Source organism: Salmo trutta, unplaced genomic scaffold, assembly GCF_901001165.1.
Source record: "Salmo trutta unplaced genomic scaffold, fSalTru1.1, whole genome shotgun sequence".
Lineage (NCBI taxonomy): Eukaryota > Metazoa > Chordata > Actinopteri > Salmoniformes > Salmonidae > Salmo > Salmo trutta.
In genome coordinates, this window is record NW_021822308.1 from 391,239 (window position 1) to 460,007 (window position 68,769).

Consider the following 68,769-nt stretch of genomic DNA (forward strand, 5'->3'; position numbering starts at 1 on the left):
AGCAACCCACCCAAGCCCCCACCATTTCTCCTTCACCCAAATCCAGATAGCTGATGTTCTGAAAGAGCTGCAAAATCTTGACCCCTACAAATCAGCCAGGCTAGACAATCTGGCCCTCTCTTTCTAAAATTATCTGCTGAAATTGTTGCAACCCCTATTACTAGCCTGTTCAACCTCTCTTTCGTATCGTCTGAGATTCCCAAAGATTGGAAATCTGCCGCGGTCATCCCCCTCTTCACTCTAGACCCAAACTGCTACAGACCTATAACTATCCTACCCTGTCTTTCTAAGGTCTTCGAAAGCCAAGTTAACAAACAGATTACCGACCATTTCGAATCCCACCGTACCTTCTCCGCTATGCAATCTGGTTTCAGAGCTCGTCATGGGTGCACCTCAGCCACGCTCAAGGTCCTAAACGATATCATAACCGCCATCGATAAGAGACATTACTGTGCAGCTGTATTCATCGACCTGGCCAAGGCTTTCAACTCTGTCAATCACCACATTCTTATTGGCAGACTCAACAGCCTTGGTTTCTCAAATGATTGCCTCGCCTGGTTTACCAACTACTTCTCTGATAGAGTTCAGTGTGTCAAATCGGAGGGCCTGTTGTCCGGACCTCTGGCAGTCTCTATGGGGGTGCCACAGGGTTCAATTCTCGGGCCGACTCTCTTCTCTGTATACATCAATGATGTCGCTCTTGCTGCTGGTGATTCTGTGATCCACGTCTACGCAGACGACACCATTCTGTATACTTCTGGCCCCTCTTTGGACACTGTGTTAACTAACCTCCAGACGAGCTTCAATGCCATACAACTCTCCTTCCGTGGCCTCCAACTGCTCTTAAATGCAAGCAAAACTAAATGCATGCTATTCAATCGATCACTGCCCACACCTGCCCGCCCGTCCAGCATCACTACTCTGGACAGCTCTGACTTAGAATACGTGGACAATTACAAATACCTAGGTGTCTGGTTAGACTGTAAACTCTCCTTCCAGACTCACATTAAGGATCTCCAATCCAAAATGAAATCTAGAATCGGCTTCCTATATCGCAGCAAAGCATCCTTCACTCATGCTGCCAAACATACCCTCGTAAAACTGACCATCCTACCGATCCTCGACTTTGGCGATGTCATCTATAAAATAGCCTCCAACACTCTACTCAACAAATTGGATGCAGTCTATCACAGTGCCATCCGTTTTGTCACCAAAGCCCCATATACTACCCACCTCTGCGACCTGTATGCTCTCGTTGGTTGGCCCTCGCTTCATACTCGTCGCCAAACCCACTGGCTACAGGTTATCTACAAGTCTCTGCAAGGTAAAGCCCCGCCTTATCTCAGCTCACTGGTCACCATAGCAGCATCCACTCGTAGCACGCGCTCCAGCAGGTATATCTCACTGGTCACCCCCAAAGCCAATTCCTACTTTGGTCGCCTTTCCTTCCAGTTCTCTGCTGCCAATGACTGGAACGAACTGCAAAAATCACTGAAGCTGGAGACTCATATCTCCCTCACTAGCTTTAAGCACCAGCTGTCAGAGCAGCTCACAGATCACTGCACATAGCCCATCTGTAAACAGCCCATCTATCTACCTCATCCCCATACTCTATTTATTTATTTATCTTGCTCCTTTGCACCCCAGTATCTCTACTTGCACATTCATCTTCTGCTCATCTACCATTCGTGTTTAATTGCTATATTGTAATTACTTAGCCACCATGGCCTATTTATTGCCTTAACTCCCTTATCTTACCTCATTTGCACTCACTGTATATAGACTTTTTGTTTTCTTTTTTCTACTGTATTATTGACTGTATGTTTGTTTTGCTCCATGTGTAACTCTGTGTTGTTGTATGTGTTGAATTGCTATGCTTTATCTTGGCCAGGTCGCAGTTGCAAATGAGAACTTGTTCTCAACTAGCCTACCTGGCTAAATAAAGGTGGGGGGAAAAAAACACAGATTTTTCCTGGAGTATTGAAGACTTGATGGCCTGTTTTCATTTGCCCTCATTGCTTTTGCTGAAAATCCAAATTCTCGGTTTGCGGCTTTGACCAGGCCATACTTTCTCAGGATGTTGCTTTTGAAGCCACTTGTTTGTCTTTGGCACTGCACATTTTTTTATACTTTTGTTTTAACTCTACAATGATGGCATTTTGAAAGAATAAAATCCTTCTCAAGTTCTTCGGAGTTCCCTTCATTTGCTGTTTTGTCTTTGGGGAATCTTGTCTCTTCATTTTGTTCATCAGTCGATCATACCTTTTTTTGTATTTCTCAGCTTTCCGTAAAGCATTATTAAGTTTGACATTTGTCATACTAAGATCTCTGTACGCTTTTGTCTGACCTCTTCCAACCTTTTTCCTTCCAGCAAGTATTCGACTTCTCATTCATGTTGCAGACGATGAGGAAGGGGTATCAGGGTGTGAATCAGGGGCAGGTAAGTTAGGGGCAGGTATGTTAGCCTCATGTTCTGGCTGCAAGTCATCTGGTGACTGAGGTGGTGTGTTGCCTGATAGATAGGTCTCCATCTGGTGACTGAGGTGGTGTGTTGCCTGATAGGTAGGTCTCCATCTGGTGACTGAGGTGGTGTGTTGCCTGATAGGTAGGTCTCCATCTGGTGACTGAGGTTATGTGTTGCCTGATAGGTAGGTCTCCATCTGGTGACTGAGGTTATGTGTTGCCTGATAGGTAGGTCTCCATCTGGTGACTGAGGTTATGTGTTGCCTGATATGTAGGTCTCCATCTGGTGACTGAGGTTATGTGTTGCCTGATAGATAGGTCTCCATCTGGTGACTGAGGTGGTGTGTTGCCTGATAGGTAGGTCTCCATCTGGTGACTGAGGTGGTGTGTTGCCTGATAGGTAGGTCTCCATCTGGTGACTGAGGTGGTGTGTTGCCTGATAGATAGGTCTCCATCTGGTGACTGAGGTGGTGTGTTGCCTGATAGGTAGGTCTCCATCTGGTGACTGAGGTGGTGTGTTGCCTGATAGGTAGGTCTCCATTGCAACTGTTCTCTTTAAAGTCTGTCTTCTATTCTGTTGGTTACTTTTTCATGGCCATCTCATTTCTTTGTTCTCGCTTTGTAAGCTCAGAGATAGATTTCACTTCTCCCTTCTCTTTTTTCTTCCAGTATCTCTCCCTGTCTTTTTGCAGATGTTCCTGGTATCGTATAGGATCATTTTTTATTTTGTTTCTATATGTCTGTGACCTCTGTGCTGTTTTATGTGGCGTTTTCTAAAAATAAAGACAAATACTACGTAGTTTTCAACTTGTGCACACCTTTGAGCATTTTCTAGATTCAATTCATTTAAAAATGATTAAAAAAGCCTAAAGTAAAAAATAAAAAAAGTAAAGTAAAAACAAATAAGATAATGGATGTGTCATTTCCACCACATTCTGTCATTTCCACCACACTTAAGTTAGTGATGGAAATGACCCTCTACAGTTTCTGGAGAAAATTGAGACAGCTTAGCATGCTTTGATTAGTATTACAGCTAGCATATCGTTTACACTAAATACATAAAAAATTCAAAAGTTCTACCACAAATTAAAGAAATTAGAGCCTGTTTGGAAATAAAATATTCTCTACACAAGCAATATTTACCACAATTGTTCTTCAACTTCTGGACATCACATCGGGAACAACTGTCCCCTGCAGCCATGTGCTTCAGTGTCACAATGTTTCCATGGTAACTAAATTAACATTCTCTTGAAAAAACGTTAATGAGGAATTTGTCCTCAGTGGTGGAAATGACACCACTCCCAAAGGACAGGTATATTTTGTGTAATAAACAATATAAAGGGCATACTCACAATATTATTATAGATTTGATTTAATTGACTCTTTCTGTAGTACATAACATTATATAATGTGTAATTATTGTTTTCTCATAGAAAAACATAGTAGAAGCTTAAAAGTTTGGGTCAGGGACAAAATAGTGAAATTGAGGTATAAAATGCATCTGAAAAGTAGCTAAAATACTTGATAGAGGCGTTTAAAAATGATGGGGTGATTCCAGTGTGAACTTAACATACACATATTTGTATTTGTTTCATTTTTTATAAAATCCCCAAAATTGACCCGAGGACATGGAAGTGCCCGTAGCTGCATAATCACCCAGCTACTGTTTGAAGAGACAAATTAATGTAGATAGTTGTGCTAGATATTTTATGTCAAATGTTTTGCCTCCTGGAAGACAGAAAATGGATGTTGTAAAATACTGTCTTTCTTTGCTCTTCACCTACGTCTCTCAGCCTTTTCCGTTGCTCTTCAGCTCTGATCTTTCTGTCTACCTCTTCCATGTAGTAGTATCCCCAGTTCTGGTATAATACTGTATCAATATTTTCAAGCCGTCATTTAACTTCTCCAATGTTGCCTTTGACTTCAATGTTGAAGACATTGGATCCACCACCAGTTAGCATTGAGCACCTGAAGGTCTTGACTGCTCTTCAGAAAGGTCATTATAGGTTTACCCTTCAACTGGTCTGTATGTGTGAACAGCACACTGGTGAACTTTGGGGCCCGTGACCCAAAGCTCTCCTGGATTCACTTCACAGCGTTCCGACCCTCGTCGGTGAATCTCCCCAGCAGTAGAACATGAGGACGAGAGAGATCCAGGCATTTCACTGTCCTAACCTTCATCTCACTGAATACTCCTGGGGTTTCCATGACAGTGATGTTGGTCCCATCCAGAACTCTATATTCTGACTGACACTGTGGTCACAGACACACAGGAAGCCTCTCCTGTGAAGACATTTCTCCCCAGTTTGGTGTTTCCTGTTGCACTCTTTCCTCCTACAGGCATACCCAGCAGAACTATTCTAAGCTCACATCTTACTGTCCCACTGGGCAAAAAAAATGGTTGAATCAATGTTGTTTCCACATCATTTAAACCAAAATATTCAATGTGATGTTGAATCAACGTGGAAAACTGATTGGATTTGCCAAAAGTCATCCACTTAAGGGAATTGCCTTCCAACTTTTAACTTAAATTCAATGACAGGGTGAAATATTTGGTTGATTTCACATTAGTTTAAATCATAATTTATCTGCATGAACAACAGAGTGAAAAGCATGAATCACATCAAATGCAAAACACAGTAAAAATGAGTGTGAGTAAGGCTCTCTCTGAGATACTGACATGTAAGTGCACACGGGACCACAACGATAAGACTCTTGATGATAACGCCAGTGGCTTTCTGCCCAGAGAAAATCAGATACAATCGAAATGAGTCCTATAAATTACTACATTCCAGAACCTGAAACCAGTAAAAGTCAAGACACCAAAAACAAAATGAAAAGCTCATTCTGAGGGGCTTCTTGCCTGAGTCACAGTCTGTTCTCCTCTAATTACCTCAGCCATACTGTCACAGCTGTGGTGGTCTTCTTTATTGTTTAGTGTGTGTAACAGATGTGAAATCAAAACATTAGAAATACAATCTAACACTACTATATATATTGATTCATAGCATTTTTTTTTTTTTAAAGTCAATATTTGACAAAATTCTGGTAATCAACTATTAATCCTCCTGACAGCCCAGGTGTTACAGCATTACTTAGTTTTATGTTTATCTTCCCGGTAATTCCTTCCCCCCTGACTTAAGAAAACATTTAATAACATTTACCTCGACAGTATGGTACGCAGGTGCTTATATTTGTCCTATTTCACACTTGTACAAGTGTGTACTTGTGTGAATTGGAAATGCTCGTATATCCCCGAGACAGCCTGAAGAGCTGAGGTCAAAGCCAAGGTCAGCCTTTATCAACGCTGTCCCTGGAGCAGTAGGGGGTTACAGGAAGTGCCATGGAATGACCTTATCCATCAAACAGGTGTGGTTTCCTTTGATACGTTGTCTACTGAGACAGTTAATAAAAAAACCTAAAAATCGCTTCAAGAAAAACACGTCACCAAATGACTGAACAGATGTTATGGGACATCTTGTCCCAATGGAACTTATTGCAAAGCAATATTGCAGCAATTTGAATTTGATTCCTGTTATATTTCAGATTATTTTCAAATGTTTAAGTCGTTAATATACCTCAATCAGTATAAGTAAAAAATATATATATACATTCGTAGTCCATTTAGTTAGCTCAGAATATAGCAGATTCATACATCTCCTTTTAGTCAACTATCAAGATTCAAGTTCATGCAGTGCTGGCGTGTTTCGTAGTGCCCTTCAACTACCCCGTTAGGCTACAAGGTCAAAGGTCAAAACAAAATGTCACAGATCATTCCTACAGCCAACCCTGTTTATCACGCTAACCTGCTGGATAAATAAGACATGGCTCTGGTTTAGTAGCCGAAAGGGATCTCACCTTTAAGCAGTGTGAATCTTCAGTTATATTGTAATCTTCTCCATCATTCCTTAATGAGCGTCCCTGAACCTGTCAGTGTTGTTTAAACCATCACTTTTACGGTCTTCTCTTTTTGACTAACCCTTTTCTCTCTCACACACACACACACACACGTTTATTGATCAGTTCGATTAATCAGTTGGGCAAAAATGACACAAGCATGGCACCACAGGAGGTTGGTGGCACCTTAATTGGGGATGACGGGCTTGTGGTGAATAACTGGAACGGCATCAAATACATCAAACATATGGTTTCTATGTGTTTGAAGCCATTCCATTTGCTCCGTTCCACCCATAACCATGGTACATACCTGTTCTAGACATCCTAATAATCCTCTCCAACAAAAGGCTTTCAGTCTCTGCTAACCATGCCATTAATAGTAGGTGATTTCTTTCTAAACAAAGACTGTTTTACAACATCGCGGGCCGGTTTCCTGGACACAGATTAAGCCTAGTGCTAGGATAAAAACCTATTTCTAGGATTTGACTTAATCTGCGTCTGGGGAAACCGGCCCTGTACGTTCACATCACACATCAGGTGAGAGTGGGACTGCATCAGTGAAAACAGATCATTTTATTGAGGGTTCAACAACTGATATAACAGTCAATGGAACAGCCTATTGTTTTCCCTGGTGAGGCGATCATATATTTAGAGTTCTGATGGGGTAAAACAATAACTAAATTCAAGAGGCATTTCTAAGTTATATTCCTCAAGAATCAAAGTTTAAAAAAATGGATGTAGCAATCCCAGATTGCTCCTTTAAATCCGGTATAAACAAAGGCCAGTTTCCCAACTCAGGACACCTGAGAATCTGCTCACCTGGCTTCTGTCACCTACGTGGCTGCTTACACCTGTGCTGCTTCAAGGATCCACTCTCCAGTTCCTACACTCAGAACACTGGGTCTATGTCCCAAATGGCACCCTATTCCCTATACAGTGCAATACTTTTGACCAGAGCCCTATGGTCCCTAGTGCACTACTTAGAGAATAGGGTGCCATTTGGGGCATACGCCAAGGTTCCTCTCACCTGGTTTGCTGCTCACACCTGTGCCTCTTCAGCCCCCCACTCTGACTGTAACTCCTACAGCACTCTGTGCATTTGTACGGCTTCTCCCCTGTGTGGACAACCATGTGCACTTTACGGGACGCCGAAGTGACGAAGCACTTGTCACACTCGGAGCATTTGTACGGTTTCTCCCCTGTGTGTTTCCTTCTAACGTGGTCTTTCAGTTGGCACCCCTGTTTGAACCTCTTCCCACAGTCCTGGCAAGAAAATGGCGTCTCCCCGGTGTGCTGTCGCCGGTGGATCATAAGGGTGTGCGGCCGGGCAAAGGTCATGGGACACTCTGGGCAGGACAGCGGGCGCTCGCCGGTGTGGCTCAGCCGATGATACTTCAGACTCATGTAACGGACGAAACTCTGGCCGCACTCCGGGCACACGTACGGTTTATACCCGCTGTGGGAAATCATGTGGCTCTTGAGTTGGGCGGAGATCTTGAAGCCTTGGCCGCACTGGGGGCAGACGTAGGGCCGTGCATCGCTGTGGAACCGCATGTGGCGGGTCAGGTTGGATTTGAACGTGAAGGTTCTGCCGCATTGGAGGCAGGCGAAGGGGCGTTCCGCCGCATGGATTGGTCGGTGCTCGACCAGACCGCCTTTCCGGGAAAACGTTTTATGGCACACCTCACAGGAGTACGGCTGGTACTGGGTGTGGATCCGGGAATGTAACTCCAGTGTGGTTTTGGAGAAGAACTTCTGGCCGCAATCTGGGCACGGAAACCGGCGGATCTTCTGGTTGCGAGGCCGCCATTCTGGGTCGGACCGGAATGCAGTCAGATTGAACAGCTGGCTGGTAGCCGACCGTAGACGTCTCCCTCCATCCTGGTGGTACAAGGGGGCATCCTCTGTCTTGATACCCAGGTGGTGTGCATCTGTCCTGGGGTCGCTCTCTGTAGGTCCCCTGGTGTTACCCATCTCTGGGTCGTAGCTCTCTGGCTTCACAGCGTTCAACCAGTGTTCATCACTTCTCATTTCGATAGGCAGCTCGTCCATCTCTTGTTTCACCTGGTTTAAATTAGAATACCTTTATTTTTCTCTGATGAAACTTACAACCAGTCAAGATATCTAGTAAACATATAGCTGTAACATTCACAAAGTGTTACAAATGCTATACAAGATCTCAATTAAATGTTAATTTAAAAGCCACAAGTTTAAACCTACCTCTTGTTTTATCTCATCAGGCCTCAAGATGGCGCTGGAGAGTTGTAGACTTATCTTGGGTTTGTTTTTGCTTCCCTTGGGGCGACCCCACCACTTAGGGGCCGGCGATTCCTGGCTAGAAACACTTTTGCTGTCAGCAGAGTCGTTTCCTTTTCCTGTGGATTGTTTCTTTCCTCTGGTGGTGAAGTTTTTCTTATTTGTTGGTTTTCTGCCTGGTTTGTTATTGTTCTTCTGAGCAGCGAGAGACAGTTGATCCTTCGTTAGTCTGTGGAGTCTCACGATAGGTAAAGAAACAACAGCAGCCATTTTGATTTGATTCAGGTTAACGCTATGCAGTGAATCTCCTCCCTCCACTTTGAGTTAATGTAAGGCGCGTTCCTCTGCTCAGAAGTTGCTGACGCCTGACCTGATCTCACAGCGCCTGGATATGTATTTTAAGTTTCAACTAACCAGATCATGTTATAGCAATCTGTCAGTCGATGACACAGTTGATGGCGTGGCAGGCAACCATTGGTTGATGAATGCAACGTCTGAGCAGGGGAACATTACCCCTAGTCTCAATCTGGGCAGAGAAACTATTTCTGTTAAACTAATGTCTCAGGGTCTTGTAGCTCTAGGCTGGAACCCTGTGGGGGATGTCTTGTCCTCTCCTTTAAAGACAGAGCTGGTCATCATTCTAGGGTCTTGTAGCTCTAGGCTGGAACCCTGTGGGGGATGTCTTGTCCTCTCCTTTAAAGACAGAGCTGGTCATCATTCTAGGGTCTTGTAGCTCTAGGCTGGAACCCTGTGGGGGATGTCTTGTCCTCTCCTTTAAAGACAGAGCTGGTCATCATTCTAGGGTCTTGTAGCTCTAGGCTGGAACCCTGTGGGGGATGTCTTGTCCTCTCCTTTAAAGACAGAGCTGGTCATCATTCTAGGGTCTTGTAGCTCTAGGCTGGAACCCTGTGGGGGATGTCTTGTCCTCTCCTTTAAAGACAGAGCTGGTCATCATCTGTAAGAAACAATAGATTCAATGGAGATTAAATAAATAAGAATATTAGAATTGAGAAAATTAAGCGTACGACGTAAGATTGAAGAATATAAATTAGAATTAAATGGACCAAAGAAGAATAAAGAAACCAACAGCCTTCTCTCTCCAAAGTAGATATATTACATAAACTATTATTACCTTTCACATCCCTAACCTAAAAATCCATGAAATCATTATAGGATTACATTTTAGTCATTTAGCAGACGCTCTTATCCAGAGCGACTTACAGTAGTGAGTGCATACATTTCATACATTTTTTCTCTCCGTACTGGTCCCCCGTGGGAATCGAACCCACAACCCTGGCGCTGCAAACACCATGCTCTACCAACTGAGCCACAATAGATCTTCATTGTGAAATTCAACACTACATGTTGCTGCAAGAGAGGTCTCTTTTTTAAGGATAAAAAAAATGTCTACCAAATGTATTCTGTTGGTGCAAAACGAAGCAGTACCTAAGTTACTTTTGGATAAATAATGCATTGATTACATAGGCAATTAACTCGACAGTTAGATACTTGCAGCGAAGTTTATCTGATAGCTTGTATTGTGGAAAGCTATAGCTACTGTAGTTATTCAGTTGATTGGCTGATTTATGACGCTAGGTCAGCTTGCTCTCGTCTAATCGCGCGAAAACAACGAGTTGCTCCTAAATAGAATAACACGTACTGGACCAGAGCTAGCTAACCATCAGCTAGCTAGTTACTACTGCAAGAGTCATCAAATAGCCTACCTGCAGAGACGAAGGCAACAATCTGAAGCGGTATGGGTGTTCAGAATCAATTTACTGAGAAGCCAGTACAGTTATATCATGACATAATTGCAATCCCCGTTTGCAATAAACACATTTGCATTCAAAGATAAACAATAACGCACATGCAGCCACAGCGCAAGGGAAGAACTGACTGGTTCTGCTGATTTTGTTTCGACGTCCACATTCTCAGTACTGCCACCTAGCGGATCGGATGAATCAGACATTTCGTCCCAATTCCAAGTATGTTCTATAAGAGATAAAGTTTCTTATTGACCTACCCCCTAATTCTTATGGGTTTCCCATATTCATCTGTACGTGTACTGTCAGTGAATGAATTATCTGTTCGTAAAACCATAAACATAACCACATGGTAAAACACTTATCTACTGTTTGAAGAGACAGTATAGATATGCTTTTCATTCATTTGTTAAATCATTTTATTTGGTCATAAAATGATACGCTAATTCTATTTCGTTTATTTAAAAGAATGTATTTCATTTTTTTCTCCATCATTTCATGTAATTATTTTTTACGTAATTTTCTATCAGCATACAAATGTGTTAGATAAAACAATGCATGATACAGTATTGCTTAATATTTTCACCTTGAATGACATATGACTATCATTCACACTCACATACATTACAGGAATGAGTCTTACCAAAGCTGAGATCAAAGCTCTGTAATTTAATAACAATACATTGATAATCATTTTCTCAGTAGTCAACCTTGCATTGTCTGTTTCTCTCCAAGTTCCCACCATCTTGTATTTTGCTCCATACAGTAAGTCATCAACGATCAATTTGAACACAGCTCCAACTGCCACCAACATCACCATGGTGACCACCACACCAGACCCTTCTTTCTCCCTTACTGGGTGTGTGTTGACATTGAAGTGGTTTCCACCATTGCTCTCCACCATCTCTATCTTCTCCAGCAGCTCAGTGACCTGAGTGTGGTCACCTTTCTCCAGGGGCGAAAATCTGATATCAACTTTGGAGGGGACAATTACATGAAATTTTCTCAAGAGCAATTCCTGAGGGGGACACCAAAAGTAGTGCTGTAACACATAGCCTACATTGTAATATGGTAAATGTATATTGAGGAACCAAAGAAATAAGGTGTTTGCCGTACTCCTAACTACCGGTACCCAAACTACACAACAGCAATACCATTGCCTTTAACAAATCTTAGTTCAGTCACCAGTTTAAGTTGAGAGTGGGGGTATCCATGGCATTTTCCAATTATGTTCCTATTTTACAAGTAAAAAAAATTGAGAACCTTTCATAATGTTGCCAAACAAAGACTCAACAAACTTACCTGAGACTCCCTGTCTCTGCCAGTCTGTCCCTGCATATCTGTCCCCAACTCTGCTGTCTGTGTGCCATCTGTTGCCTGCTCTGCCTAATGACATCATTGCGAAACATTTCCATTAGAATTTCATTTCTTTCTTATGAACATTTTATCAACTAGTCTTTGAGATATTAGGCTACTAGGGTTCTTACTATGCGTTTTGGTGTATTGAAAAATACTCTGATGTCAGTCTTTTATTTTTCTGCCATTTTTCTACCTGGCTGGCTGGCTGGCTACACACACAGTGTGTAGGTTATTTACAGTAGGAGATGGGCTTCTATCATCTTCAATCATTCTATTTGGGCTTCGATCTAAAAGGTAGCTAGCAAATGTGAAACGGATTAAAATAACAAGAGTTGACAGCTGTATGAGTTCACCATTTACACAACATACGACGCCACATAAATGGAATAGGTACTAGCTAGCTTAATAGTTAATATTTGCCCGCTAGCTCTGCATATTCAGCTAGTGTGTGTGCGCGATTGACTGGATTAACCTCACGTCAGTTACGTGCATTGAGTGCCTTTCAGACAGTAGATACGACCTCTCTGTTACCTAGCAAGCTAAGGAACTGGCAGTGGATCAAACCATTGTGAGGCAAAGGGTGGGGGGGTCGCAATCTTTTGAAACTTAAAAACGCGCTATTAAGTGTCTATAATCAGCACAATTGCTTTCATTGCGTATTATTAATATTATTTAAATTACATAGTTATGTTTCAGTGATATATTGGGGGGGACAAATCATATTTTTCCCAGGATGGGGGGGTCGTGTCCCCCCCGTCCCCCCCGGGATTTCCGCCCCTGCCTTTCTCCTTGTTGTTGAAGACATGATATCTGTCCCTGCAGGTACTGATTAGTTGTAGCAGTTGACTGTTGTCCTTCAGTAGGTCCTCCACTGGTTTCCCCTCTAGCTGGTCTCCCCCAGTGAACAGCACCACGGTGAACATTAAAGACTCTTCTCCAAAGTTCTCCTGGATCCACCTCATGAGGGTATCCCTTTCCTCCTCTGTGAACCTCACACCCAACCAGATCACCAGCAGGAACGCGTGGGGGCCCGGGGCGGCGAGAACAACACACTCTGCCCGGTGTGTCGATGACGGGGACATGGCGGCAGCGGCAGGGGGGGGGGGATCGGTTCCGGTCGGTCCGGTAGTGGTAGCAGCAGCTGGCCCGGTCCAACACTGGCACTCTGTGGTCACGGCAACCAGAGAGAAGAACGCCTCAGAACGCCTCTCTGACCAGGATGGCGTTTCCTGCTGCACCCCGACCCTGGCCAGTGTTACCAATCAGGACCAGACTCAACACTGACACTGTGGAGGGGTTTGATTCACAACAGTGAGTGACGACTTCCCGGACACAGATTAAACCTAGCTAGTCCTAGGATAAAAAACCAACAATTCTCTTCCTCTTTAGACCAGGACTTGGATAGTTCATCCAAATGACATTCCAAGCAGACTATGGACAAGCTATTACAGCAACAGATGCTTTGGTTTTGTTTACCTGGCCACTGTTTCAAAATCTAACTTTTTAAGATTTACGGCACAAACCCAATGCACGTCAATGGTACCTAAGCATTTTCACACTTCATGTCCAGTTCACCTATAAGTAACTTCATTGAGCTTCACAATACATTTTTATATCCTTTAGGATGATTTGGGAATGAAGTGCAAAAAAAGACCCACTATAGCCTTTCTCACTTTGTGCATTTCTAATGTTTCTCTCCCGTATGGACGACCATGTGCACTTTTGGTTGGAGTTGAACATGAAGGTAGGCACACTTTCAGTTTAATTACTAACTCATAGAAGTAAAATGGAGATGGCCCTTAATGGTGTTGCCTATGCTGTCACAGAAGCAAGTGTGTCAGAGCCGACAATAGACAATGGACCTGATCGGACCGCTCAGAGCCTCTGCTCTTTTCTGTCCATAAAAACATATGGATTGGTGGAAGAGGCAGGGCAGGCCAGGAGCAAGGAAGGAGGGTGTGGTCAAGCAAGGCATCCCCCGAGGCTAAATGCCCTAAGGTTTTTATCAGAACAGGCATAGATTAGTTTCACCTTTTTTCTTTTCCCGACATGAGTTTGTTGTGTTTAAAATCAGCTTTATTAAAATTATAGCTCACAACTGTGCGGGGGAAGAGGGGTGGGGGCACTAAGGAATGCATTCACATATATCTACACACTTTCATACACACACATTTTGGTTGAGGACCTTCCACCTCTCTCCATTATTACTGTTGGTTGAGGACCTTCCACCTCTCTCCATTATTACTGTTGGTTGAGGACCTTCCACCTCTCTCCATTATTACTGTTGGTTGAGGACCTTCCACCTCTCCATTATTACTGTTGGTTGAGGACCTTCCACCTCTCTCCATTATTACTGTTGGTTGAGGACCTTCCACCTCTCCATTATTACTGTTGGTTGAGGACCTTCCACCTCTCTCCATTATTACTGTTGGTTGAGGACCTTCCACCTCTCCATTGTTACTGTTGGTTGAGGACCTTCCAGTTCTCTCCATTATTACTGTTGGTTGAGGACCTTCCACCTCTCCATTGTTACTGTTGGTTGAGGACCTTCCACCTCTCCATTATTACTGTTGGTTGAGGACCTTCCACCTCTCCATTATTACTGTTGGTTGAGGACCTTCCACCTCTCTCCATTGTTACTGTTGGTTGAGGACCTTCCACCTCTCCATTATTACTGTTGGTTGAGGACCTTCCACCTCTCTCCATTATTACTGTTGGTTGAGGACCTTCCACCTCTCCATTATTACTGTTGGTTGAGGACCTTCCACCTCTCTCCATTGTTACTGTTGGTTGAGGACCTTCCACCTCTCTCCATTGTTACTGTTGGTTGAGGACCTTCCACCTCTCTCCATTGTTACTGTAAACTCAATGTGTGTGTGTGTGTGTGTGTGTGTGTGTGTGTGTGTGTGTGTGTGTGTGTGTGTGTGTGTGTGTGTGTGTGTGTTCATGTGTGTCATATTTCCTAGCTCAGACCATCATGTACTCAAATCAGTTGTGAATGTATGTAATCAAACCAATGACCATCAAGGTTAACCAGTATGTTTGATGAAAGAAGCAATCTGGAAAACAAACAACTACATACTGACTCAAACTTGAGCAAGGTCCCTAAACGTGTTAACGGATAGCCCCAGTGGGAGTGTAGCCTAGGAAACGATGTGATCATAACCAAAACATTAAAAGCACTGTTATCTTAAATATATTGTTATCCTTTCTCAAACCCTCTAATCAGTCATTAGGAAATAATGACTCTTTATTCTAATAGCCACACGGCTGTATATTGAAAGCCCACTGCTCCACTCTGACATTCGTCCTCTGTGAATGGTACATTAATACAACTTGATGTAAGTAATGCAAGGCTGTTGTCGTAGAGAGTCCACAGAGATAGTATTTGTTGGATTAAATGATGTCTTAATAATGTTGAGGTTTAAACTAAATCGAAACTTAAAATCTATTCTGTACCAAATAGCATGTGAAAGTAACCCATTAAAACATATATGTTAAGGTTCTTGCACGCTTGAGCTGAAGACTTCTGTGCAGAATGATGACAGCAAAGTGGTTGTTTCTTCTCTTGGTGAGAATCTCAGGTAGAGAAGAATGGTATTTTACATGCTGTAGATGATAAGATTGTCTGAGGTTAATAGGGATACTTGTAGGGAAGTATGTGGGATCGAGGAGAAGGTGAAAGGTGCAGGCATTCAAAACTACTTTTGTATAGATACTGATTTTGTAATAAGGATAATCTTGTTCTTGTTTGTTGTCATTCAATGAATTTGACATACTGTATTTAGGGTAAATTGTAATGTATACGTTTTCAACCTAATATATTAACTCACAGTTTATTTTGTGCAGGATTGGTTGTAACCAGCTGTGGTGTGTGTGATATGGGGGAGGACTGTATCAGTGTTGGTGGAACATCTTGCTGTGCAGACCCCTGCCAGCACTACACCATACTGAATGACGACTGGCGTGCCACCAACAACAATGCCAACGTTAATGGCGAGCACTGCGACCAGAGCATCAACTGGCAGGGCTGGTATTGTCTGTTCCTGGGGAACACCAGTGTTCAGATGCCAGAGAGGTGTGTGGACAGTTACATGTATGGGACCGCCTTCCCCATGTGGCTCACGGATCCCCATCCCCAGCTGTTAGACAGGGTGGTTCAGAGGGGTGTCTGTGGGAGCTGGTCTGGTGACTGCTGCAGCTTTAGACAAAATCCCATCCATGTCAAAGCCTGCTATGGAAACTACTATGTCTACAAGTTTGTCCCTGCAATAAACTGCCACTTGGCCTACTGTGCAGGTATGACATCATAATGTCCTTGTTACTGATTCTTAAAGACATCAAGAATGTTCCAAGGTGTCCAATTCACTCTCTGAACCCAGAACCAAGTACCACGTGTGCCGTGAGACTTGGTTCTGGGTTCACCACACAACGTGTGTGTAAAAACAATGTGTGCAAAAAATATATTTTGTGGCAAATACATTGTACATCAGTCGTATAACCTGAGTGTGTACTAGTCACAGCAAATCCATGAACCCCCCTCCCCTCTGCTCTTCCAGACGTCAACACCAAGGTGTGTTCTACCTGTAGAGATGATGACACCTGTATGAGTGAGGATAAGATCACCTGGAGGTGTGAGAGGAAAGGTGAGTGTTAAGAAAAACACATCTTACTCCTCAGTGTAGATACAGTAGGTGGTGGCAGGACCATGGTGGAAGGCAAAGGTGTGCAATGCCTTGTAGTTGAGTTTCATAATGGCTGTGTTTTTGACAGTAGGAGATACTCATGCTCATCTTGACTGACAGTAACTCTATACCTTGTTTCTTTCTCTCGGTCTCTTTCATTCTCTCTCCACTCTCCCTCTCTGTCACTCTCCTCTCATTTTACTCTCTCAAAGAGCAATCTTCTACAACTACCCCTAAACCCACAACTACATCCACAAAAACTACTCCTGTATCTGAAACCACCAACACAACTCCAGTTCCTGGAACCATCACCACAACTCCTGTACCTGGAACCATCACCACAACTCCAGTACCTGGAACCATCACCACAACTCCAGTAACTGGAACCATCACCACAACTCCTGTACCTGGAACCATCACCACAACTCCAGTACCTGGAACCATCACCACAACTCCTGTACCTGGAACCATCACCACAACTCCAGTACCTGGAACCATCACCACAACTCCAGTAACTGGAACCATCACCACAACTCCTGTACCTGGAACCATCACCACAACTCCTGTACCTGGAACCATCACCACAACTCCAGTACCTGGAACCATCACCACAACTCCAGTACCTGGAACCATCACCACAACTCCTGTACCTAGAACCATCACCACAACTCCTGTACCTGGAACCACCACCACAACTCCTGTACCTGGAACCACCACCGCAACTCCTGTACTTGGAACCACCACCACAACTCCTGTTCCTGGAACCACCACCGCAACTCCAGTACCTGGAACCACCACCGCAACTCCTGTACCTGGAACCACCACCGCAACTCCTGTACCTGGAACCACCACCGCAACTCCAGTTCCTGGAACCACCGCCGCAACTCCTGTACCTGGAACCACCACCGCAACTCCTGTACCTGGAACCATCACCACAACTCCTGTACCTGGAACCACCACCGCAACTCCTGTACCTGGAATCACCACCACAACTCCAGTACCAAAAACCCCAAATCTTGTACCTGGAACCGCCACCACAACTCCTGTACCTGGAACCACCACCACAACTCCTGTACCTGGAACCCCCGCCACAACTCCTGTACCTGGAACCACCACCACAACCCCAGTACCTGGATCCCCCACCACTACTCCAGTACCTGGGTCCCCTACCACAACTCCAGTACATGGATCCCCCACCATACATCCAGTACCCGAAACCACAACTGCTGTACCTGGAACCATCACCACAACTCCTGTACCTGGGTCCCCCACCACAACTCCTGTACCTGGAACCCCCACCACAACTCCTGTACCTGGAACCATCACCACAACTCCAGTACCTGGAACCATCACCACAACTCCAGTACCTGGAACCATCACCACAACTCCAGTACCTGGATCCCCCACCACAAGTCCTGTACCTGGAACCATCACCACAACTCCTGTACCTGGAACCACCATCACAACTCCAGTACCTGGATCCTCCACCACAACTCCTGTACCTGGAACCATCACCACAAGTCCTGTACCTGGAACCACCACCACAACTCCAGTACCTGGAACCACCACCACAACTCCTGTACCTGGAACCATCACCACAACTCCAGTTCCTGGAACCATCACCCCAACTCCAGTACCTGGAACCATCACCACAACTCCAGTACCTGGAACCATCACCACAACTCCAGTACCTGGATCCCCCACCACAAGTCCTGTACCTGGAACCATCACCACAACTCCTGTACCTGGAACCACCATCACAACTCCAGTACCTGGATCCTCCACCACAACTCCTGTACCTGGAACCATCACCACAAGTCCTGTACCTGGAACCACCACCACAACTCCAGTACCTGGAACCACCACCACAACTCCTGTACCTGGAACCACCACCACAACTCCTGTACCTGGAACCATCACCACAACTCCAGTTCCTGGAACCATCACCACAACTCCTGTACCTGGAACCATCACCACAACTCCAGTTCCTGGAACCACCACCACAACTCCTGTACCTGGATCCCCCACCATACCTCCAGTACCCGAAACCACAACTGCTGTACCTGGAACCATCACCACAACTCCTGTACCTGGGTCCCCCACCATACCTCCAGTACCCGAAACCACAACTACTGTACCTGGAACCATCACCACAACTCCAGTACCTGGATCCCCCACCATACCTCCAGTACCCGAAACCACAACTCCAGTACCTGGATCCCCCACCATACCTCCAGTACCCGAAACCACAACTGCTGTACCTGGAACCATCACCACAACTGCTGTACCTGGAACCATCACCACAACTCCTGTACCTGGAACCATCACCACAACTCCTCTACCTGGAACCATCACCACAACTCCAGTACCCGGATCCACAACTGCTGTACCCGGTACCCCCATCACAACTCCAGTACCTGGAACCCCCTCCACAACTCCAGTACCTGAAACTACCACTACAACAACTGGCCCAATACCTGGCACCACCATCAAGGAACCGACGCGTCCTCCTATCATGGCCCCAGACCTGGTGTGTGGGTGGAGCCTCGTACAGGTGGGTCTAAACAGGGCCCACCTGGAGGCTGCTGGTCTGAGCGCTTCCTCTGCTCACCTGGCTGACAGACGCTGCTCTGCCCACCAGGAGGCTAACGGCACGGTGTGGTACCAGGTGGAGCGTGGGAGGGACGCTGTGGAAACACTCTGGAGGTGAGAACACATTACCTCAATGTCTGACTGGAGGTTATTCAACACTGGAAGAGTTTAGACTATAACTGATCCTTACTGTTAGTAGGTCTGTATATAAGACCTGAATATTAATTTAACTGTGAACACGTTTCTTCTATTTCAGACTAACACCACCCATGCTGTCTACTCCAACAGCTTATTCGTTTATCCAGTAGATGGGAGAAACGACTCTCTCTCCTGACCCGTGAGCTATCCTTTCACCTGTGTCTATCCTCTGGAGACAGAGAGCAGTCTGGATGTGGCCCTCAGACCCTACCTACTGTGAGAAAATACACCACACATCATTCTGCTTTGTTTGTGCAGACCAGCCTTAATGACATTACATTGTTCATTTCATCAAGGATGTAGAATGAGAAGATAACTCATTTAAGCTGTGCCTACGCCAGGTCAATGGTCAATTTAATGGGATGACGCATTGGTTAGGTCTGCCAGTACACCTGTCAATCTACCATCTTGATTTTATGTTTGCAATCATTGATTTGACTTGTAGCTTCACCTCTTGACAGACCTGGTAATGGAGTTGTTAGAGTCGGTGCCAAAGCCAGAGCCTCCATGTCTCTGTACCTTAACTCCAACTACACAGAGCCTTACCCTGCAGGCAGAGTCACCTTGCCGGTGGGCTCCACCCTGCATGTGGGCGTGTCTGTGGAGGAGTCCGAGGCGGAGCGTTATGTGGTCGTTCTAGACAACTACTACGCCACGGAATCCCCCAGCCCTGATGACCTTCCGCGGTTCTACATCATTCAACACAGGTCTGTGACTCTACTCATCAGCTGTTTGCATGTCTGTGTGTTTGTGTTATGTGTGTGTGTAGTATGAGTTGGTATGTCTGTGTAGCTGTAAATAAATTGAACCCTACACTTTGCGACTTCTTGGCTCTTCTCCCAGGTGTCCTAGCAATCGAACCCAGGTGAGGGTGGAGGAGAGCGGCTCGTCCCTCAGGGCTCGCTTCTCTGCTCTGCTGTTCCTGTACCAGGGAGACTACCGGGACGTCTTCCTGCACTGCAGCCTCAGCCTGTGTGACCAGCGGAGGTCCTCCTGCAGTCCAGTGAGTCCTCAACTCCTCCACAGTCTCTCTCTCTCTCTCTCTCTCTCTTTCTCTCTCTCTCTCTCTCTCTCTCTCTGACTTGGTATCGGTTAGGTTTCTCTGACTTAGTGTTTGGTTTCTCTGACTTAGTGTTTTGTCTCTCTCTCTCTCCAGGTGTGTTCCAGGAGGAGATCCCGCTCTGTGTCCAAGTCCATCCGCCTCAAGCTCCTCACTATTGGGCCAATCACCTGTAAGTGTTTTACTTAAGTACTTAGTTCATGAGGTAATATACCGTACAGGCTTTGGGCCTAAATTTAGAATCAGCTGGAAATTGATGGAAAATGGCGGCAGATATTCTGGTCAAAAGCACTCGGCCATCGTTCTGGTGTGTTTCCTCTCTAACTGTGAGATTATCTTTGACCCCCAGGGGCCCAGAGTCTGGAATGAGCCTTGGGAACCCCCCAGCATGTCATATGAAGGATGGGGTCCCTCCTGCACTACTCCCCTGATCTCCATCCCAACCTACAGCCCTGTGTAACTTTCAAGGTCACAGAAATACTTGTTTTGATTCTAGTAATGGTTGAGGACCTGCCACCTCTCCATTATTACTGTTGGTTGAGGACCTGCCACTCTCCATTGTTACTGTTGGTTGAGGACCTTCCACCTCTCTCCACTATTACTGTTGGTTGAGGACCTTCCACCTCTCCATTGTTACTGTTGGTTGAGGACCTTCCACCTCTCCATTATTACTGTTGGTTGAGGACCTTCCACCTCTCCATTATTACTGTTGGTTGAGGACCTTCCACCTCTCTCCATTATTACTGTTGGTTGAGGACCTTCCACCTCTCCATTGTTACTGTTGGTTGAGGACCTTCCACCTCTCCATTATTACTGTTGGTTGAGGACCTTCCACCTCTCCATTGTTACTGTTGGTTGAGGACCTTCCACCTCTCTCCATTATTACTGTTGGTTGAGGACCTTCCACTTCTCTCCATTGTTACTGTTGGTTGAGGACCTTCCACCTCTCTCCATTGTTACTGTTGGTTGAGGACCTTCCACCTCTCTCCATTATTACTGTTGGTTGAGGACCTTCCACCTCTCTCCATTATTACTGTTGGTTGAGGACCTTCCACCTCTCCATTGTTACTGTTGGTTGAGGACCTTCCACCTCTCCATTATTACTGTTGGTTGAGGACCTTCCACCTCTCTCCATTATTACTGTTGGTTGAGGACCTTCCACCTCTCTCCATTATTACTGTTGGTTGAGGACCTTCCACCTCTCTCCATTGTTACTGTTGGTTGAGGACCTTCCACCTCTCTCCATTGCTACATTAAACTCAATGTGGGTGTTGCCTTCAGGCCCCTGAATTGGGGCTGGGATTTAATCCAATTCAACACACGACAATATACATCAAAAGATAGTTGCTCTATAACACGCCTAGGACTGAATCCAGGTGTGTGTGTGCATGCGTGCGATAGTGTGTGTGTTTGTTTGTGTGTGTCCTATTTCTTAACTCACTTGTGAATTTATTTAATCTGACCACTAAGATTAACCAGTAGGCTACATTTTATGAGGTTTTTGAGAATGGACCAGCGGATTGTTTGTACAGCATAAGATAAGAGTTGCTTGCGTAACTGACTAATGACAATTACACACGTTTATAGACACTGTGTGTGTGTGAGAGTGGAGAGAGAAAGTGGAGAGAGAGAGAGAGAGTGTGTGTGTTTGTGTGTAAATGGATTGTGAGCACAACTCAGAAGATTATCATGGGAAGATATTGAGTTCTCCAATAAAATGTAACTTGTTATCAGTGACAGCATCTTTCCAGGGGTTGTACTGGTACATCAAGCTGCCTCACCCTACAGTAACAGGAGATAGACTAGTGTCCTGTCCAGGGGGTGTACTGGTACATCAAGCTGCCTCACCCTACAGAAACAGGAGATAGACTAGTGTCCTGTCCAGGGGGTGTACTGGTACATCAAGCTGCCTCACACCACTCATTGTTTCTCAATCCTGGTCCTGGGGACCAAAAGGGGTATACATTGTTGTGTTTACCCTAGCACCTAGCACTCACAACTTCATTCCACTAATCAACATCATCATCATCAAGCATTCGATTTCAAGTCAGGTGTGTTAGTACAGGGGCGAAACCAACAACGTGCCTCTCTTTGGATCCCTAGGACCAGGATTGGGAAACACCTGGGCTACAGAAAGAGGAAATCAAACTGGGCTTTTTGGTCTTCATTTAAAGTTATGGTTAGGCATAAAGTAAGCAGTGTGGTTGAGGTTAGGTTTAAAATCAGATTATAAGAAGAAACGTTTTTGAAATAGGCGGGGCTTCTGACTTTACCACTTGCCCACACAATAACGACCGATAGGCTGCTGCCCAATGGGCCCTTCAGGCTCCGACCAGTATGACCTATTATCATGACTTGTTATCTACGACAGACCAACATAACACAATCTCTGAGTGATGAGCTCATTAGTTCAGCTCCATACAGTAAATAAAGGGGCATTACACTTTCAACTAAAAGTTTGTCAGACATTTTCAGTTTTCAGATTTCCAAAGTTAACTAATGTCAAGATGTAGATTCAGCTGTATGCCTCAACCCAAAGTGAATGAGGCATATGGCATGATCTGACCAATGAGGTGGGTTTCATCTTGACATTAGTCTACTTTTGAGGTCTGAACGTCTTTCATTTATGAGTGAAATGTCCCTTTAAAGCAGTGTTTCCCTTCTTTCCAATGTGCTAACGTACCTGATTCAAATCAAATGTTTGATGGTGAGTTGATTAGTTGAATCAAATGTGTTCGGTGCTAGGGCAAAATGTATCCACTCTCCCACCCCCTTTTGGTATTGAGAAACACTGCTTTAAACAATACACTTTATTTAGTTCCTCAATGTTTCAGTGTTATCACCATGGGCACATTGTCACAAGGCTAACTGGCATAGATTATATTTATAATAGTTAATTAGTAACTCCGTTAAAAACAATATCCCTTTACTGTAGTCACATGATGTGCCCCCCCTGAAAAACTAGTGGATATATTCTCTAGCTCAATGGTCAAATCCATCATATGCTGATTGGTAAGTGAGCGATGCCTTTTTCCATAGTTTCAACTATAGCTTATTCATTCTGTATGAAAGTACTTCACATTTTATTATTTGATTTTGCCACAATTGAAGTGAAGAGGGAATTCAGGAACTCTGGAAGTGGATAATTAGTTATTTGTAAACGCTTCTTCAATTATAAAACTAAAACTTGTTTGTTTCGCTTGTTAGCCTTTATCATGTTTTGACCCTGATGAAGACTAGTAGGCCGAAACACGTTAGTTTTATGATTTAAAGAAGCATTTTTTTAATCAACTTCCTCTGCCGGAAGTGCTCCCTTTGGCTATAATTGTACCAAAAAATTTATAAATTATTTTTTATTCTTTATTTTTCAGTCGTGTGTCTGTTCTGAAGAGAAGCTGAACAGAATGATGTCAACGGGTATTCTGATGATGCTCCTGTTCTTTAAGCATGTTACTGCAGACAGCTCAGGTAAAGGGTTGATTGGCTTATTCCCGTTTAAGTAACGGAATGAGAGATTCACTCAGAATATTGCTGCTCCCCAGTGCAGGTTATGGGTGATGAAAGCTTTGTGTGCAAGAATAAAGCACTGGGGAGTGGCAAGCAATATTCTGTAGGCTTCCTTTATATATATATATATTATGATTTATTAACTCAGCACGGTATTCCTCAAGTGTTAGATGTGCATTTAACCTTCTTTATTGCCCTTTCAAGACATTGGCTTGAGTCCCAAATGGCTTCTTAATCCCTATATGATGCACCATTTTTGACCAGAGCCCTGGCACTATATATAGGGAACAGAACGTCATATGGGATATTGTGTTATTGTGTTAAAGATCTGGGCAATATTTAACCCCTCCTGATTTAAAATGTTTTTTTGAGACTTCACCCCTTGTCTTGTCAACCGCAGTGTGTTTAGATTTATTTTAAAGATTCAGACTTTGCTCTTCAATAAATATGACAGGATGACAGAAATGTCATATCCTGAATCAGCTGACAGTAGAGAACAAGTTGTTTTTGTTGTTCTGTTCCGTTTTTAAAAAGTGACTTTACATTGATTTCAATGGCTTGTTGTCCGTGTACTCAGAGCTAAGGGACTGTCTTAAAAGTGCAAGTGATTAACTGAAAAACGTCTTTGCAACCACATGACTTAGACATCTCAAACCAACTGTAATAGGTTCAGGGACCTTTCCTCTCCAATCCACTGCAATTAATTGCTATTTTGGAAGCAATTGAAGTGTAAAGGGATACTTCAGGATTTTTGCAATGAAGCCGTTTCTATTCTTCCCCAGATACAGATGAACTCATGGATACCATTTTTATGTCTCTGCATGCAGTTAGAAGGAAGTTGCTAACTAGCATTAGCACAATGACTGGACGTTTATGTTAACTGCTAACATACTAGTAAATTAATGCAAGTCATTGTGCTAACGCTAGTTATCATTAGCTCTTGAAACTACCTCTAACTTCCTTCATACTGGATGCAGAGACATGCAAATGGTATCCATTAGTTCATCTGAGTCTGGGGAAGTAGATAAAGGGCTTTGTGGCCAAAATCCCAAAGTATCCCTTTGTAGGAAGTATTTTCCCAAAGTCAAATATAGCTAAACAAAGTCAAATTGGTTTGATATCACTATGTCATGTGGTTGAGAAGATTTTGACATTTTTTCACATGCAATAGTAGGTGTTGCAGTTTTAAGACGGTCCCTTAACCCTCAAAGTAGTGGAGCGCTACTGCCGCGTTCAAGTGCAGGAAATTCAGACATTTCTGACTTTCTCACTGGTTGTAGTTATACACATGCCGCGTTCAATGAATCAGCAAGTAGGAAACACGGCACAGATTTTGCCTCCAAAAAAGGATATATGACACTGAATTTCATAAACAATAGACTTGTTCCCTATATTCAGATGATTCAGAACATGTTTGTAATTTCTATCATTCTGGCACGTTCCTTTGAAGGGGTATTGATGATTAAAGTCTGGATCATTAACATAAAGCTTATTATAAACCGGGTAGTTCGGGTCTTGGATGCCAATTGGCTAAAAACAGCATTCCACCCGTATGTTAGGCAATATACCGTGGGTACAACGCAACGTTTTGGGAGTTTTTCCTAGGGAGTTTTTCCTAGCCACCGTGCTTCTTTCACATGCATTGCTTGCTGTTTGGGGTTTTAGGCTGGGTTTCTGTACAGCACTTTGAGATATCAGCTGATGTACGAAGGGCTATATAAATAAATTTGATTTGATTTGATTTGTTTACTGTTAAATTTATGTTGGTAACCGGTTTATAATAGCAATAAGGCATCTCAAGAGTTTGTGGTGTATGGCCAATAAATCACTAATAAGGGCTGTATCCAGGCACTTCGCGTCATGTCATGCCTAAGAACAGCCCTTAGCCATCGGACATTTTTAGAAAATAGGGTTCCAAAAGAGTTCTTTGCAGAAGGTTAGGGTTCTACCAATAACCATTTTCATCTGAAGAACCCTTTTTGGAAGATGAGGGTTCTTTGTAAGGCATCCTATGAACCGTTTTTGAAAGAAAGGGTTCTTTGACGATTCTTTGGAAGTCAAGAAGGTTTCTTTGGAATGCAATATCTGAATGAGCTGGCACAGGAAGAACTGAAAAGGAATCGGCTACTCAAAGAGGTGCTTCAAAGGTAGGCTGCATATGCAAGAGTGAGGTGTGTACGACTGTGTGCGTGTCGTACATATCCAGCAGCACTTTGTTCTCCACCCCCTCCATAGCCCCCAATGCAATACACTGTAATAGACTGTACATGGGATACATATTGACTTGTAGAGAGATAACTTTACCTGTCTCAGCTAAAGTGATGTGGGAAATACTCAGTAGGGTGTCTACGTACTAAATATGGTACGTTTTGAACAGGGACTGTGTCGCACGACCTGCTGCTTGGAGGGGTTATAGATAGCTATGGAGTGGGTAAAGAACAAAGTCCTGATGGATATGTTTAATAACACAGACCTCCTACAAAAGTACATATATTTAGTACGTAGACACCCTACTGAGTATTTCCCACACCACTTTAGCTGAGACAGGTAGACAAGTTATCTCTCTACAAGTCAATATGTATCCCATGTACAGTCTATTACAGTGTATTGCATTGGGGGCTATGGAGGGGGTGGAGAACAAAGTATTTCATATTCAGTCTACTCTATTGCATTGCAGTGAATGGAGTGGGTGGAGTAAGCATTCACCAGCACTCTGTATTAAATCCATTGCCCAGCACAATATACCAATTTTGTTTCACAGACTCTATTGATTCATTCCAATAACCTATATTTGTATTTTATTAAACGTGTATTTATTTAAATATAGCCTACACAATAGCTTTCAAAATACCAGTATTTGTGTAAACTTTCAAAATAAATGCTGGTGTAAATAATACAATATAAAAAATAAAATACTTCATATTATCCACACCTTTTTTCAAAGGTGGTTGCAATGCTGTAAAAACCACTTGTACTGCACAAAAACAAAAAAACAAATAATAATATATTATTTATATATATCCCCAATGTTTAGCATGTTTCTGCAGGGGGACTTCTATTGTGAAAAATAAAATATGCGATCCTGTTGCTAGCATAATATCCTGCTGCTAGGAGAACGGTAATCAAAACGATACCACAGCAAAAAAAAAAAAAAGAAGGTACAGTATATCAGTCAAAGTCACACAATGGCACTTGATCCAGACAGACAAACTCAGCTACTGCTCAGTTTAATCATTGGGCATCTTTTGAGTCGAATATCATATCGTTTTACGTCAACATTTTTAAGAGACAGCCATGTATGCATTAATGAATCAATTATACAATCAATTTGACTTCGTTTGTACCAATCTAACTACATAACAACATAATGATAATTATTTATTTGAATGGTAAATCTATTGATAAACTCGCCCCCGCCTACCGAGCACTGCTTTCCTGCAGTTCTGTTAATGTTACGGCGAGGGAAGTAGCTAGCTAGTGTAACCAACCAAACTTGAATGGGACTACTGGGTAGGGATTACCCCCACTTTAACGTTAAAACAACTACAGGAAAGCAGTGCTTGGCAGGCGGGGGCAAAGGACACTGTGTGCCGATGTCCTAGCTAGCAACCTCAATGGCAGTGTACGTGACAAGTAGTGGCCGCGGCGTGTAATGGGCGCAACATGTAGTGTAGCCGCATGTAGTAAACATGGTCTGCAAATAGACCCTTCTCAGCAAGAGGGCACTGACTTTACTGAGGCAATAGATCATCTTTGGCTGATGGAGAGACGTGACGGAGGGACCTATTAAGGGAATGAATAAAGTTGCTGGTGGCAATCAGCTTTGAAATCAGCATATTTTGCGTTATGGTTTGGATATTACAAACAAAGTACTAGGGTAGTTAATTTATGTTATGTTAGGGTTGAACTGGCTATTTGTTTGCATAACCTATATAATATACCGGGGAAGCTATGCTACAATATTAAGTATATAAACTACGGATAAATCAACTGCTGAAGACAAGAACTACAACCGGCGACAGGAAGTGCGTCACGAGGCTGGGACCAGCCTGCACGCCGATGTTAGGATGAGCAAGTTTAAACCACGCTCCTCCTCCCTCTGACAGGCCAGCATTGAGCGGGAACTATCTCTGTCAGAGTATATAAGGGAAAACAATAGGATGTGACGTTCTCTTCTCTGTCTGCCCTGTGTGGTGTCACAGAGAGACCGTATATATATACAAACAACATATTTACCATTCAAGTGTTTGCAATAATTAAAGAACAAAGAAAACTTGAGTTACTCTTTGCCAAATAATTTGTTCTAATACCAGATTTGAATTGATGCGACCCTACAGTTAGCTTCAGCAAGGACCTGCCACTCTAAGCAAGAGAAAGAAATTGCTACCCTCCTATACACTGCAAAACTAGAATAGTCCCAGTAAGCAAAACAATGTTGAAAAGACGCCTAAGTACTTATTTTACAGACGTTGAAGTTAGGTTAATTTTAGATTCTGAATGAAAGGTGAAAATACGTATTTTCCGGATGTTTAAAATACTTATTTTCCAGAAGTTGAAAATACATATTTTCCAGACATTGAAAACAACGTTTTTTCTGGATGTTGATTGAAATCAGGTACATTTTCGGTTCTGAATGAAAGTAGAAAATATGTATTTTCTGGAGGTTGAAAATATGTATTTTCTGGATGTTGAAGAAACTTATTTTCCGGACATTTAAATCTTGTTCATTTTCGGTTCTTAATTAAAGTTGAAAATACGTCATTTATAGACGTTTATGTTTGGACCAAGGCCGGTCCATTCCAGACCAAATCTGAACCAAACAGACAACCGGACCGGACCAAAAATCAATGTCCATGGACGTGGAAATCAAGGCTGGTTCAGACAGGACCAAATAAAGACGTCCAAAAGACGTCAGCATCGGTCTGTGATTACTGGGCTGCAGCCTACAGTGTCAGCCAGAATGGAATTTTAGGAATGCCCATCCATATGGTAGGCCTACAGTTTGTAAAACAGCCAGTTGCATTGAATTTATTAGTCCTGATTCCTGTGACTAATCAATTTGGCTATTTAATCTCTGAATATCAGCTGCCCAGTTATCCTGAGCCTACTTCCAATGAGAATTAATGTGTACACACCACCAAATGCAGAAGTATTTTAATTTTCGCTATGATCAGCTGGGTAAAAATGGACAGATACAAACTTGAAATCCCTGATGATGACAATTTAGCCCACGGGGTGAAGCGCCCCTGATTTTGAAAAAAGTGACCACTACTTATCACAAGACGGCATCAGTACTCACTTAAAAATACTATATACAGTTGAAGTCGGCAGTTTACATACACTTATGTTGGAGTCATTAAAACTCATTTTTCAACCACCCCACAAATTTCTTGTTAACAAACTATAGTTTTGGCATGTCGGTTAGGACATCTACTTTGTGCATGACACAAGTCATTTTTCCAACAATTGTTTACAATTCCAGTGGGTCAGAAGTTTACATACACTAAGTTGACTGTGCCTTTAAACAGCTTGGAAAATTCCATAAAATGATGTCATGGCTTTAGAAGCTTCTGATAGGCTAATTGAAATCATTTGAGTCAATTGTAGGTGTACCTGTGGATGTATTTCAAGGCCTACCTTCAAACTCAGTGCCTCTTTGCTTGACATCATGGGAAAATCAAAAGAAATCAGCCAAGACCTCAGAAAAAAATTGTAGACCTCCACAAGTCTGGTTCATCATTGGGAGCAATTTCCAAACGCCTGAAGGTACCACGTTCATCTGTACAAACAATAGTACGCAACTATAAACACCATGGGACCACGCAGCCGTCATACCGCTCAGGAAGGAGATGCGTTCTGTCTCCTAGAGATGAACGTACTTTGGTGAGAAAAGTGCAAATCAATTCCAGAACAACAGCAAAGTACCTTGTGAAGATGCTGGAGGAAACTGGTACAAAAGTATCTATATCCACAGTAAAACGAGTCTTATATCGACATAACCTGAAATGCCGCTCAGCAAGGAAGAAGCCACTGCTCCAAAACAGCCATAAAAAAGCCAGACTACGGTTTGCAACTGCACATGGGGACAAAGATTGTACTTTTTGGAGAAATGTCTTCTGGTCTGATGAAACAAAAAAAGAACTGTTTGGCCATAATGACCATCGTTATGTTTGGAGGAAAAAGGGGGAGGCTTGGAAGCCGAAGAACACCATCCCAACCGTGAAGTACGGAGGTGGCAGCATCATGTTGTCGGGGTGCTTTGCTGCAGGAGGGACTGGTGCACTTCACAAAATAGATGGCATCATGAGGAGGGAAATTATGTGGATATATTGAAGCAACATCTCAAGACATCACTCAGGAAGTTAAAGCTTGGTTGCAAATGGGTCTTCCAAATGGACAATGACCCCAAGCATACTTCCAAAGTTGTGGCAAAATGGCTTAAGGACAACAAAGTCAAGGTATTGGAGTGGCCATCACAAAGCCCTGACCTCAGTCCTATCGAAAATTTGTGGGCAGAACTGAAAAAGCGTGTGTGAGCAAGGAGGCATACAAACCTGACTCAGTTACACCAGCTCTGTCAGGAGGAATGGGCCAAAATTCACCCAACTTATTGTGGAAACGTTTGACCTAAGTGAAACAATTTAAAGGCATTGCTACCAAATACTAATTGAGTGTATGTAAACTTCTGACCCACCGGGAATGTGATGAAAAAAATAAAAGCTGAAATAAATCATTCTCTACTATTATTCTGACATTTCACATTCTTAAAATAAAGTGGTGATCCTAACTGACCTAAGACAGGGAATTCTTTACTAGGATTAAATGTCAGGAATTGTGAAAAACTGAGTTTAAATGTATTTGGCTAAGGTGTATGTAAACTAATGACTTCACCTGTACCACTGGATGAGATAAATTGTAATAGTTTTTTAGCAGAATTATGTGAGGTTTTATGTGTTGTTGTTCTTAGGCAAGATGTGTAGGGTGGTGCTTGGATACAGCCCTTAGCAGTGACATATTGGCCATATACCACAAACCCCTGATGTGCATTATTGCTATTATAAACTAGTTACCAACGTAATTAGAACAGTAAACAAGTAATTTTGCATCATACTTGTGGTATATTTAAGCAATAAGGCACGAGGGGGTGTGGTACATGGCCAATATACCACGGCTAAGGGCTGTTCTTAGCCTGTGGTATATTGGCCATATAACACAAATCTTTAAGGTGCCTTATTGCTATTATAAACTGTTTACCAACGTAATTAGAGCAGTAAATATAAATGTATTTTCATACCCGTGGTATACGGGTGTCAGCAAATCAGCATTCAGGGCTCTAACCAACCAGTTTATAATGTCTGATTTTCCACAGCTTTCAACCAATCAGCATCCAGGACCCAAACTACCCAGTTTATAACGGCCAATATATCAGACCTCCTCAGGCCTTATTGATTAAATTGAATGTAGTGTCTTGTCATAAGCTTTATGGGGTATTGTTTTCTCAGGTACGGTTGTTACCAGTTGTGAGGCGTGTCATGGCCAAGCCACCTGCCTAGACTCACCTGTGGAACATGAGAGGGGAGATGCTTTCCAAACCTGGTCCGTCACTTGCACCTGTCAAGATGGCTTCGTTGGCGACGGCATCACCTGCTACGACCTTGAGTTCTGCGCTAAAGGCTCCTGCTGTCGTCAAGGTTACCGCTGGTCCTCGGAGCTGGGCTGTGTGGACGTTGACGAGTGTTCCCTCCCAGACCAACCCTGCAGCCCTCCTCAGGTCTGTGAGAACACCCCCGGATCCTTCAACTGCCTGGTGCCTCCTGAAGACGACCTCCGCTCCAGTCCTGGTTCTGACTCCCGCTCAGTGCAGTTTCAGTGCGGGGGGAGACAGTGTCCAGTGGGAGAGGACTGTATCAGTGTTGGTGGATCATCCCTCTGTGCAGACCCCTGCCAGCACTACTCTGTACTGAATGACGACTGGCGTTCCACCACCAACAACGGTGCAGTTAACGGCTACCACTGTGACACGTCTGTCAACTGGCAGGGCTGGTATCGCCTGTTCCTGGGGAACAACAGTGTTCAGATGCCAGAGAGGTGTGTGGAAAGGTACATGTGTGGGACTGAGATCCCCTTGTGGCTTCCATTAACTCATCCCCAGCTGGGAGACGGAGTGGTTCAGAGGAGCGTCTGTGGACACTATTATTATGACTGCTGCTACTGGAGGCAAAATCCCATCCATGTCAAAGCCTGCTATGGAAACTACTATGTCTACAAGTTTGTCCCTTTAACAACATGCAACATGGCTTACTGTGCAGGTATATTGCTATCGTAAAGTGTTTATCCCTGATTCTTAAAGACACAAAGAATGTTCAAATAACTAGACATCACAAAGCCATTTAACTCTACCTCTGTCTCTTCCAGATGTCAACACCATGGTGTGTTCTACATGTGGAGTGTTTGATGCCTGTGTGAGCGACAATGAGACCAACTGGAGATGTGAGAGGAAAGGTGAGTGCTGAACAAATATAAACTGTATTGTCAGATCTGTATTTTTTCAAACACTATGAAACGTAGAGATTTAGGGGTGAAATGATGCATCTTTAAGATGCGTATCTTTTAACCAATAAGGTCAGAGGAGGCGTGGTATATTGGCCATATATCACAAACCACCAAGGTGCCTTATTACTATTATAAACTGATTATCAACGGAATTAGAACAGTAAAAATACATGTTTTCTCATACCCGTGGTATATGGTCTCAGATACCACAGCTTTCAGCCAATCAACATTCAAGGTTCCAGCCCTGAATGATGATTGGTTGATAAGGCAGCTTTGGGGTTTGTGGTATATAGCCAATATACCACGGCTAAGGGATGTATCCAGGCATTCCGTGTTGCGTGGTGTATAAGAAGCCACACAGGGATCTCAGGCTCACACATGTACCTGTTCACACACCTTATTGCTTAAATAACCTCCTGTGTTGTTTACTTAGCACCAGAGCTGGTGTGTGGGCGGAGCCTCCTGAAGGTGGGCCTTCCAAATGTTTACCTGGAGGCTGCTGGTCTGGATGCTTCCTCTGCTCACCTGGCCGACCACCGCTGCTCCGCCCACGAGGATCGTAACGGCACGGTGTGGTACCAGGTGGAGCGCAGGGAGGGACGCTGTGGAAACACTCTGGAGGTGAGAAATATTTTCACTTTATGTTCAAGAAGGTCCTATATTGCTGTCCCATCCCCAATATTTTCCCTGGAGAAGTTTTATGAATTATTACTAAACATACACTTTAGTTGGTTCGCATCTTACTTTTTAATAAAAAAAATATATTTCACCTTTATTTAACCAGGTAGGCTAGTTGAGAACAAGTTCTCATTTACAACTGCGACCTGGCCAAGATAAAGCAAAGCAGTGCGACACAAACAATAACACAATATAAAAAGTCTACATACAGTGTGTGCAAATTAGGTAAGATAAGGGAGGTAAGGCAATAAATAGGCCATAGTGGCAAAATAATTGCAATTTAGCAATTAAACACTGGAGTGATAGATGTGCAGAAGATGAATGTGCAAGTAGAGATACTGGGGTGCAAAGGAGTAAAAATAAATAAATAACATTATGGGGATGAGGTAGTTGGATGGGCTATTTACAGATGAGCTATATACAGGTGCAGTGATCTGTGAACTGCTCTGACAACTGGTGCTTAAATAAAGGTTACGTAAATAAATAGGATTGAAGACGGATATGACATTTGTGTTAATGGTGATTAATTGTCTATCAAATCACTGGGATTTCACTGTAGTCTACACATCACTAATGCAAGCAGGCCTAATAAATACATGAATATGACATATTTCTTAACCCCCCCTCCTTTTTCCCAGACAAACACCACCCATGCTGTCTACTCCAACAGCTTATTTGTTTATCCAGTAGATGGGAGAAACGACTCCCGACCCTTCAGCTTTCCCTTCTCCTGTGTCTATCCTCTGGAGACAGAAAGCAGCCTGGATATGGCCATCAGACCTCTCCCACTGTGAGAAAATATGCAGAAAGTCCATTCTGTTTATTCTGTTGTATTTGTGCAGACTACACTATTAGAAAAAAAGGTGCTATCTAGAACCTAAAAGGATTCTTCGGCTGTCCCCATAGAAGAACCCTTTGAATAACCCCTTTTGGTTCCAGGCAGAAACCTTTTGGTTCCAGATATAATTATTTCGAGTTCCATGTAGAACCCTCTCCACAGAGGGTTCTTCATGGAACCCAAAGGGTTCTACCTAGAACCAAAATGGGTTCAACCTGGAACCATGAGGACAGCCAAAGAGGACAGTCCTCCTATGAGGAGAGCCAAAGAACCCGTTTGGAACACTTTTTTTCTAACAGTGTCGTCATTATGAGCATTCAGCTGTTATTTTAATGTTCATAAAGTTTGATTTGTAGCTTCACCTCTTTGTACCTCATCACAGAACTGATCATAAAGTTGTCAGAGTCGGTGCCAAGGCCAAGGCCTCCATGTCTCTGTACCGCGACTCCAACTACACACAGCCTTACCCAGCTGGTCAGCCAGTCACCCTGATTGCTGGTTCCTTCCTGCACGTGGGCGTGTCCGTAGAGGAGTCCGAGGCAGAACGTTTTGTTGTTGTTCTGGAAGACTGCTACACCACGGAATTCCCCAGCCCTGATAGTCTCCCATGGACCTACATGATTCAGGACAGGTCCATGACTCTATTCATCAGCTGTTTGCATGTCTATGTGTGTTTGTTTTGTGTGTGAAGTATGGTATGTTTGTTGCTGAGTACGGTCTGTGTAGCCGTGCAAACCTTCAACCCTTTGCTGTTTCTTGGCTCTTCTCCCAGGTGTCCTACAAATCGTACCCAGGTGACCGTGGAGGAAAGTGGCTCGTCCCTCAGGGCTCGCTTCTCTGCTGCGTTGCAGGTGGACTACCGTTACTTCTTCCTGCACTGCAGCCTCAGCCTGTGTGACCAGGGGAGCTCCTCCTGCACTCCAGTGAGTCCTGATGTTCTTCTCAGACTCATTAACTATCTCCTTGGGCTTTCAGGTTTCTTTGACTTAGTGGTTGGTCTCTCTGACTCAGTGGTTGGTCTCTCTGACTTAGTGGTTGGTCTCTCTGACTTAGTGGTTGGTCTCTGTGACTCAGTGGTTGGTCTCTCTGACATAGTGTTTGGTTTCTCTCTCTACAGGTGTGTTCTAGGAGGAGATCCCGCTCTGTCTCCAAGTCCATCCGCCTCAAGCCCCTCACCATCGGGCCAATCACCTGTAATTATTTTACTTTAGTAATGTATTATATAGTTTATGAGCTAATATATTGTATAGGCTTTGGACCTAAATGTAGAATAGTAGGGAAATGAACAAAAATTTGTGGCCGATATTCTGGCCAAAAGCACTCGGCCATCGTTCTGCTGTGTTTCCTCTCTAACAGTCAGATTATCTTTGACCCCCAGGGGCCCAGAGTCTGGAGTGAGCCTTGGGAACCACCCAGCATGTCATATGAAGGATGGGGTCCCTCCTGCACTACTCCCCTGATCTCCATCCAAACCTACAGCCCTGTGTAACTTTCAAGGTCACAGAAATACTTGTTTTGATTCTAGTAATGAATTTATGCACTACAGTGTGATTTCATTGTACTGTGTATGTTGTATACACATAGACTTGCATTGTTTTAGGACTGATCATTTCCCCAAACCTGAGTTGCTGTGTGTGTATGCTGTGATTTGATGATGTCAATAAATAACTCTGTATGATGATGCTCATTGTCTAATGATTGTCTATTTAACAGGTTGTAAACATAGAAATAAACATGTCTATATTTATTGTAAGGCATTTGTTGTTACTGTTGGTTGAGGACCTTCCACTTCTCTCCATTGTTACTGTTGGTTGAGGACCTTCCACCTCTCCATTATTACTGTTGGTTGAGGACCTTCCAGTTCTCTCCATTGTTACTGTTGGTTGAGGACCTTCCACCTCTCTCCATTGTTACTGTTGGTTGAGGACCTTCCAGTTCTCTCCATTATTACTGTTGGTTGAGGACCTTCCACCTCTCTCCATTATTACTGTTGGTTGAGGACCTTCCACCTCTCCATTATTACTGTTGGTTGAGGACCTTCCACCTCTCTCCATTGTTACTGTTGGTTGAGGACCTTCCACCTCTCTCCATTATTACTGTTGGTTGAGGACCTTCCACCTCTCTCCATTGTTACTGTTGGTTGAGGACCTTCCACCTCTCCATTGTTACAGTAAACTCAATGTGGGTTGTGCCTTCAGGCCTCATGTGTTTGTGTGGGTGGGTGTGTTTCATTACAAAGAGCTCACAGGGTCAAGCTAGAGTCTGTAAAACAGTTGCTGTTATCAAGATGACAGTTGCATTTATTACCCTCTAAACCTCAAACAGAGCTGTCTGTAAAGCACCAAGGTGCTGTTGGTTTGGGGAAAGTTTTACGAGGTAGCAGTTCTCCAGTCTCTCCACTGGGTGGAGCTGTGGAGCTGTGGTGAGAGAAAGGTTGGCTGTTGGCCCATTCCTGAATCAATCCCTAGCAGTGGAGGCTGCTGAGGGGAGGATGGCTCATAATAATGGCTGGAACGGAGCAAATGGAATGGCATCAAACAACTGGAAACCATGTGTGCCACCAACATCCTGTGATCCCTAGACTCTAGTCCAGTGTTTCCCAAACCCCTCCTGGATCTCTCTAGTCTTTCCACTTGTTTGATGTATTCCAGGAGTAGCACCAGCTAGTCTAGTCAGCTTGTGTAGATCTGAAAGAATGGGATAAATAAGCAATATGGTGGTAGGTCAACCCTGCCCTCTGATAGGCCAGGAGTTTTCACCATATTGCTTTCCTATCCAATCCTTTCAGGGACCAATCCTTTCAGAGACCAAAATCTGTTGTTCTGCTCCTGAACAAGGCAGGTAACCCACTGTTCCCCGGTATCATTCATCATTGTAAATAAGAATATATATATGTAGCATGCAGCTCAGAGTAGTAGTGATTTATAATTGCCTTTCAGATCATAATGAATAAGATGTCATGGACGGGGTGGGGTCAGGGGGGGTCTGATAAGATGACATGGACGAGGTGGGGTCAGGGGGGGTCTGATAAGATGTCATGAACGGGGTGGGGTCAGGGGGGGTCTGATAAGATGTTATGGACGGGGTGGGGTCAGGGGGGGTCTGATAAGATGTCATGGACTGGGTGGGGTCAGGGGTTATCTGATCCTAGATCAGCATTCTTGATACAGTGTCTTGATACAGTGTCTTGAAACAGTGTCTTGATACAGTGTCTTGATACAGTGTCTTGATACAGTACCTTGATACAGTGTCTTGATACAGTGTCTTGATACAGTGTCTTGATACAGTACCTTGATACAGTACCTTGATACAGTACCTTTATACAGTACCTTGATACAGTGTCTTGATACAGTGTCTTGATACAGTGTCTTGATACAGTACCTTGATACAATACCTTGATACAGTACATTGATACAGTGTCTTGATACAATACCTTGATACAGTACATTGATACAGTACCTTGCAAAAGTATTCATACCCCTTGGATTACTTCATATTTTATTATCTTACAACGTGGAAGTAAAATGGATTTAAATGTCCTTTTTGGTCAATAACCTACTGAAATAACTCTGTAATGTGAAATTGGAAGAAAAATTCAATTTTTTTAAAAAGATTAATAAAAAATTGATAACTCAAATATAGTCGTTGCTTAAGTATTCAGCCCCTTTGTTTAGTCAAGCCTAATACACCTTATAAGTTACATGGACTCAGTCTGTGTGACAGTCATCCTTCTGAACTGAGCTGCAGGACAGGAAGGAACCTGCTCAGGGATGTTACCATGAGGACATTGGTGATTTTAAAACAGTTACAGAGTTTAGTGACTTTGATAGGAGAAAACTGAGGATGGATCAACAATATTGTAGTGACTCCACAATGATTACTTAAATGTGTGAAAAGAAGAACACAAGTATATAGAATACAAATATTCCAAAACCTGCATGTATGCAACAAGTCACTAAAGTAATACTGCAAAACAATACTGAAAAGGAATACACTTTTTGGCCTAAATGCAAAGCCTTATGTTTGGGGCAAATCCAACACACCACATCACTGAGTAACTGCCTTCTTATTTTCAAGCATGGTGGTGGCTGCATCATGATATGGGTATGCTTGTCATCCGCAAATACTAGGGTGTTTTTCAGGATAAAATGAAAAGGGGTGGAGCTAAGCACAGGCAAAATCCTAGAGGAAAACCTGCTTTACACCACACTCTGGGAGATGAATTCACTTTTCAGCAGGGCAATAACTTACAACACAAGGTCAACTCTACACTGGAGTTTCTTACAAAGAAGACAGTGAATGTTCCTGAGTGGCCTAGTTACAGTTTTGACTTAAATCTGTTTGACAATCTATGGCAAGACTTGGCCATTTCTGTCTAGCCGTGATCCCCAACCTCTTGACAGAGCTTAAAGAATTCTAAAAATAATAATGGGCTAATATTGCACAATCCAGGTGTGTAAAGCTCTTAGAGACTTACCCAAGAAGACTCTCAGCTGTAATCACTGCCAAAGGTGTTTCTAACATGTATTAACTCAGAGAGCTGAATACTTATGCAACAACTAGATTGATGTATTTTCCCTTTAGAAATAACAAAACTTTTTCTTCCACTTTAACATTACAGAGTATTTTGTGTAGATTGTAGATTTTTGTTTTTGCAATTATATCCATTTTAAGCCTACTTTGTAACAATACAATGTGAATAAATCCAAGGGGTAGGACTACTTTTACAAGGCAGTGTACATACAGCCCTGATCTACACAGGTTCCTAGGCTTGGGGACAGGAGCTGTGGACTGTTTCTAGACCACGTCATCCTGTTGTCTTCACTTTGAGTTGAGTCGTTCATATGTAAACTTTGAGTTGAGTCGTTCACATGTAAACTTTGAGTTGAGTCGTTCATATGTGAACTTTGAGTTGAGTCGTTCATATGTGAACTTTGAGTTGAGTCGTTCATATGTAAACTTTGAGTGAAGCCGAATCATGAAGACATACAGAACACTATTTTAAGGTTTACATTTTTTTTACCACATGGTTAAAGTAAAGTAAGCTTAAAGTTAAGTTTATAATGGAGGATTTTTGCATCATCTTCGTTAAACACAGGCTTGTGTGGAAACATGAAATCCTGTAAGACGTTTTATACCAGTGTTAAGGCTCAATAATGAGGCTATTGAAATTTAAAGACCCCAACATCCCTTTAAAAACTATGGTGGTGATGTCATTATTTCTACAGTGGGCTGGCTGAGCCCCTCCCCCTTTTTACAGGCACACTATGATGATGTCACAGAGGGCAAATGACAATCCCATTTAAAACATTGAAAAATGATTTATATAATTCACTTGACCGCTGAAAGCACTCAATACAGAATTAACACATTCTTAGACCCAATCCCAAATCGCTCCCTAAACCTAATGCCCTATGCACTTGTGGAGATATGAGAGGATTTGATTAGTATAAGTAATATGGTTGAAACTTCCAGCTCTAGCCTATCAGAGGGCAAGGCCTACCCACATAATATTACCTACACATGTAGATAGGGCTTAGGGGTCCTTAGGGGTCCATTTGGGTCTGGACCTTCAAATGTTGAATGGAGATGATGTTTATTTAAGTCAACAACAAGACATGTGAGTGGATCACAGAGAGAATGGATTCACTCAGGTACAGGAAAAGAAACACAGTGGGTTCGGAAGTGATTGAAAAATCATTGTGATTTATATGAATGGACACAAGCAGCTTCTCAGAAGCCTTCTTGTTGTCCATGAACTGGCCCTCGGGGATGACGCTGGCATTCAGTACTTTGTAACTGAATGAGGAGACAGTTTTAAGACATGCCAAATTGTAATAGGTTGGTTATACAGTGAGGTCCAAAATGATTGACACCCTTGATAAAGATGAGCAATAATGACTGTATAAAATAAATAATTCAAATACTGAGCTATATTGTATGCTACAAAAAATGAGGAAGTTATTATTTTATAATTATACAATTGCTCAGAGAAAGAGATCTTGTTTAACAGGTAATATGTTTATTCTCAAAAGGTAGAGGTCAAAATATCTCAGACCCCTAAAGACTCTTGTAAATAAAGTAGTCTTAGTTTTGTTTTATGTAGTTGTGGTCTGCTTCGTTGTGTTGTGGATACAGTAGCTAAGTTAAACAGTAGGCCTCGGCTTGGGTCTGTAACGGCTGTCTTCGGGTAGAGAGGACCAAAACGCAGCAGGAATGTGGTTGCTCATCTTGAATATTTATTTTAAATAAAGTGAACACCAAAACGAAGAACGACAGTTAACAGGCTATACTTACTACAGCAGTGCTAAAGACAACTACCCACAAAATACCAAACACACACCTATATATAGGACTCTCAATCAGAGGCAACTAGAAACACCTGCCTCCAATTGAGAGTCCAACACCCAATCCTAAACATAGAAAAACGAAACTAGACAGAACGTAGAAATACATACAACACACAAAATGTCTGCCACGTGACAGTACCCCCCCCCAAAGGTGAATACCCCGAATGCACCTCAAAAGAAAACACAAAAACCCCCAAACAACAAAAATATCCCCCTAAACTAAAGGGAGGGAAGCTGCCGTCAACGACAGCACCTGTGCAACACCCCCCCTCCCCAACCCACCTATACTGGAGGTGGCTTTGGCTCCGGCCTACTGTCCTCCAGACTGTAGACAGAGTCTCTTGGTTCTGGACCACAGGCAAACTCACTCAGTTCCGGGTCGTAGGCAGACTCATTCGGTTTCGAGCTGTAAGCAGACTCACACAGTTCAAAGTTAATTTAAATTCGCTCGGTTCCGGATCACATGCAGACTCACCCGGTTCCGGGTCGCGGGCAGACTCACCCGGTTCCGGACAGTGGGCCGTCTCCCCTGGTTCCGGAAACTCTGGACGAGGCACTGTTGCCGGACACTCTGGACGAGGCACTGTTGCCGGACACTCTGGACGAGGCACTGTTGCCGGACACTCTGGACGAGGCACTGTTGCCGGACACTCTGGCCTGGTCTGACGCACTGGAAGCCTGATGCGTGGGGCTGGTAGTGGAGGTACCAGCCTGGGGACACGCACCTCAGGGCTAGTGCGAGGAGCGGGAGCAGGCTGAGTAGGACTAGGCTGACTTGTTGGAAGCTTGATGCGTGGTGCTGGTACTGGTCGTGCCAGACTGGAGATACGCACTTCCGGGTCAGCACGAGAGGCGGGAACTGGACAGACTGGGCCATGGAGGCGCATAGGTGGTCTTGCTCGCACCTCCTGCACAACCAGTCCTGGCTGTGTGGAACTAACAGCAGGGTACGAGCGGGGTGCTAGTACAGGGCGAACTGGGCTGTGCAGGGGCTTGATGGTTACCGTGCGTAGAGCGGGCGTAGGGTAGCCTGGTCCTAGGAGGCGTACCGGCGACCAGATGCACTCCTCCTACCAGGCTGGATGCCCACTCTAGCACGGCATCTGCGAGGGGCTGGAAAAACTCGCACTGGACTGTGCGTACGTATGGGCGAGATCGTGCGCACTTCTTCGTAACTCGGCGCCCTCCACTCCATACGTTCCTCCCTGTAAGCACGGGTAGCTGGCTTATGGCTCTTCCTTGGCCTAGCCAAAAAATTATTGGGGGTGCCTCTCGTGCTTCTCCCTCAGCGCGTACATGGCCTCATATCGACGCCTCTCTGCCTTGGCCTCTCTCTCTTCCCTTGGGCGACGGTATTCCCCAGCCTGGTGCCAAGGTCCTGCCCCGTCCAGAAAATCCTCCCAGGTCCACTTCTCCCGCCAGTCCATATCGAATTCCCATTGCTCCTTCCTCCGCTGCTTGGCCCTTATTTGGTGGGTAATTCTGTAACGGCTGTCTTCGGGTAGAGAGGACCAAAACACAGCAGGAATGTGGTTGCTCATCTTGAATATTTATTTTAAATAAAGTGAACACCAGAACAACAAAACGAAGACCGACAGTTTAACAGGCTATACTTACTACAGCAGTGCTAAAGACAACTACCCACAAAGTACCAAACCAAACACACACCTATATATAGGACTCTCAATCAGAGGCAACTAGAAACACCTGCCTCCAATTGAGAGTCCAACACCCAATCCTAAACATAGAAAAACTAAACTAGACAGAACGTAGAAATACATACAAAACACAAAAACGTCTGCCACGTCCTGACCAAAAATAATACAATTACTCCCTCTGCTGGTCAGGACGTGACAGGGTCCATGCTAAGTTCCAATGTTTTAGCTTACAGCTAATATTGGATATAAGCAATCGTAGTAGTTTTCCATTGTTTGCTGTTAAACATTTTGATACATGCGCATTTGTAACGTTCGATATGAATGCCCTATTGTCTCCAAGGTTACCATTGTTTGCATTGTGTGTGTGTTCACAACCTCTGTGTGACTCTCCAGACAGGAAGTTCAGGCTGGCCTTGTCCTTGTAGTAGAGTGTATTGTTTTACAGTAGTCAGACACTGTCGCTGACGATCAAATAAATAACTCTACTTCTACTTTTTATGTGCTTGTGTTATCGTACATTTTTTGTTGTATGTTTTTCTTTGTTTCTTGTGTTATTATTATGATCATTATTGTTGTTATTATTATTGTTATTGTTATTATATTATTGTTATTATTATTGTTGTTGTTGTTATTATTGTTATTATTATTTATGTTTAAGACTTGTTTGTTATGATTTGTCTGCTCTTTACCCGGCCAAATGGAAGAGATGGGTGGGGGGAGGGTAGGGTTGTGGGGGAGAGGGTAGATGGAAAATTGGGTGAGAGGTGGGGTTAAAAGTGTGTGGGCTAGAAAATGCAAATTCCTGTTGTATGAATTACTGCTGTGAAAATATCATACCCCCAAGACATGCTAACCTGTTACTGACAATGGTGAGAAGTTAGCATGTCTTGGGGTATGATCATTGACCCTCTGTAACTTTCTCACTCATCCTAATTTACTATTCAGGGTAGCCTAGTGGTTAGAGTGTTGGACTAGTAACTGGAAGGTTGCAAGTTCAAATCCCTGAGTTGAAAAGGTACAAATCTGTTGTTCTGCCCCTGAACAAGGCAGTTAACCCACTGTTCCTAGGCTGTCATTGAAAATAAGAATTTGTTCTTAACTGACTTGCCTAGTTTAATAAAGGTAAAATAAAAAAAATCAGGGTTATCTGTAATCATGTTAGCATCCACATTAATGTATAAGTGTTTAGAAACATATTCTATTCTTATTTACTGTGTAATAAAAATTACTAATTGTGTGTGTAGTTTGAGCACAGGATACTTCTATACAATTAGACTGAGAGAAACAGGGGGCGAGAGGGAGAGAGGGGAAAGATGGAGAGAGAGAGAGAGTGGGTAGAGATAAAGAGAGAGGGGGAAGAAAGAAAGAGAGAGAGAGAGAGAGAGAGAGAGGGAAAGATGGAGAGTGGGTAGAGATAAAGAGAGAGAGAAAGGAGAGAGATAGAGAGAGAGAAATGGGGGAGAGAGAGGGGAGAGAGAGAGAGAGAGAGAGAGAGAGAGAGAGAAAGAGAGAGAAAGGAGAGAAAGGTGGAGGTAAAGAGACATGGGGAGCTCTTTGTAAAGTCCTTGCGTAACTCAGGCTCACGTGGTCTGTTGTCACCCAAAACATGTGCTCACCTTGATGGGCTAGATTTGGAGCTCCTGGTTGGGTGGGCAGAGGGGGTAAGGGTAACAGATGTTTGTGTGTGTGTGTGTGTGTGTGTGTGTGTGTGTCCTATTTGCGAACTCAGAACATCAGGTCCTGAACCCAGTTGAGAATGTATATAATCTGACCATGAAGGTTGACCAGAAGGCTCAGTATGATGAGGTTTTTGAGAATGGACTGGCGGATTATCTGTACATTATAAGATAAGACTTGCTTACATAACTGACTGATGACAATAACACTACATTGTTTCTCTCTCTCTCTGTGTGTGTGTGTGTGTGTGTGTGTGTGTGTGTGTGTGTGTGTGTGTGTGTGTGTGTGTGTGTGTGTGTGTGTGTGTGTGTGTGTGTGTGTGTGTGTGTGTGTGTGTGTGTGTGTGTGAATGGATTGTGAAAATAAGGCGACTTCTAGGCAGAGTTCCTCTGTCCAGTGTCTGTGTTCTTTTGTCCATCTTAATCTTTTATTTTTATTGGCCAGTCTGAGATATGGCTTTTTCTTTGCAACTCTGCCTAGAAGGCCAGACCCCTGGAGTCGCCCCTTCACTGTTGACGTTGAGACTGGTGTTTTGCGGGTACTATTTAATGAAGCTGCCAGTTGAGGACTTGTGAGGCATCTGTTTCTCAAACTAGACACGCTAATGTACTTGTCCTCTTGCTCAGTTGTGCACCGGGGCCTCCCACTCCTCTTTTTTAGCGCAAACTGGTTAGAGCCAGTTTGCGCTATTCTGTGAAGGGAGTAGTACACAGAGTTGTACGAGATCTTCAGTTTCTTGGCAATTTCTCGCATGGAATAGCCTTCATTTCTCAGAACAAGAATAGACTGACGAGTTTCAGAAGAAAGGTCTTTGTTTCTGGCCATTTTGAGCCTGTAATCGAACTCACAAATGCTGATGCTCCAGATACTCAACTAGTCTAAAGAAGGCCAGTTGTATTGCTTCTTTAAACACCACAACAGTTTTCAGCTGTGCTTACATAATTGCAAAAGGGTTTTCTAATGATCAATTAGCCTTTAAAAATGATCAACTTGGATTAGCTAACACAACATGCCATTGGAACACAGGAGTGATGTTTGCTGATAATGGGCCACTGTACGCCTATGTAGATATTCCATAAAAAATCTGCTATTTCCAGCTACAATAGTAATTTACAACATTAACAATGTCTACACTGTATTTCTGATCAATTTGATGTTATTTTAATGGACAAAAAAACAAGGACATTTCTGAGTGACCACAAACTTTTGAACGGTAGTGTATAGGAGAATTGTTTTAGCAGGTATGGTCGGCTGTAGGGGCACACGGCATCCAGTGGAACATCTTGCTGTGCAGACCCCTGCCAGCACTACACCGTACTGAATGACGACTGGCGTGCCACCAACAACAATGCCAACGTTAATGGAGAGCACTGCGACAAGGATGTCAACTGGCAGGGCTGGTATTGTCTGTTCCTGGGGAACACCAGTGTTCAGATGCCAGAGAGGTGTGTGGAGATGGACATGTGTGGAACCCGCTCCCCCATGAGGCTCACGGATCCCCATCTCCAGCTGTTAGACGGGGTGGTTCAGAGGGGCGTCTGTGGGAGCTATACTGGTAACTGCTGCTGGTCTAGGGAAAATCCCATCCATGTCAAAGCCTGCTATGGAATCTACTTTGTCTATAAGTTTATCCATCCAATATACTGCTACATGTAATATTGTGCAGGTATGTACCATTGTACTGTGCTTGTTACTGATGCTTTATGTTTAAGTGTCCACTTCACTCTCTGAAACCAGAACCAAGTCTCTGTATTTATATTAACAGTATGTCAGGAGAGACTTTAGACACCCCACAACGGTGGTTTCACAACCGTAGTGACAAATACATTGTACATCAGTCGTATAACCTGAGTGTGTACTAGTCACAGCAAATCCATGAACCCCCCTCCCCTCTGCTCTTCCAGACGTCAACACCAAGGTGTGTTCTACCTGTAGAGATGATGACACCTGTATGAGTGAGGATAAGATCACCTGGAGGTGTGAGAGGAAAGGTGAGTGTTAAGAAAAACACATCTTACTCCTCAGTGTAGATACAGTAGGTGGTGGCAGGACCATGGTGGAAGGCAAAGGTGTGCAATGCCTTGTAGTTGAGTTTCATAATGGCTGTGTTTTTGACAGTAGGGAGCAGTGGAGGCTGCTGAGGGGAGGACGGCTCACAATAATGGCTGGAACAGAGTAAATGGAATGACATCCATGTGTTTGACGTATTTGATACCATTTCACCTATTCCGCTCCAGCCATTACCACAAGCCCATCCTCCCCAATTAAGTTGCCACCAACCTCCTGTTGTAATTGACCTTCTCTTTATTCCCCCTCTTTCATTCTCTCTCCTCTCAACCTCCCTGTCACCCTCCTCTTGTTTCTCTCTTAAAGATCTACTCACAACAAAGAGCAACACAGAGCTGGTGGAGCCTGGTACAGGTGGGTCTAAACAAGGCTGCTGGTCTGAGGATCGTAACGGCACGGTGTGGTACCAGGTGGAGCGACGGGAGGGACGCTGTGGAAACACTCTGGAGGTGAGAACACATTACCTCAATGTCTGACTGGAGGTTATTCAACACTGGAAGAGTTTAGACTATAACTGATCCTTACTGTTAGTAGGTCTGTATATAAGACCTGAATATTAATTTAACTGTAAACACTTTTCTTCTATTTCAGACTAACACCACCCATGCTGTCTACTCCAACAGCTTATTCGTTTATCCAGTAGATGGGAGAAACGACTCTCTCTCCCGACCCGTGAGCTATCCTTTCTCCTGTGTCTATCCTCTGGAGACAGAGAGCAGTCTGGATGTGGCCCTCAGACCCTACCGGCCCACTTGCCTGCCTCTCCAAGAACCCAAAGGCTCTTTTAAGGAAAGCTGTCTACTCCAACAGCTCATTCATGCTGTCTACTCCAACAGCTCATTCATGCTGTCTACTCCAACAGCTTATTCATGCTGTCTACTCCAACAGCTCATTCATGCTGTCTACTCCACCACCTCAATCATGCTGTCTACTCCAACAGCTTATTCATGCTGTCTACTCCAACATCTTATTCATGCTGTCTACTCCAACATCTTATTCATGCTGTCTACTCCAACATCTTATTCATGCTGTCTACTCCAACAGCTTATTTATGTTGTCTACTCCAACAGCTCATTCATGCTGTCTACTCCACCACCTCAATCATGCTGTCTACTCCAACAGCTTATTCATGCTGTCTACTCCAACATCTTATTCATGCTGTCTACTCCAACAGCTTATTCATGCTGTCTACTCCAACAGCTTATTCATGCTGTCTACTCCAACAGCTGGCTAAACTTGTTAAAGACAAGTGAAATTCATGATACATGTTTAGTCAATGTTCTGGACACTTCCAAGGCTGTCTTACCAAAGCAGTAGGACTATTAGTCATATTGGTGTTTTGAAATGGTGCTGTTTGAATTCCACTGTAGAATAACACAATGAAAGTCTTCAGAATGACCATGACAATCTGAATAGTAGTTTATGATGGTCTTTTTAATGACTCCACATAGGCCTTTTAATGTTAATGTGTTTATGCGTGTGTATGTACTATTGTTGTCTCTAGTTACCTAGACATCGCAGTTGATTCTTTTTCACTGCAGGATCTTGCGCCATCATCATCGACTATCAAACAGAAGATAAGAATCCTGACAACTGTCCTGTGTATTTACTGTTGTTGGAGATGTTAGTTTAAGATTCATTACAGGATACTATACTCATGCCAACTGTCCTGTGCACACAATCTATGGTGTCTTGTTCATGTGGACGTTGATGTGGACGTTGATTAAGACAGCCCCCCACACCACTCTGATTCAGAGGGGTTGGGTTAAATGTGGAAGACAGATTTCTTTTGAATGCATTCACTTGTACAACTGATTGGGTATCCCCTTTCCCTTTAGGGCAAATAACACATTCAAATCACAATCAAATAAATGTGTTGGATTTAAAATTGTAAATTACGTCAAAGCTTGACGGTTCAACATATGCATTTTAGAAAATATTTTACTTTGCTATTATGTTCTGCAATGGACTGAAATTACTTTGTCGAACGTCTATTTGATGAAAAGCCACATGTTTATACACTCTTAGAAAAAAAGGTTCAAAAAGGGTTGTTCTGCTGTCCCCATAGGAGAACCTTTTTGCTTCCAGGTAGAACTATTTTTGGTTCCAAGTAGAACCTTCTGGGGAAAGGGTTCTACATGGAACCCAATAGGGTTCTACATAGAGGCAAAAGGGTTATACCTGGAACCAAAAAGGGATCTTCAAAGGGTTCCACTATGTGGACAGCTGAACAACCCTGTTAGGTTCTTGATAGCACAATTTTTTCAAAGAGTGTAGACAGGCTGTTTACAAATGTTGGACAAAAGGCTGCGGTAAAATGGGCAGTGACCTTTGCCATGACCGCATGTACACTCGTCCTACACCCTATTTAAAAGGCTATTTTCGCCTTCCAAATAAAATATCTCTTTGAAAGTGATGCAAATGCATACAAATAGTGGAATCATGCCATATTTAGGCTAGATCATTCTAAACAATGTTGGAATGTTGCTATATGAATTCAACAATGTCTGACTGGAGGTTATTCAACACTGGAATAGTTTAGAATATAATTGATCCTTAATGTTAGTAGGTCTGTGTATAAGACCTTAATGTTAGTAGGTCTGTGTATAAGACCGTAATGTTAGTAGGTCTGTGTATAAGACCTTAATGTTAGTAGGTCTGTGTATAAGACCTTAATGTTAGTAGGTCTGTGTATAAGACCTTAATGTTAGTAGGTCTGTGTATAAGACCTTAATGTTAGTAGGTCTGTGTATAAGACCTTAATGTTAGTAGGTCTGTGTATAAGACCTTAATGTTAGTAGGTCTGTATATAAGACCTTAATGTTAGTAGGTCTGTGTATAAGACCTTAATGTTAGTAGGTCTGTGTATAAGACCTTAATGTTAGTAGGTCTGTGTATAAGACCTTCATGTTAGTAGGTCTGTGTATAAGACCTTAATGTTAGTAGGTCTGTGTATAAGACCTTAATGTTAGTAGGTCTGTGTATAAGACCTTAATGTTAGTAGGTCTGTGTATAAGACCTTAATGTTAGTAGGTCTGTGTATAAGACCTTAATGTTAGTAGGTCTGTGTATAAGACCTTAATGTTAGTAGGTCTGTGTATAAGACCTTAATGTTAGTAGGTCTGTGTATAAGACCTTAATGTTAGTAGGTCTGTGTATAAGACCTTAATGTTAGTAGGTCTGTGTATAAGACCTTAATGTTAGTAGGTCTGTGTATAAGACCTTCATGTTAGTAGGTCTGTGTATAAGACCTTAATGTTAGTAGGTCTGTGTATAAGACCTTCATGTTAGTAGGTCTGTGTATAAGACCTTAATGTTAGTAGGTCTGTGTATAAGACCTTAATGTTAGTAGGTCTGTGTATAAGACCTTAATGTTAGTAGGTCTGTGTATAAGACCTTCATGTTAGTAGGTCTGTGTATAAGACCTAAGCATCTATTAATTCTTCTATTTCAGAGTAACACCACACATGCTGTCTACTCCAACACCTCATTCATGCTGTCTACTCCAACACCTTATTCATGCTGTCTACTCCAACATCTTATTCATGTTTTCTACTCCAACAGCTTATTCATGCTGTCTACTCCACCACCTCATTCATGCTGTCTAATCCACCACCTCATTCATGCTGTCTACTCCAACAGCTTATTCATGCTGTCTACTCCACCACCTCATTCATGCTGTCTACTCCAACAGCTTATTCATGCTGTCTACTCCAACAGCTTATTCATGCTGTCTACTCCAACAGCTTATTCATGCTGTCTACTCCACCACCTCATTCATACTGTCTACTCCAACAGCTTATTCATGCTGTCTACTCCAACAGCTCGTTCATGCTGTCTACTCCACCACCTCATTCCTGCTGTCTTTTCCAAAAGCTCATTCATGCTGTCTACTCCAACAGCTTATTCATGCTGTCTACTCCAACAGCTCATTCATGCTGTCTACTCCACCACCTCAATCATGCTGTCTACTCCAACAGCTTATTCATGCTGTCTACTCCAACATCTTATTCATGCTGTCTACTCCAACATCTTATTCATGCTGTCTACTCCAACATCTTATTCATGCTGTCTACTCCAACAGCTTATTTATGTTGTCTACTCCAACAGCTCATTCATGCTGTCTACTCCACCACCTCAATCATGCTGTCTACTCCAACAGCTTATTCATGCTGTCTACTCCAACATCTTATTCATGCTGTCTACTCCAACAGCTTATTCATGCTGTCTACTCCAACAGCTTATTCATGCTGTCTACTCCAACAGCTGGCTAAACTTGTTAAAGACAAGTGAAATTCATGATACATGTTTAGTCAATGTTCTGGACACTTCCAAGGCTGTCTTACCAAAGCAGTAGGACTATTAGTCATATTGGTGTTTTGAAATGGTGCTGTTTGAATTCCACTGTAGAATAACACAATGAAAGTCTTCAGAATGACCATGACAATCTGAATAGTAGTTTATGATGGTCTTTTTAATGACTCCACATGGGTAGTGCCTTTTAATGTTAATGTGTTTATGCGTGTGTATGTACTATTGTTGTCTCTAGTTACCTAGACATCGCAGTTGATTCTTTTTCACTGCAGGATCTTGCGCCATCATCATCGACTATCAAACAGAAGATAAGAATCCTGACAACTGTCCTGTGTATTTACTGTTGTTGGAGATGTTAGTTTAAGATTCATTACAGGATACTATACTCATGCCAACTGTCCTGTGCACACAATCTATGGTGTCTTGTTCATGTGGACGTTGATGTGGACGTTGATTAAGACAGCCCCCCACACCACTCTGATTCAGAGGGGTTGGGTTAAATGTGGAAGACAGATTTCTTTTGAATGCATTCACTTGTACAACTGATTGGGTATCCCCTTTCCCTTTAGGGCAAATAACACATTCAAATCACAATCAAATAAATGTGTTGGATTTAAAATTGTAAATTACGTCAAAGCTTGACGGTTCAACATATGCATTTTAGAAAATATTTTACTTTGCTATTATGTTCTGCAATGGACTGAAATTACTTTGTCGAACGTCTATTTGATGAAAAGCCACATGTTTATACACTCTTAGAAAAAAAGGTTCAAAAAGGGTTGTTCTGCTGTCCCCATAGGAGAACCTTTTTGCTTCCAGGTAGAACTATTTTTGGTTCCAAGTAGAACCTTCTGGGGAAAGGGTTCTACATGGAACCCAATAGGGTTCTACATAGAGGCAAAAGGGTTATACCTGGAACCAAAAAGGGATCTTCAAAGGGTTCCACTATGTGGACAGCTGAACAACCCTGTTAGGTTCTTGATAGCACAATTTTTTCAAAGAGTGTAGACAGGCTGTTTACAAATGTTGGACAAAAGGCTGCGGTAAAATGGGCAGTGACCTTTGCCATGACCGCATGTACACTCGTCCTACACCCTATTTAAAAGGCTATTTTCGCCTTCCAAATAAAATATCTCTTTGAAAGTGATGCAAATGCATACAAATAGTGGAATCATGCCATATTTAGGCTAGATCATTCTAAACAATGTTGGAATGTTGCTATATGAATTCAACAATGTCTGACTGGAGGTTATTCAACACTGGAATAGTTTAGAATATAATTGATCCTTAATGTTAGTAGGTCTGTGTATAAGACCTTAATGTTAGTAGGTCTGTGTATAAGACCTTAATGTTAGTAGGTCTGTGTATAAGACCTTAATGTTAGTAGGTCTGTGTATAAGACCTTAATGTTAGTAGGTCTGTGTATAAGACCTTAATGTTAGTAGGTCTGTGTATAAGACCTTAATGTTAGTAGGTCTGTGTATAAGACCGTAATGTTAGTAGGTCTGTGTATAAGACCTTAATGTTAGTAGGTCTGTGTATAAGACCTTAATGTTAGTAGGTCTGTGTATAAGACCTTCATGTTAGTAGGTCTGTGTATAAGACCTTAATGTTAGTAGGTCTGTGTATAAGACCTTAATGTTAGTAGGTCTGTGTATAAGACCTTAATGTTAGTAGGTCTGTGTATAAGACCTTAATGTTAGTAGGTCTGTGTATAAGACCTTAATGTTAGTAGGTCTGTGTATAAGACCTTAATGTTAGTAGGTCTGTGTATAAGACCTTAATGTTAGTAGGTCTGTGTATAAGACCTTAATGTTAGTAGGTCTGTGTATAAGACCTTCATGTTAGTAGGTCTGTGTATAAGACCTTAATGTTAGTAGGTCTGTGTATAAGACCTTAATGTTAGTAGGTCTGTGTATAAGACCTTAATGTTAGTAGGTCTGTGTATAAGACCTTAATGTTAGTAGGTCTGTGTATAAGACCTTAATGTTAGTAGGTCTGTGTATAAGACCTTAATGTTAGTAGGTCTGTGTATAAGACCTAAGCATCTATTAATTCTTCTATTTCAGAGTAACACCACACATGCTGTCTACTCCAACACCTTATTCATGCTGTCTACTCCAACATCTTATTCATGCTGTCTACTCCAACAGCTTATTCATGCTGTCTACTCCAACAGCTTATTCATGCTGTCTACTCCACCACCTCATTCATGCTGTCTACTCCACCACCTCATTCATGCTGTCTACTCCAACAGCTTATTCATGCTGTCTACTCCAACAGCTTATTCATGCTGTCTACTCCAACAGCTTATTCATGCTGTCTACTCCACCACCTCATTCATGCTGTCTAATCCACCACCTCATTCATGCTGTCTACTCCAACAGCTTATTCATGCTGTCTACTCCACCACCTCATTCATGCTGTCTACTCCAACAGCTTATTCATGCTGTCTACTCCAACAGCTCGTTCATGCTGTCTACTCCACCACCTCATTCCTGCTGTCTTTTCCAAAAGCTCATTCATGCTGTCTACTCCAACAGCTTATTCATGCTGTCTACTCCAACAGCTGGCTTAACTTGTTAAAGACAAGTGAAATTTATGATACATGTTTAGTCAATGTTCTGGACACTTCCAAGGCTGTCTTACCAAAGCAGTAGGACTATTAGTCATATTGGTGTTTTGAAATGGTGCTGTTTGAATTCCACTGTAGAATAACACAATGAAAGTCTTCAGAATGACCATGACAACCTGAATAGTAGTTTATGATGGTCTTTTTAATGACTCCACATGGGTAGTGCCTTTTAATGTTAATGTGTTTATGCGTGTGTATGTACTATTGTTGTCTCTAGTTACCTAGACATCGCAGTTGATTATTTTTCACTGCAGGATCTTGCGCCATCATCATCGACTATCAAACAGAAGATAAGAATCCTGACAACTGTCCTGTGTGTTTACTGTTGTTGGAGATGTTAGTTTAAGATTCATTACACGATACTATACTCATGCCAACTGTCCTGTGTGTTTACTGTTGTTGGAGATGTTAGTTTAAGATACATTACAGGATACTATACTCATGCCAACTGTCCTGTGCACACAATCTATGGTGTCTTGTTTATGTTTGTGTCAGCAGTCAGCAGACTCTCTTTATTTTGACGGTTTAAAGATGGGGGTGTAAAACACAACTCATTGGTGAGAGGTGCCACCGTTAACAGTTTGCAGATGTTGGAACATTGCTCTTATTTGAATTTCAAATATTGATTTTACCATTTGAAACAGTAATTTCCCTCTTCGGCATATGTATATAAATCAAGCAGGCTTGGTTCTTTTCCACCACAAACAAAGGCTCGCTCCAGACTGGTAAGATGTACTTTATTTTTTCTGAGATCGTGATGCGCTGTCCGTCAGGAAAGATGTAAAGACTCATCCGTCAACTACAGAGAACAGCGTTTACATTTACATTTTACATTTTAGTCATTTAGCAGACACTCTTATCCAGAGCGACTTACAGTAGTAAGTGCATACATTTCATACACTTCATTTCATGCATTTTCTTTGTTGTACTGGCCCCCCGTGGGAATCGAACGCACAACCCTGGCGTTGCACACACCATGCTGGCGTTGCAAACACCATGCTCTACCAACTGAGCCACAGGGAAGGCCATTTCTACCAGCCCTGCGTTAGACATGCATTTCATGACTTCTGGTTTGAAGGCACCCTAATAGGAAATCTCTCCTGATTGACTGGGCCAGTTATTTGGGGAAGATTTGACTGTTAGCTAAATCAAACCCCTCTCTCCCCTTGCAATGTTGTACCGCAGGTGTCTGTGGTAACCAAAATCATCACAAAAAGGTAGGTTTTATAATTTCCTCAGTATTACAGTACTACAGCATGAATATCTGTATCTGTATTTGGTTAATGCTGTATTGTATCAGTAGAGATATCTGAGAAGACAATTAACAACCAATCAGTCACATCGAAGGCCATTGAAATCAGTTCACAGAGGTAAGTGCTCTCTCTCAACTAGAAGAATCCACTTTTTCCTAACCAAAATATGATTTTAATAATATAATTAAGCAATAACGAGGAGGTGTGGTGTATGGCCAATATACCACATTCAAGGGCTGTTGTTAAGCACGATGCAACGCGGAGTGCCTGGACACAGCCCTTAGACTTGGTGTATCGGCCAAATATCACAAACCCACGAGGTGCCTTATTGCTATTATAAACTGGTTACCAACGTAATTAGAGCAGTAAAAAATACATGTTTTGTCAAACACGTGGTATAGCAATTTGTGACATCGGCTGATGTAAAAAGGGCTTTATAAATGCATTTCATTGATTGATTGATTGATATACCATGGCTTTCAGCCAATCAGAATTCAGGGCTCGAACCACCCGGTTTATAATGTAGTTTATGTTTGCGTAACATACAGTTGAAGTCAGAAGTTTACATACACTTATGTTGGAGCCATTAAAACTCGTTTTTCAACCACTCCACAAATTTCTTGTTAACAAACTATAGTTTTGGCAAGTCGGTTAGGACATCTACTTTGTGCATGACACAAGTCATTTTTCAAACAATTGTTTACAGACAGATTATTTGACTTCTAATTCCCTGTATCACAATTCCAGTGGGTCAGAAGTTTACATACACTAAGTTGACTGTGCCTTTAAACAGCTTGGAAATTTCAGAAAATGATGTCATGGCTTTAGAAGCTTCTGATAGACTAATTGACATTATTCGAGTCAATTGAAGGTGTACATGTGGATGTATTTCAAGGCCTACCTTCAAACTCAGTGCCTCTTTGCTTGACATCATAGGAAAATCTAAAGAAATCAGCCCAAAAACAATTGTAGACCTCCACAAGTCTGGCTCATCCTTGGGAGCAATTTCCAAACGTCTGAAGGTACCACGCTCATCTGTAAAAACAATAGTATGCAAGTATAAACAACATGGGACCACGCAGCCGTCATACTGCTCAGGAAGGTGACGCGTTCTGTCTCCTAGAGATGAATGTACTCTCGTGCGAAAAGTGCAAATCAATCCCAAGACAGCAGCAAAGGACCTTCTGAAGATGCTGGAAGAAACAGGTACAAAAGTATCTATATCCACAGTAAAACGAGTCCTATATCGACATAACCTGAAAGGTCACTCAGCAAGGAAGAAGCCACTGCTCCAAAACCGCCATAAAAAATACAGACTACGGTTTGAAACTGCACATGGGGACAAAGATCGTACTTTTTGGAGAAATGTCCTCTGGTCTGATGAAACAAAAATAGAACTGTTTGGCCATAATGATCATCGTTATGTTTGGAGGAAATAGGGGGAGGCTTGCAGCCGAAGAACATCATCCCAACTGTGAAGCGCGAGGGTGGCAGCATCATGTTGTAGGGGTGCTTTGATGCAGGAGGGACTGGTGCACTTCACAAAATAGATGGCATCATGAGGAGGGAAATTATGTGGATATATTGAAGCAACATCTCAAGACATCAGTCAGGAAGTTAAAGCTTGGTCGCAAATGGGTCTTCCAAATGGACAATGACCCCAAGCATACTTCCAAAGTTCAGGCAAAATTGCTTAAGGACAACAAAGTCAAGGTATTGGAGTGGCCATCACAAGCCCTGACCTCAATCCTATAGAACATTTGTGGGCAGAACTGAAAAAGCGTGTGTGAGCAAGGAGGCCCACAAACCTGACTCAGTTACACCAGCTCTGTCAGGAGGAATGGGCCAAAATTCACCCAACTTATTGTGGGAAGCTTGTGGAGGGCTACCCGAAACGTTTGGCCCAAGTTAAACAATTTAAAGACAATGCTACCAAGTACTAATTGAGTGTATGTGAACTTCTGACCCACTGGGAATGCGATGAAAGAAATAAAAGCTGAAATAAATAATTCTCTCAACTATTATTCTGACATTTCACATTCTCAAAATAGTGGTGATCCTCACTGACCTAAGACAGGGAATTTTTACTTGGATTAAATGTCAGGAATTGTGAAAAACTGAGTTTAAATGTCTTTGGCTAAGGTGTATGTAAACCTCTGACTTCAACTGTATTACAATGGCTTTGGAGTATGATGATGCTACTTACTCTACCTGACTATGTTTTAACAGACCTTTGACAAGCTTTGAGTGTGTTGCTGTTTATCACATTTTTGGTATATTCATCCATCCTGTTTGAGACGCGTTTCCACTGCCCTCCTCACTTTGCTCCTCAGTGAATTACACATCTTTGTATAATTTTTTTCAGTTGTGTGTCTGAGCTGAACAGAATGATGTCAACGGGTATTCTGATGATGCTCCTGTTCTTTAAGCATGTTACTGCAGACAGCTCAGGTAAAGGGTTGATTGGATTGGGTTGCATCCCAAATGGCTTCCTAATGACTATGTAGTGCACAACCTTTGACCAGAGCCCAGGGATATCATATGTTTTTATGGGGGGGATTGTTTTCGCAGGTGTGACTGTTGCCAATTCTATCCAGTTTCGCTGTGGTGGCACACAGTGTCCAGTGGGACAGGACTGTATCAGTGTTGGTGGAACACTTCGCTGTGCAGACCCCTGCCAGAATTATACCGCACTGAATGACGACTGGCGTGCCACCAACAACAACAACAACAACCAGGTTAATGGGGGCTTACACTGTGACCAGAGCATCAACTTTCAGGGCTGGTATCGCCTGTTCCTGGGGCGCACCAGCGTTCAGATGCCAGAGAGGTGTGTGGAGATTAACATGTGTGGAACCCACGCCCCAATGTGGCTCACAAAGCCCCATCCCCAGCTGTTAGACGGGGTGGTTCAGAGGGGTGTCTGTGGGAGCTGGTCTGGTAACTGCTGCAGCTTTATTCAAACTCCCATTCATGTCAAAGCCTGCTATGGAAACTACTATGTCTACAAGTTTGTCCCTGCAATAAACTGCCACTTGGCCTACTGTGCAGGTATGACATCATAATGTCCTTGTTACTGATTCTTAAAGACATCAAGAATGTTCCAAGGTGTCCAATTCACTCTCTGAACCCAGAACCAAGTACCACGTGTGCCGTGAGACTTGGTTCTGGGTTCACCACACAACGTGTGTGTAAAAACAATGTGTGCAAAAAATATATTTTGTGGCAAATACATTGTACATCAGTCGTATAACCTGAGTGTGTACTAGTCACAGCAAATCCATGAACCCCCCTCCCCTCTGCTCTTCCAGACGTCAACACCAAGGTGTGTTCTACCTGTAGAGATGATGACACCTGTATGAGTGAGGATAAGATCACCTGGAGGTGTGAGAGGAAAGGTGAGTGTTAAGAAAAACACATCTTACTCCTCAGTGATTGATTGACTTATTGGGAAAAAGATGCACTGAGTACAACCCAGGGGTTAAATTGATTTCCAACATTTTCCAACTTCTGATGGAATACATACAACACTGAGAAAACAACACAGCATATAGTAAATAAATAACTACAAAAAATAGAGGCAGGAATATGAAAATACAGTCAACCTATTCTGATCCGTTCATTTTGTCCTCATGAACATGAATAAATCTATAATCATTATCAAAAAAACTCTAACAGCTAAGACGGCTTCGGGAGCCAGACCTGTGCCTTCATTTTTCTGATGTAGCAGAGGCATTAATGCATTCACACTAACAGCTACTCAACTTTGTCCAAAGATGACCTCTGACCTATCCTTTAACCCCCCGGGACTGGGACAGTTTAATAGGCAGTGGGAGACTATTCCACAACAGAATACCAGTGTAGTAGAGGAACGAGTTCCGTGCCTCACTATTCGCTCTTCACACCTGGCTGACAGTCGTTTTGTATTCTCTTGTTTTTCTCTTCCTCTCTTTCATTCTTTCTCTCTATCAACCTTTTATAACAGCCGCTACACCTGCAACACCTCGGATAACTGTTACCACCACCAATCCTCCAATCATGGCCCCAGAGGTAGTGTGTGGGCAGAGCATAATACAGGTGGGTCTAAACAGGGCTAACCTGAAGGCCGCTGGCCTGAACGCTTCCACAGCTCACCTGGCCGACCCTAGGTGCTCCGCCCACGAGGATCGTAACGGCACGGTGTGGTACCAGGTGGAGCGACGGGAGGGACGCTGTGGAAACACTCTGGAGGTGAGAACACATTACCTCAATGTCTGACTGGAGGTTATTCAACACTGGAAGAGTTTAGACTATAACTGATCCTTACTGTTAGTAGGTCTGTATATAAGACCTGAATATTAATTTAACTGTAAACACTTTTCTTCTATTTCAGACTAACACCACCCATGCTGTCTACTCCAACAGCTTATTCGTTTATCCAGTAGATGGGAGAAACAACTCTCTCTCCCGACCCGTGAGCTATCCTTTCTCCTGTGTCTATCCTCTGGAGACAGAGAGCAGTCTGGATGTGGCCATCAGACCCTACCTACTGTGAGAAAATACACAGAATATTTATTAAGTTTATTCTGACAGAACCGCCATTATGAAATCAAACTGTTTCGAACAATTCTGTCTTCTGGTTTTCCAATTGAAGATATTGTTAAACATGAAACACCTACATTAAGAGTTCATATATAAAAAGTGTTCGGAAGTGTTAAGGGGGGCTCCCGAGTGGCGCAGCAGTCTAAGCAATGCTAGAGGCGTCACTGCAGACACCCTGTTTCAAATCCAGGCTGTATCACAACCGGCTGTGATTGGGAGCCCCATAGAGCGGCGCACAATTGGCCCAGCGTCGTCCGTGTTTGGCTGTTGTAGGCCGTCATTGAAAATAAGAATTTGTTCTTAACTGACTTGCCTAGTTAAATAAAACATTTAAATAAAAGATTTGTTCGCACGTGTTAACACGTTTTTTTGTAATAACTTTGATATCTGAAGTTATCAAGCTGTCTAATATCTGATGTCATCTGGCTTCATGTTCACCTCTTGATAGGAATAGTCGTGGAGCTGTTGGAGTCGGTGCCAAGGCCAGAGCCTCCATGTTTCTGTATCGTAACTCCAACTACACAGAGTCTTACCCAGCTGGTGAAGTCCTCCTGCCGATTGGTTCCTCCCTGCGCGTGGGCGTGTCCGTAGAGGAGTCCGGGATGGAGCGTTTTGTTGTTGTTCTAAGGGACTGCTATGCCAACCAATCCCCCAGCCCTGATAATCTCCCACGGATCTACATGATTCAGGACAGGTCCATGACTCTATTCATTAGCTGTTTGCATGTCTATGTGTGTTTGTTTTGTGTGTGAAGTATGGTATGTTTGTTGCTGAGTACGGTCTGTGTAGCCGTGCAAACCTTCAACCCTTTGCTGTTTCTTGGCTCTTCTCCCAGGTGTCCTACAAATCGTACCCAGGTGACAGTGGAGGAAAGTGGCTCGTCCCTCAGGGCTCGCTTCTCTGCTGCGTTGCAGGTGGACTACCGTTACTTCTTCCTGCACTGCAGCCTCAGCCTGTGTGACCAGGGGAGCTCCTCCTGCACTCCAGTGAGTCCTTTGACTTTTGTGTTTAGTCTCTCTGACGTAGTGGTTGGTCTCTCTGACGTAGTGGTTGGTTTCTCTGACGTAGTGCTTGGTTTCTCTGACGTAGTGGTTGGTCTCTCTGACGTAGTGCTTGGTTTCTCTGACGTAGTGGTTGGTTTCTCTGACGTAGTGGTTGGTTTCTCTGACGTAGTGGTTGGTCTCTCTGACGTAGTGCTTGGTTTCTCTGACGTAGTGGTTGGTTTCTCTGACGTAGTGCTTGGTTTCTCTGACGTAGTGGTTGGTTTCTCTGACGTAGTGGTTGGTTTCTCTGACGTAGTGGTTGGTCTCTCTGACGTAGTGGTTGGTTTCTCTGACGTAGTGGTTGGTCTCTCTGACGTAGTGGTTGGTTTCTCTGACGTAGTGGTTGGTTTCTCTGACGTAGTGGTTGGCCTCTCTGACATAGTGGTTGGTCTCTTTCTCTCTACAGGTGTGCTCTGGAAGAAATTCTCGCTCTGTGTCTGAATCTGTCCTCCTCAAGCCCATAGCCATCGGGCCAATCAGCTGTGAGTATTTCATTCATGTTAATTTCATAAGCTAATATACCACATAAGCTTTAGGCAATAAGTAGCTGACTGCTGTCGCCAAGCTGTGTTTTAGTGACCACGTGCTGGGTGCCAGCGAACAGTGGCTGTTTCACAGATTCAACATGTAGATTCTTTGGGAAATGATCAGGAAAATGATGGCCTGGTCAGAGGAACTGTCGTTCTGGTGTGTTTCCTCTCTAACAGTCAGATTCTCTTTGACCCCCAGGGGCCCAGAGTCTGGAGTGAGCCTTGGGAACCCCCCAGCATGTCATATGAAGGATGGGGTCCCTCCTGCACTACTCCCCTGATCTCCATCCAAACCTACAGCCCAGTGTAACTTTCAAGGGCACAGAAATACTTGTTTTGATTCTAGTAATGAATTTATGCACTACAGTGTGATTTCATTGTACAGTGTATGTTGTATACACATAGACTTGCATTGTTTTAGGACTGATCATTTCCCCAAACCTGAGTTGCTGTGTGTGTATGCTGTGATTTGATGATGTCAATAAATAACTCTGTATGATGATGCTCATTGTCTAATGATTGTCTATTTAACAGGTTGTAAACATAGAAATAAACATGTCTATATTTATTGTAAGGCAGGATAAATACATATTTACAGAACAACAAGGGATTGAGGCAGAACAATGTGTGGTTTATTTGGTATAGGCAAAAGTACTAATTGACCATAGAAGATTTTAAAGACAAGTGACATTCATGATATGTATTTAGTCAATGTACTGAACACTTCCAAGGTTGTTTTACCAAAGCAGGAAGACTGATTGCCATATAGGTTTATTGAAATGGTGCTGTTTAAGTTCAACTTTAGAATAACACGATGAAAGACTTCAGAATAACCATGACAGTCTGAGTAGTATTTATGATGCTCCTTACTCCATTATTACTGTTGGTTGAGGACCTTCCACCTCTCTCCATTGTTACTGTTGGTTGAGGACCTTCCACCTCTCTCCATTATTACTGTTGGTTGAGGACCTTCCACCTCTCCATTGTTACTGTTGGTTGAGGACCTTCCACCTCTCCATTGTTACTGTTGGTTGAGGACCTTCCACCTCTCTCCATTATTACTGTTGGTTGAGGACCTTCCACCTCTCCATTATTACTGTTGGTTGAGGACCTTCCACCTCTCCATTATTACTGTTGGTTGAGGACCTTCCACCTCTCCATTATTACTGTTGGTTGAGGACCTTCCACCTCTCCATTGTTACTGTTGGTTGAGGACCTTCCACCTCTCCATTATTACTGTTGGTTGAGGACCTTCCACCTCTCCATTGTTACTGTTGGTTGAGGACCTTCCACTTCTCTCCATTATTACTGTTGGTTGAGGACCTTCCACCTCTCTCCATTATTACTGTTGGTTGAGGACCTTCCACCTCTCCATTGTTACTGTTGGTTGAGGACCTTCCACCTCTCTCCATTATTACTGTTGGTTGAGGACCTTCCAACTCTCCATTGTTACTGTTGGTTGAGGACCTTCCACCTCTCCATTGTTACTGTTGGTTGAGGACCTTCCACCTCTCCATTGTTACAGTAAACTCAATGTGGGTTGTGCCTTCAGGCCTCGTGTGTTTGTGTGTGTGTGTGTGTTTCATCACAAAGAGCTCACAGGGTCAAGCTAGAGTCTGTAAAACAGTTGCTGTTATCAAGATGACAGTTGCATTTAATACCCTCTAAACCTCAAACACAGCTGTCTGTAAAGCACCAAGGTGCTGTTGGTTTGGGGAAAGTTTTACGAGGTAGCAGTTCTCCAGTCTCTCCACTGGGTGGAGCTGTGGAGCTGTGGTGAGAGAAAGGTTGGCTGTTGGCCCATTCCTGAATCAATCCCTAGCAGTGGAGGCTGCTGAGGGGAGGATGGCTCATAATAATGGCTGGAACGGAGCAAATGGAATGGCATCAAACAACTGGAAACCATGTGTGCCACCAACGTCCTGTGATCCCTAGACTCTAGTCCAGTGTTTCCCAAACCCCTCCTGGATCTCTCTAGTCTTTCCACTTGTTTAATGTATTCCAGTAGTAGCACCAGCTAGTCTAGTCAGCTTGTGTAGATCTGAAAGAATGGGATAAATAAGCAATATGGTGGTAGGTCAACCCTGCCCTCTGATAGGCCAGGAGTTTTCACAATATTGCTTTCCTATCCAATCCTTTCAGGGACCAATCCTTTCAGAGACCAAAATATGTTGTTCTGCTCCTGAACAAGGCAGGTAACCCACTGTTCCCCGGAAGGCCATCATTGTAAATAAGAATTTGTTCTTAACTGACTTACCTAGTTAAATAAAGGTTAAAAACTATATGTAGCATGCAGCTCAGAGTAGTAGTGATTTATAATTGCCTTTCAGATCATAATGAATAAGATGTCATGGACGGGGTGGGGTCAGGGGGGGTCTGATAAGATGACATGGACGGGTGGGGTCAGGGGGGGTCTGATAAGATGACATGGACGGGGTGGGGTCAGGGGGGGTCTGATAAGATGTCATGGACGGGGTGGGGTCAAGGGGGGTCTGATAAGATGACATGGACGGGGTGGGGTCAGGGGGGGTCTGATAAGATGTCATGGACGGGGTGGGGTCAGGGGGTATCTGATAAGATGACATGGACGGGGTGGGGTCAGGAGGTATCTGATAAGATGTCATGAACGGGGTGGGGTCAGGGGGTATCTGATAAGATGGCATGGACGGGGTGGGGTCAGGGGGTATCTGATAAGATGACATGAACGGGGTGGGGTCAGGGGGGTCTGATAAGATGGCATGGACGGGGTGGGGTCAGGGGGGTCTGATAAGATGACATGAACGGGGTGGGGTCAGGGGGGTCTGATAAGATGGCATGGACGGGGTGGGGTCAGGGGGTATCTGATAAGATGACATGAACGGGGTGGGGTCAGGGGGGTCTGATAAGATGTCATGGACGGGGTGGGGTCAGGGGGGTCTGATAAGATGGCATGGACGGGGTGGGGTCAGCGGGGGTCTGATAAGATGGCATGGACGGGGTGGGGTCAGGGGGGGTCTGATAAGATGTCATGGACGGGGTGGGGTCAGGGTTATCTGATCCTAGATCAGCATTCTTGATACAGTGTCTTGATACAGTACATTGATACAGTGTCTTGATACGGTACCTTGATACAGTGTCTTGATACAGTATATTGATACAGTGTCTTAATACAGTGTCTTGATACAGTACATTGATACAGTGTCTTAATACAGTACCTTGATACAGTACCTTGATACAGTACCTTGATACAGTGTCTTGATACAGTACCTTGATACAGTACCTTGATACAGTGTCTTGATACAGTATATTGATACAGTGTCTTGATACAGTGTCTTGATACAGTACATTGATACAGTGCCTTAATACAGTACCTTAATACAGTACCTTGATACAGTACCTTGATACAGTAACTTGATACAGTGTCTTGATACAGTACCTTGATACAGTACCTTGATACAGTGTCTTGATACAGTACCTTGATACAGTGTCTTGATACAGTACATTGATACAGTGTCTTAATACAGTACCTTGATACAGTACCTTGATACAGTGTCTTGATACAGTACCTTGATACAGTACCTTGATACAGTACCTTGATACAGTGTCTTGATACAGTACCTTGATACAGTACCTTGATACAGTGTCTTAATACAGTACCTTGATACAGTACCTTGATACAGTGTCTTGATACAGTACCTTGATACAGTGTCTTGATACAGTACCTTGATACAGTGTCTTGATACAGTGTCTTGATACAGTACCTTGATACAGTGTCTTGATACAGTGTCTTAATACTGTACCTTGATACAGTACCTTGATACAGTGTCTTAATACAGTACCTTAATACAGTACCTTGATACAGTGTCTTGATACAGTACCTTGATACAGTGTCTTGATACAGTACCTTGATACAGTGTCTTGATACAGTACCTTGATACAGTGTCTTGATACGGTACCTTGATACAGTGTCTTGATACAGTACCTTGATACAGTGTCTTGATACAATACCTTGATACGGTACCTTGATACAGTGTCTTGATACAATACCTTGATACAGTACATTGATACAGTACCTTGCAAAAGTATTCATACCCCTTGAATTACTTCATATTTTATTATCTTACAACGTGGAAGTAAAATGGATTTAAATGTCATTTTTGGTCAATAACCTACTGAAATAACTCTGTAATGTGAAATTGGAAGAAAAATTCAATTTTTTTAAAAAGATTAATAAAAAATTGATAACTCAAATATAGTTGTTGCTTAAGTATTCAGCCCCTTTGTTTAGTCAAGCCTAATACACCTTATAAGTTACATGGACTCAGTCTGTGTGACATAACAGCGGTTGAATGACTAACCCATCCTCTGGCCCCCATTCATACAACATCTGTATGGTCCCTCAGTCAAGACTCAACAACAAAGACCAGGGAGCTTTGAGAAAGCCTCATAAAGAAAGCCAGTGATTGGTAGATGGGTAACAATAACAAGTCAGACATTGAATATATCTTTAAGCATAGTCAAGTTCATAATGATGCTGTGGATGTATTAAACCACCCAGACACATCAAAGATACAGTCATCCTTCTGAACTGAGCTGCAGGACAGGAAGGAACCTGCTCAGGGATGTTACCATGAGGACATTGGTGATTTTAAAACAGTTACAGAGTTCAGTGACTTTGATAGGAGAAAACTGAGGATGGATCAACAATATTGTAGTGACTCCACAATGATTACTTAAAGGTGTGAAAAGAAGAACACAAGTATATAGAATACAAATATTCCAAAACCTGCATGTATGCAACAAGTCACTAAAGTAATACTGCAAAACAATACTGAAAAGGAATACACTTTTTGGCCTAAATGCAAGCCTTATGTTTGGGGGCAAATCCAACACACCACATCACTGAGTAACTGCCTTCTTATTTTCAAGCATGGTGGTGGCTGCATCATGATATGGGTATGCTTGTCATCCGCAAATACTAGGGTGTTTTTCAGGATAAAATGAAAAGGGGTGGAGCTAAGCACAGGCAAAATCCTAGAGGAAAACCTGCTTTACACCACACTCTGGGAGAGGAATTCACTTTTCAGCAGGGCAATAACTTACAACACAAGGTCAACTCTACACTGGAGTTTCTTACAAAGAAGACAGTGAATGTTCCTGAGTGGCCTAGTTACAGTTTTGATTTAAATCTGTTTGACAATGGCAAGACTTGGCCATTTCTGTCTAGCCGTGATCCCCAACCTCTTGACAGACCTTGAAGAATTCTGAAAAAAATAATGGGCTAATATTGCACAATCCAGGTGTGTAAAGCTCTTAGAGACTTACCCAAGAAGACTCTCAGCTGTAATCACTGCCAAAGGTGTTTCTAACATGTATTAACTCAGAGAGCTGAATACTTATGCAACAACTAGATTGATGTATTTTCCCTTTAGAAATAACAAAACTTTTTCATCCACTTTGACATTACAGAGTATTTTGTGTAGATTGTAGATTTTTTTTTTACAATTAAATCCATTTTAATCCTACTTTGTAACAATACAATGTGAATAAATCCAAGGGGTAGGACTACTTTTGCAAGGCAGTGTACATACAGCCCTGATCTACACAGGTTCCTAGGCTTGGGGACAGGAGCTGTGGACTGTTTCTAGACCACGTCATCCTGTTGTCTTCACTTTGAGTTGAGTCGTTCATATGTAAACTTTGAGTTGAGTCGTTCATATGTAAACTTTGAGTGAAGCCGAATCATGAAGACATACAGAACACTATTTTAAGGTTTACATTTTCTTACCACATGGTTAAAGTAGAGTAAGCTTAAAGTTAAGTTTATAATGGAAGATTTTTGCATCATCTTCATTAAACAAAGGCTTGTGTGGGAACATGAAATCCTTTAAGACGTTTTATACCAGTGCTAAGTCTCAATAATGAGCCTATTGAAATTTAAAGACCCCAACATCCCTTTAAAAACTATGGTGGTGATGTCATTATTTCTACAGTGGGCTGGCTGAGCCCCTCCCCCTTTTTACAGGCACACTATGATGATGTCACAGAGGGCAAATGACAATCCCATTTAAAACATTGAAAAATTATTTATAGAATTCACTTGACCACTGAAAGCACTCAATACAGAATTAACACATTCTTAGACCCAATCCCAAATCGCTCCCTAAACCTAATGCCCTATGCACTTGTGGAGATATGAGAGGATTTGATTGATATAAGAAATATGGTTGAAACTTCCACCCCTAGCCTATCAGAGGGCAAGGCCTACCCACATAATATTACCTACACATGTAGATAGGGCTTAGGGGTCCTTAGGGGTCCATTTGGGTCTGGACCTTCAAATGTTGAATGGAGATGATGTTTATTTAAGTCAACAACAAGACATGTGAGTGGATCACAGAGAGAATGGATTCACTCAGGTACAGGAAAAGAAACACAGTGGGTTTGGAAGGGATTGAAAAATCATTGTGATTTATATGAATGGACACAAGCAGCTTCTCAGAAGCCTTCTTGTTTTCCATGAACTGGCCCTCGGGGATGATGCTGGCATTCAGTACTTTGTACCTGAATGAGGAGACAGTTTTAAGACATGCCAAGTTGGAATAGGTTGGTTATACAGTGAGGTCCAAAATGATTGACACCCTTGATAAAGATGAGAAATAATGACTGTATAAAATAAATAATTAAAATACTGAGCTATATTGTATGCTACAAAAAATGAGGAAGTTATTATTTTATAATTATACAATTGCTCAGAGAAAGAGATCTTGTTTAACAAGTAATATGTTTTTTCTCAAAAGGTAGAGGTCAAAATATCTGAGACCCCTAAAGACTCTTGTAAATAAAGTAGTCATAGTTTTGTTTTATGTAGTTGTGGTCTGCTTCGTTGTGTTGTGGACACAGTCGCTAAGTTAAACAGTAGGCCTCGGCTTGGGTCCATGCTCAGTTCCAATGTTTTAGCTTACAGCTAATATTGGATATAAGCAATCTTAGTAGTTTTCCATTGTTTGCTGTAAAACATTTTGATACATGCGCATTTGTAACGTTCGATATGAATGCCCTATTGTCTCCAAGGTTACCATTGTTTGCATTGTGTGTGTGTTCACAACCTCTGTGTGACTCTCCAGACAGGAAGTTCAGGCTGGCCTTGTCCTTGTAGTAGAGTGTATTGTTTTACAGTAGTCAGACACTGTCGCTGACAATCGAATAAATAACTCTACTTCTACTTTTTATGTGCTTGTATTATCATTATTTTTGGTTGTTGTATGTTTTTCTTTGTTTCTTGTGTTATTATTATGATCATTATTGTTGTTATTATTATTGTTATTGTTATTATATTATTGTTATTATTATTGTTGTTGTTGTTATTATTGTTATTATTATTTATGTTTAAGACTTGTTTGTTATGATTTGTCTGCTCTTTACCCGGCCAAATGGAAGAGATGGGTGGGGGGAGGGTGGGGTTGTGGGGGAGAGGGTAGATGGAAATTTGGGTGAGAGGTGGGGTTAAAAGTGGGTGGGCTAGAAAATGCAAATTCCTGTTGTATGAATTACTGTTGTGAAATATCATACCCCCAAGACATGCTAACCTGTTACTGACAATGGTGAGAAGTTAGCATGTCTTGGGGTATGATCATTGACACTCTAACTTTCTCACCCATCATAATTCACGATTCATTCAGGATCATCCATAATCATGTAGAATGTAGAAGTGTTTAGAAACATATTGTAACAGTCGTCGTAGTGAATGGACCAATGCGCAGCGGGTACGTGAATGCTCATGTTTATTTACCAAAACAAGAAAACAAACAGCCGACAACCAGTCTTGCAGGCAACACACAGCTATGCAAAGAACAACCTCCCACAATTCCCAAAAACAAACATACTCCTAAATATAGGACCTTCTATCAGAGGCAACGATAACCAGCTGCCTCCAATTGAAGGCCCCAATCCCAATTACCTAAACATAGATCTAAATACCCTAGAACAGACATAGAACTATACAACATAGAACTAAACCAAAAACCCCGGAATACATAAATCAAATGCCCCTCTACATAAACACACACTCAAAACCATATAAAACAAATACCCCCTGCCACGTCCTGACCAAACTATAATAACAAATAACCCCTTTACTGGTCAGGACGTGACACATATTCTTTTCTTATTTACTGTATAATAAAAATGACTCCAAAAGGACACAAAACATTATCTACCTTCCATTTCTATTGGACACTTAATAATCTAAAATACAAGCAAAACAAACTGCAAATGCATCCAACAATTTTATAGATTCACAAGCTTGTGTTAGTACAAAATAATATGATTTGCCCTTTTTTTGTTTCATACCATATATCTTAGTATTTGAATGATTTATTTTATACAGTCATTATTGATTATCTTTATCCAGGGTGTCAGTAATTTGGGACCCCACCATACATCTGTTATCTCTTCCTATATAGAATAAACAATATACCTTAAACAATAGTTCCTAACATTTCTGTTAAGTAATTTTCTGGCCTTACACAAGTGAGTAGGGCAGGGAAGTTACAAAACAGAGTTACAAAAGAGAGAGAGCTAGAGAGCAAGAGATAGAGACACAAAGAAATAGAGAGCGAGAGAAAGAGATAGAGAAGAGAGAGAGAGAGAGAGAGAGAGAGAGAGAGAGATGAGAGAGAGAAGAGAGAGAGAAGAGAGAGAGAGAGAGAGAGAGAGAGAGAGAGAGAGAGAGAGAGAGAGAGAGAGAGAGAGAGAGAGAGAGAGAGAGAGAGAGAGAGAGAGACAGAGAGGGAGAATACATTGACAGATATAATAGTGAAAGAAATGAAAA

At 42.8% G+C, this 68,769-nt stretch overlaps 2 protein-coding genes and 1 long non-coding RNA gene across 3 annotated transcripts; 2 read left to right on the forward strand and 1 right to left on the reverse strand.

Annotated features, from left to right (window-relative positions):
• Positions 1 to 6,914: 6,914 nt before the first annotated feature.
• Positions 6,915 to 10,488, reverse strand: LOC115181673 (zinc finger protein 37 homolog). The gene is made up of 3 exons (XM_029743506.1): positions 10,341 to 10,488; positions 8,581 to 9,571; positions 6,915 to 8,424 (listed from the first exon to the last, which is right to left on the reverse strand). Exons 2-3 carry the CDS (start codon positions 8,884 to 8,886, stop codon positions 7,384 to 7,386), a joined length of 1,347 nt encoding a protein of 448 aa, XP_029599366.1. The 5' UTR covers positions 8,887 to 9,571; positions 10,341 to 10,488; the 3' UTR covers positions 6,915 to 7,383.
• Positions 10,489 to 14,970: 4,482 nt separating this feature from the next.
• LOC115181674 (uncharacterized) lies at positions 14,971 to 15,730 on the forward strand. Its single transcript, XR_003873488.1, has 3 exons — positions 14,971 to 15,079; positions 15,241 to 15,322; positions 15,588 to 15,730. It is a non-coding gene; the product is annotated as an uncharacterized LOC115181674 (long non-coding RNA).
• A 123-nt stretch (positions 15,731 to 15,853) lies between these two features.
• LOC115181676 (uncharacterized) lies at positions 15,854 to 60,461 on the forward strand. Its single transcript, XM_029743509.1, has 31 exons — positions 15,854 to 16,037; positions 16,298 to 16,384; positions 16,636 to 17,584; positions 17,632 to 18,863; positions 18,949 to 19,129; positions 19,675 to 19,920; positions 20,057 to 20,216; positions 23,645 to 23,741; positions 31,283 to 32,089; positions 32,196 to 32,282; positions 32,767 to 32,954; positions 33,650 to 33,801; positions 34,232 to 34,480; positions 34,622 to 34,772; positions 34,967 to 35,042; positions 35,228 to 35,243; positions 36,048 to 36,070; positions 44,829 to 45,089; positions 45,439 to 45,525; positions 45,908 to 46,050; positions 53,755 to 53,767; positions 53,854 to 53,920; positions 56,169 to 56,254; positions 56,375 to 56,854; positions 57,115 to 57,201; positions 57,789 to 58,033; positions 58,176 to 58,333; positions 58,833 to 59,078; positions 59,220 to 59,370; positions 59,834 to 59,909; positions 60,157 to 60,461. Exons 1-31 carry the CDS (start codon positions 15,854 to 15,856, stop codon positions 60,174 to 60,176), a joined length of 7,005 nt encoding a protein of 2,334 aa, XP_029599369.1. The 3' UTR covers positions 60,177 to 60,461.
• Positions 60,462 to 68,769: the final 8,308 nt, after the last annotated feature.

Bases quoted from the DNA above. Each gene is read 5' to 3' on its own strand.
- LOC115181676 (XM_029743509.1), top strand. From the start codon at position 15,854: ATGTGGCTCACGGATCCCCATCCCCAGCTGTTAGACAGGGTGGTTCAG. The intron at 17,585-17,631 runs GTCCCCTACCAC...CCATACATCCAG, and splicing joins ACCACTACTCCAGTACCTGG to TACCCGAAACCACAACTGCT. The intron at 32,283-32,766 runs GTGAGTGCTGAA...TTGTTTACTTAG, and splicing joins CTGGAGATGTGAGAGGAAAG to CACCAGAGCTGGTGTGTGGG.
- LOC115181673 (XM_029743506.1), bottom strand. From the start codon at position 8,886: ATGGCTGCTGTTGTTTCTTTACCTATCGTGAGACTCCACAGACTAACG. The intron at 8,425-8,580 runs GTAGGTTTAAAC...AATTTAAACCAG, and splicing joins CTGATGAGATAAAACAAGAG to GTGAAACAAGAGATGGACGA.